Source organism: Populus alba, chromosome 1 (assembly GCF_005239225.2).
Source record: "Populus alba chromosome 1, ASM523922v2, whole genome shotgun sequence".
Taxonomy (NCBI): domain Eukaryota; kingdom Viridiplantae; phylum Streptophyta; class Magnoliopsida; order Malpighiales; family Salicaceae; genus Populus; species Populus alba.
In genome coordinates this window covers 32,883,195-32,955,283 of record NC_133284.1, presented here as the reverse complement: position 1 = coordinate 32,955,283, position 72,089 = coordinate 32,883,195, and the positions used below count along the sequence as shown (strand labels likewise).

At 36.5% G+C, this 72,089-nt stretch overlaps 2 protein-coding genes across 3 annotated transcripts; one reads left to right on the top strand and one right to left on the bottom strand.

The window, feature by feature from the left end:
* Window positions 1-13,265: 13,265 nt before the first annotated feature.
* Window positions 13,266-18,227, top strand: LOC118040266 (methylmalonate-semialdehyde dehydrogenase [acylating], mitochondrial). Its single transcript, XM_035047160.2, has 15 exons — window positions 13,266-13,425; window positions 13,522-13,625; window positions 13,770-13,841; window positions 13,936-14,097; window positions 14,196-14,274; window positions 14,383-14,537; window positions 14,799-14,862; window positions 15,466-15,545; window positions 15,805-15,870; window positions 16,319-16,369; window positions 16,482-16,633; window positions 17,071-17,161; window positions 17,242-17,322; window positions 17,736-17,813; window positions 17,964-18,227. The coding sequence occupies exons 1-15, from the start codon at window positions 13,395-13,397 to the stop codon at window positions 18,057-18,059; spliced, it is 1,362 nt and encodes a 453-aa protein (XP_034903051.1). The 5' UTR covers window positions 13,266-13,394; the 3' UTR covers window positions 18,060-18,227.
* A 46,051-nt stretch (window positions 18,228-64,278) lies between these two features.
* LOC118040269 (uncharacterized) lies at window positions 64,279-68,541 on the bottom strand. Of its 2 annotated transcripts, XM_035047164.2 has the most exons (9): window positions 68,383-68,541; window positions 68,060-68,086; window positions 67,782-67,898; window positions 67,206-67,452; window positions 66,904-66,966; window positions 66,448-66,540; window positions 66,230-66,328; window positions 66,008-66,100; window positions 64,279-65,658 (listed from the first exon to the last, which is right to left on the bottom strand). In XM_035047164.2, exons 1-9 carry the CDS (start codon window positions 68,439-68,441, stop codon window positions 64,675-64,677), a joined length of 1,782 nt encoding a protein of 593 aa, XP_034903055.1. In that variant the 5' UTR covers window positions 68,442-68,541; the 3' UTR covers window positions 64,279-64,674. The 2 variants fall into 2 exon arrangements, with proteins under 2 accessions (XP_034903055.1, XP_034903056.1); XM_035047165.2 differs by lacking the exons at window positions 68,060-68,086; window positions 68,383-68,541 and adding an exon at window positions 67,993-68,015.
* Window positions 68,542-72,089: the final 3,548 nt, after the last annotated feature.

Sequence of the window (72,089 nt, the reverse complement as noted above, 5' to 3'; positions counted from 1 at the left end):
CCGTGTATCTAGACTCACATTCGGTGAACTTCTTACTAAGGTAATAAATGGCCCTCTCTTTCCTTCCAGTTTCATCATGCTGACCCAATACACACCCCATAGCTGTTTTAGTTACTGTCAAATACAGTATTAAAGGCCTTCCTGATACAGGAGGAACAAGCAAAGGCGGATTTTATAAGTATTGCTTGATTTTATTGAATGCCTCCTCGCACTCCTCATTCCAAATCCCAGGATTCTTTTTCCTCAATAGCGAAAGACAGGTTCACACGTTGTGGTTAGCTGAGCTATAAATCTGGCAATATAGTTCAATCTTACCCAAGAATCCTCTCACCCTCCTTCTCCGTCTTTGGGATGGCATGGATTGGATGGCTTTCACCTTATTCAGGATCCACCTCTATACCTTTATCACTTACTACGAATCCGAGCAACTTTCCTGACTTAACTCCAAACGAACATTTGGCAAGGTTGAGCTTCAGTTCATATTTTTCTCAAACGCTCGAATAACTTCCTCAAAACCTTTACATGGTCGTCTTCCCTCTTGGACTTGGCAATCATATCATCTACATACACCTCAATTTCCTTATGCATCATATCATGGAATAAAGTCACCATGGCTCTCTGATAAGTGGCTCCTGCATTTTTCAAACCAAACGGCATAACCTTGTAGCAAAAGGTTCCCATGGTGTAACAAAAGTCGTTTTTGCCTTATCTTCTAGAGCCATCTTTATCTGGTTGTATCCCGAGAAACCATCCATAAAGGAATATGTGGAACTACGTGCAGCATTATCCACCAAAACATCTATATGTGGCAACGGAAAATCATCCTTGGGGCTAGCTTTATTCAAATTTCGGAAATCCACACAGACTCTAATCTTTCCCTCCTTCTTTGGTACGACAACAATGTTGGATACCCATTGTGGATATTTGACTACTTCCAGAAAGCCTGCATTCCATTGTTTCTCGAGTTCTGTCTTAACTTTGATCCAAACATCCGGGTGAGCTCTCCTCAACTTCTGCTTGACTGGCTTGCAACCTTCCTCCAACGGTATCTTATGCACGACGATATTTCTATCCAAACCAGGCATATCCTCGTAGGACCAAGCGAAAACATCTACATATTCTTGTAAGAGGGCCTTTATTTTTATTCTTTCCTCAGGAGTGATTAAGGTCCCTATTTTCAATTCTTTTTTAATCTGATCATTACCCACGTTTATGGTTTATAGTTCTTCCGCAGCTGGTTCCCAGGTTTGTTCATGTTGCTCTACTAACTTTGTAAATTCCTTAACATTGCTTTCATCCCATTCTTCTCCTTCCATGGTGATAACATGTTCGTTAAAGTTTGGCCATTCATTCTCGATGCTAAGTGTATGTGATGTTGTGGAAGATCCGCTTTCAGGGTTCCTAAAAGCGGAAAGTGTTGGTGTAAATGCACAGATAAAGGGACAAATTTGGAAAACGCATGATCTCATTACTTCAAACAAAAGATGGACTCAAAGACAACGACAAAATCTAATTGACATCATGAGCCTTGATTGTCAACTAGGGAAAATAAAGCAAACAAAAGCAATGACAAAAGCATGTTAAAGCAGACAAAGTTGGTTTACATTTTAAACACTACTGGGGCTTCTTGAGTCACTCAGTTTTGAAACTTCTCGCCATCGGCTAGCTTTCGGATGAAGGTTTTAGCAGAGACTTCTTCCAGGGTGTGGATAGTCAGTTGTGGCAGTGCTTCATCCTCCCTTCCCGCTACCGTCTTCATGTTACCTCCTTCCATTTCATCCTCTTCCAAGGTGTTTATGCTCATATTTGATAGTTGTTGACTAAGGCTTTCTGCTCCTTTATCGGGTTGCATTACATATGCAACTTTTGGGAATGTCACTCTAAGGGGAGGGATTTCAAGCTTCTCTTCTTCAGGCTCTCTCCCTTCAATCCTAGCCATTCTTCTTTCCCTTCTCCGACTAGCAGCCCATCGATGATCCTCTTTTGTAGGTTTATACCCCAGCCCAAATCTTTGATCATCACATTTCATCTTTGTCAGGTTAGCCCATTTTGGTACCTTAGTTATAAGATTATACAGAAAAGGGATCCCACGTGTTGTAACCCATTTTTGGGTCCCCACAAAAAAAATAAAAATGATAATAAATAAATAGCCGAAGAAGGTTAGAAAAATAACAGGAGGCATAAGCGCTCAGAAAATGGTCGAAAGATTTGTCAAGGAGGTTAAAAAATACAGAGATTGGATTTTTGGCAGTATTTTCTTGAAGGATGAGAGCCCTGTTGAGAAGGAAAATTTGAATTTTTGAGGAGAAAAGCCCAAATTTGGATGTTTATGGACTTAATTGGATTTTATTTGAATTTATAGAGGATTGGAGTGCAAGAAAAATTTATTTTTAGGTCAATTTGGGTTTTAATTGGGAGAAATTTAAGTTCTGGGGCCAAAATATATTTTTTTGGAATTTATTAGGCCAATTCAGGGGCTTAATTGCATAAATATTGAAGTTTAATGGCCAATTAGGGGCTTAATTGTGAAAATCCGAAACCAGGGACCAATTTGGAACACGCGGGTAAATAGAGGGGGCTATCTTGATTTGATCCAAGGGTGTAATTGAAGAAATTGGAAGTTTATTGATCAATTGAGGGCTTAATTGCATAAATCAGAGGCCAAGGACCAAGATGAAAAACGCGGCCAACTATGGGGGCGAAGACCGAAATTGGCAGGGACGTAATTGAAAGAATCAAAAGATAATTGAGGGCTGAGTTGAAATTTTGCGTATTCTGGCGCCTTTTTTAAATGAAACGGCGCGTTTTCCCCAAAACGACGTCGTTTCATATATTAAAAAAAAAAAAAAAAAAAGAGGACCGAACGGTGCCGTTTTGAACGGCACTGTTCCCCTTTCTTCTTCCTCCCCTAACGTGCAGCAGCATGGATGAAAAACGTTGTTTAATCAACCGGTGCCCCTCTCTCCTCGCGTGCACTGACAGACCAGGCCCATGCACCTCGGACGACGCGAAGCCAGGAGGGCCACGCCGTGATCGACCACGCTCACCGACCAGCCGACCGGCGCTGTGCTGCTCCCCACGTTGCCCAGCTCAACCCACGTCGTTCTGCTCCCCACGCTGCCCATGCAGCCCCTGCTCGCCTATAAAAGAAAGGTGGAGATTGTAAGCACGGGCAGGAAAAGAGAAGGAAAATAACCGAGACGAAGAGAGAGAGAGACTGAAGGAGAGAGAAACAGTGGACTAAAGTAATAAACACATAAGATTCAAGGAAACGAAGCTGGGAGAAGGGGTAAGAAGATTGAAGCCGTTGGGAGAGCTTAGTGGAAAGAAAAAAAAACCAAGCACGACCCGAGAGGCACCGGACTATTGGGAACCGTCTTTGTGAGCCGCCGACCGCCGCTGCAGCACCGTCAACCCGGACGTTCGACCAGCAACATCACCTCCGCCGTGCCAGGTATTCTTCTTTCCTCCCTACGTTTTCATTTTTTGTTGATTTCTGTTATCCTCCTGCATGCAGGAGGTAGGGGAAGGGAATTATTTTCCCTTCCCCGTGAGTTTTTTTTTACACTGGGCCGGGTTTCCGGCCCAGTTTTGTTATTATTTATTTTGGGCCAGACCGAGTCTGGCCCAGTCTAAAGAGTTTTTGTGTTGGGCCGAGATCGGTCCAACCTCCTTGCGGGCCGAGATCGGTCCAACCTCCTTGCGGGCCGAGATCGGCCCAGCATTTGTTGGGCCGAGATCGGCCCATCCTCCTTGCGGGCCGAGATCGGCCCGATTCCAGCGGGGTTGGGTTCGGCCCATTCATTTGGGCCGGCCCAACCCGAATTTTATTATATATATATTATGAATTATAGTATTTGGTAATATATATGTGTGTATATATATTTTTATTAAAAAAAAAATATTTCGAAAAAATCTTGAAAAATATTGTTGATTTCCCTGAATTTTTTTTGTCAAAATGGGTTAATGTTGGTTGGTATTTTTATACTGTAAAGATACAAAACCAGTGTTAAAAATACCCGGTTTGCCTAAAACTATCAAAGATTTTCTGAGAAAAAAAATGTTTTTGCTTTCAAAATTTTTTTCTAAAAGTACCTAAAAATGTTGTTGATTTTTCTGCATTTTTTTATTAAGGTGGAATAATATTGGGTTGTATTTTTATACCGTAAGGATACAAGCTCGGTATTTAAATACCCGATTCACGTCAAAAAAGCAAAAAAAATTAATAATAATAATATTTTCAAAAATTGTTTTTGTTTTAAAATACGGCTTAGTCTCTCCAATATATATAGATATAAATATCATAACATCATATTTTTTTTTACACAACAAAGAAAATTTTCAAAACAATATATGTATTAGCATGCATTTTGGCTTTAATAACCAGTTTATTTAAGCCATGAGAACTAGGCCAATATTTCAAAAAATTCAAAAAAATTCTTTTTGTTTTCTTTTTTAAATATTTGGGATTACGAATTTATACGTAAAACGTATTCCTAAATATTATTATTTTGGTATAGACATTAGAACGGTTAAGATTTTACCCGATAAGATAAAAGACCTTCTTACTGAGGAGGATTTTTCTTGAACCATAGACAGACCAACGACTAGAATGTACAATAACACCTTAGTTTTTATCAGACAATAAAACAATGCAGCTTACCTTAGGTAAGGCGTATTTGGGGTGCTAATACCTTCCCTTTACGCAACTAGTCCCCGTACCCAATCTCTGAGACCAGTTAGGGTTCCTAGTGACCAAAATACTAGGTGGCGACTCCCACTCTATTTTTATCAATGAAAAATAATATTTTTCGTATCTCCATATATATATATTACTTCGTCGATTTAAAAATGGAAAAAACTTAGTCTTTTCGTCGCGACGCCGCATACGTGCGACACCACATTCCAAGAAACAATGAGCTGCCATCCTTGCTGCTTTTGAGATCTTTGGCTTTTTTAGTACTGTATTTTCAGGTACCCAGTCAGTGTTTACAATGTCAAAAGCATGGATATTATCATCCTTACAATCTTCCGCCTCAATAAAAGGTATGGCTACATTCTTTATCATGGAGATTGTTTCCTCAGCTTTGACAGTCACCAACATCCCGTTCATGATATACTTCAAACATTGGTGTAATGATGAAGTTACCGCCCCAGCCGCATGGATCCAAGGTCTCCCTAACAACATACTATAGGAAGGGTGGATATCCATAACTTGAAACGTTATTAAGAACATTTGCGGTCCCACATATAACTCCACTTCTAAAATCCCCATTACTGGTCGAGGTGAGCCGTCATATGCTCTGACCACCATGGTACTTGGCTTTATATGAGATACATCGATCGTCATTTCTTTCAAAATATGCTTTGGCAACACATTAAGAGCCGAGCCATTATCGACGAGCACCTTCCCTATTAGGCAGTCTTTGCACCTAACAGTAATGTATAAAGGCTTGTTGTGTCCGGTACCTTCAGCATCAAGCTCATCAGACGTGAAGTAGAGGTAATTAGTTGCGTGGATTCTCCCCACCAAATGCTCCATGGTTTTCTGTTCAATGTCTTGGGGTACATACGCCTCATTCAAAACTTTTTGCAAAGCGTTCCGATGTGGCTCAGAGCTGAGTATCAAAGACATTAGGGAGATCCTAGCCGGAGTCTTTTTTAGTTGATCCACTATGCAGTATTCACTATGTTTTATCAACTTCAAAAATTCATTTGACTCCTCTTTAGTTACTGGCTTATTAACTTCTGTTGCTTTGTCAAGATCTACCACTTCTTTGCCTTTTGCCTTCCTCAACTCTTCGGGAGTGAAACACCGGCCACTCCGAGTTAACCCACTGATTTCAGTTTGGAACAAAGGAAGAGGGGCTTGAATGTTGGCAGCAAAACCATAATTATAAGGCATGGCATTATGGTTTCCTTTGGTGTAGGAAGGTTTAGCCAAGATTAATTTTGGTGGTCCATTAGCCGTTGGTTAGACCCTACATACTTTGGACATCTTATCTTGTCCCTCCATCATACTCACCCCACGACTGTCTTCCATGGGTTCGATCCTCAATTCTCCCAACGTCATCATTTTCGCAACCTTCTCGCGAAACTCAATACAATCTTCAATATGATGTCCCTTTGTCCCATGGAACTCACAATAGTCACATCCCTCCAAATGGCCTTCGACATTTATCTCGAGAAATCCTGACTTTAACAACATGTCATATAACCCCTTCATGGATACCTTTAACGCCTTGCTTTGATTCCCAACTTCTATCATGCCCACTCCACTATTACTTGCGGCATGATTAGGTAATGGATTTGAATTGATGCTGGGCATGTCTTCGAAGGATACCCACCCCCTTTTGATAAGCTCTAACAATCTCCTTTTAAAGGCGTAGCAGGTTTCAATTCCATGCCCCGGATTGCCGGCATGGTATTCGCAAGTTAGTTCGGGTTTATACCATATAGGAAAGGGTGGTTGGATTGGCGGTAGAAGGATCGGAGCTATCTGTCCAATGCTTAACAATTTAGCATACAAGTCTTTTAAAGGCATGGGTAATGGAGGTAACTGTTCTGAAGTGTATCTTGTAAATGGCCTTTGGTGGTTGTTTTGGTTGTTTAAGTGATGATTGGGGTTAAAAGGTTTGGTAAGGTTTATGTGATGGGTAGGCATTTGTGGGTTTTGGTGATTCACTTTTTTGCCTTTGTACCCGCCTTCCAAATTGTTGACGTCACCTTCTCTTTTCCTTCCCATAAAACCTTTCTTCTCTAAAGGCTCCGCTATGCGCCCAGCCTTAATTCCTTGCTCTATTCTTTCTGCCACACGTACAGCATCGTAGAAATGTTGAGATGAGCTACCCATTAAATGCTCATAGTAGGGTGCCTTAAATGTATTGGCGAACAAAGTCACCATCTCCGTTTCTATCAAAAGGGGTTGCACATGCGTGGCCTCGTCCCTCCATCTTTGCGCATAAGCCCTTACTGACTCTTGGCTTCTCTTTTCCATTGACATAAGGCTTGTTCGGTCTGGAGCAATTTCCAAATTGAACTTGTATTGCTTTAGGAAAGCTTCGACTAAATCCTTCCATTTCTTAATCCTGACATTATCCAATCTCATGTACCAGCTTAGTGCGGAGCCCGATAGACTGTCTTGGAAAAAGTAGATCAGCAGCTTATCGTCATGAATCACCTCAGCCATCTTATTGCAATACGATCGGAGGTGAGTGTTTGGGCATTCCAACCCAGTGTACCTTATGAACTCCGGTATCCTAAAGTCTTTTGGTACCGTGATGTTTGGTACCAAGCATACTTCAGATGCTCGCATGGGGTCAAATTAGTCATTTCCTTCGACTGCTCTCAACCTTTCTTCCAAAGCTGATATCTTGTCATTGTTCATAAAACCAGTGGACCTATTATCGGAAGGCCCATCTGCGGTTAAATCTACAGTGATGTGAGCTTGAGGGGGCTGAATGGGAATGACAGGTGCAAAGTGCTGCCCCGTTACTGAATCTGCCCCCAAGTTCTGAGATAACCCCGGGGCATGAGCTGGTGGTGCTCCTATAGGTGGTTGGGTAGACGTTCCCTCCCCGTTCTTGGCTCTTAAAAGCTGTTCAAGCAGATTGGTCATTCGGGCAACTTCATTCCTTACGGATTCCAATTCACTTTGGTAGCGGGATTCTAGGATGACCCTCTCTTCATTCTCCATTCTTGATCTTAGCCTAGTGTGGTGGACTTTGGAAGGGGGACCTATGTTTCACGATCTGGAAGGGTGGAAAAATGTAAATGAATGTATGGTAAAGAACAATGCATGATGCATATGTAATGTGAGTTTGCTTTTTTCAAAAAAATCGATTGATGGCCGGCATTTCTTCTTGTGTAATGGGCATGGACTCTTTTTGTCACATTTATTATCAGGAGTAGTTTTGCTCATGTTGCTGCTTTGGTAGGCTTATCCTTACTCTATAGGAGATTTTCTTCCACAAAAAGATGGGTCAAGGCCCCTTTTCATTTATAATATTGGCTAATACAATCTCTTGAAAGAGGATAAACAAAAAGGAACAAAATACATCAATCTTCATCTTCATCCATATCTCTAGCCACTGGTAGGAAAGCAAGGCCTCAATTCTCAATTTTTTCTAAGAATGCATCTGTCTCAGCCAAGCTTTGTCGATAACGAAAGATGTCTCTCCCCACCCTTCGAGCATTGGCTCTAATGATCCGTGCATGAATAGCAACTTCATCCATTTGCTCGTCTACTTTGGCCATCTTCTCCATAAGCAACATGTTGTTCCGATTCAATGTATTGTTGTTGGTGTCGATTTGTTCTTTATGTTTTTCTGAAGCTTTCAACCTTTCAGTCAACTGCTTTACCTTTTCTCGTTCTTTGTCAAACTTCACCTTCAACATCCTAATTTCATTTTTCTTAGCTACCAAATCTGCCTTATCAAGCTCCTCTTCTTTCCCCTTTCTTTCAAACTCTTGCAGCTCAACTAGCCTACTTTCCATCATCACATATTTCTTGTTTAACTCATCATACCTCTCATTTCGGTCTAACAACTCTGCTTGAACATGCAAGAATTTGTCCTGATTGAACCCAACATTCTCTTGATAGTCGTTGAAGTCGGCTTTCAATGCTTCCAATTCAGAGCTGCTTTGCATCGAATCCAAAATTAGTCTTCCTCTTTCTTTCTCGGACTCTTCTATTACATCCTTTGCTTTGCTCAACTGCAGCTCCAACATCACTATCTTCGCATCTCTAGATTCAAGTTGTTCATTTAGACCCACTCTGATTTTGTCTCCTTCCATCATCATACTTTCTAATGCTGCTTTATCTCCCTTACTTTTTTTTCAATTCTATTTGGAGCCTTTCTAATTGCTTCATAAGGTCTTCCTCATTGCTGACCTTTTTCCTTTTCAACGACCCATCTATAATTTGCGAAGGCCTATCTTCAGAACATGGCTTTTTAGGAGCGGCAGTTAGGGTCACATTCCTCCATTTTTCATATCCTTCACTTGAGCTAGGGTCTCTCATCCTTTCAGACTCCTTTTGAATTACAGTCAAATGGCTCCAATCTTGTTTGATAGTCTCGAGCACTTCTCGCACGGATTGATCCTTAAAAAACCCGAAAAATTCAGCAAGTCCCACAGTTCTTGGGATGTGTTGTATGCCGCCCAATTGTCTTATCACCAGAGCCGGAGCATAGCTGACATAACCTGTAATCCCAATTAAAGGTACCCAACATTTCTGTCCACAACTTACTATGACATCAACCGACTTAACCCAAGGGGCCTTCCAATTAAAGTTGCTACTTGGTAACTCTTGTAGTTTTTTCATCCAACCTTGATCACCTAGGTTCCCCCATTCTTCTTCCTCCACTATCTTCAAGGGTTTTTGGTTAAACCACCAAAAATTATTAAAGATCGGCTTCTTCGTTTCAACATGGCTTACCATCTAGATGTATAATAACTGAATACAACATCTCACTACGCCTTTCCCCGTCTTCCTAAAATGGTTGAGAGTCAGAAAGGTCTCAGCTAAGATGGCGGTTGTAGGGTTGACATGAGTATTTTTATATTCCACAAATGCAGCAGCAGCTTCTAGACTTATAACCCCTATTAAGCTTGGAAATAACACAAGACCATATATTCCCAAAGCGATTAACCTGTCTCTTTCTAGCATGGACCCGTATTGTTCTTTTTTCCTTTCTAGTTCAACCTCTAGAGATTTCCATTTGAAACCGCTGCCATTCTTTTCTAAAAATCTGCTCAAATGTGGAATCTTCAGCAACTTTGACAACTCAGGAATCACCTTGTCATTTCTCAAAGGAAAATAAACCCTGTGCAGATGTTTGGGAAACTCTGTCAACATTCCATACTCCTCTATTGTGGGACACAAATCCACATTTCCAAAGGAAAAACATCTGTAATCGGGATCCTAAAAGTTCATCAAGGCTTTGATTGCTGGGTTCAATACTTCTATCTTTGCAATTTCTAGCAATCGCCCATACTTTCCAGAAAATGCCGTCTCGTCAATGTTCTGGCTATGGACCAATATTCTCTTCATCTCATATGCTACGCAATTCAAGTCTTTGACTACTGGAAGCTTCCTTGCATCAACTCTAGAGCAATCTCCCTCTGATAATTGTGACAATTCAGAATTCTGCCCATATTCCACAGTAGTAAATTTGGTAATGATAGCCATCTTATCGTTTTTTTTTGTTTAAAAGACCTGAAAATCGAATGCTTTATGGTTAGGATTATGTTTTATGCAAAACACGTTTATGCTTGACAAGGGTAGGTTGGCTATTCAGTCTCTAAAAAGGGTCTCTTGCTGTCCCAGTGATCGCCCTCATGGAGGCAATATGGGGGCTTGTAGGCAACGAGATGGCACGTGTGCCAACCATTACCAGTCTAAGCTCTCAGCGAAGAGTTGGGGTTTACACAAACTTAAACCTTGACTAAAAGTCGTAAGGTAAGCTGTTAGTCCCCCACTTAACTTAAAGTTTTTCAGCACAAACTCTCATATAAATGATGCATGACACAATCTATAATGCATGAACAAATATGTACAAATTTAAAGCATATGAGCAAATAATAAAAAAATAAAACACATAAATCCAAAGAGAAAAAATTAAACTAGACAAAACAATGCTTAGTCCACAAGGTCCCCAGTGGAGTCGCCATTCTGTCGCACGTGTACGACGGTGCGGCGATCGTCCATTGCACCAACCCTCCATGAGGGCGTTGGCAATGTCTATTTGGCGTGGAAAATATGGTGAGACAAGGAGTTCTTTGCCTCTAAGCTAAAAAATTTAGACCGAGAGTCGGCACCTAGTATTCTGGTTACTAGGAACCCTTACTGGTCTTTAGAGATCAGGTACGGAGACTGGTTGCGTAAAGGGAAGGGGTTAGCACCCCAACTACGCCCTACCTAAGGTAGGCTGCATTGTTTTGTCTAATAAAATCTAAGTCATGTTGTGGTTTCTTATTGTCCAGAATATGCATTACATGTAATGTCATACCCCGGGTTCTATTGTCCAAACAAAAAAAGAAATAAATATCCGGAATACGCATTACGTGTAATGTAATATCCCGGATACTCAGAGATAAACAAAAATTTTTTTTTTTGTTTTTTTTTAAATTTTGGCCAATGTTCTCTTGACTTTAATAAACTAGTTATTGAAGCCAAAATGCATGCTAATATATATATATATATATATATATATATATATATATATATATATATTTAAAAAATATACAATGATTTGTTTTTTTTTTTAGTTTTGAGAGACTTGGCCGTATGCATGAAAACAAAGTTTGTTTTATTTATTTATTTATTTTATTATTTATTTATTTTATTTTTTTAATACCGGATTTATAGTTTTATAATACAAAATAGACCTATATTAGCCCAAAATGACATAGAAAAAATCCGTGTGAAAGCACAATTTGCCCCGTGGGCTGGGCTGATGTTCCAGCCCACCAGAAAAGGGGCTGGTTACTGTGTTAGCCACACAGTAACCAGCAAATAATAAGGTAGTTACTGTGCCCAGCACAGTAACTACCGAATTATTTTCATTCTTTACTGCAGAACGTGATTCACGTTCTGCATGCAAAGAATGAAAAAAGAACAATTGAATGTATAAACGAAAGGCAACGGGGGAAGACGAGTACCTGGAAGGGTGGCGACGCTGGCGGCTGCGGAGGCGGCAGAGGCGGTGGAGTAGTCGGCGGTTGTCCTCCTTCTTTCTCTCCTCCGTTTCTCTTCACCTTCACCTTTTCTCAGTTTTTTCGTTATTCCCTCTCTCTGTTCTGTTCCTCTTCTTCTTCTTCGGTTCTTCTTCCACAGCTTCGTTCTCTCTCCCTCACGGTTTTTTCGAAAGCTTGGTTCTCCCTCTCCCTCAACGGTTTTTCTTGCAATAATACTGTCAGCCCTTTCCTCTCCTTTTTCTTTTTTTTCCTCCCTCTCCTGCTGTTCTTCCTCCATTTATAGCCTGTGAGCATGTGTTTTTTTTTTCATCGTGGGGTCATGCGGCGGCTGGTCGGGTGTGCCTCCCTCGTTTTCGGCGGTGCGGTAGGCGGTGCCAATTTCTTCGGTCGGTGGGCTGGAGGGACCAACGCCATTAAATATACATCTTTTTTCCTTCTTTACTGATGTATGTTAGGCGGGGAAGAAAGGGGAATAGTGCCGTTCAAAACGGCACCGTTTAGCCCTTTTTTTTTTTTTTTTTTTTTTTTTTTTTATAAGTATGAAACGACGTCGTTTTGGATAAAACGCGCCGTTTCATTTAAAAATGGCGCCAGAACGCGCTAAATTCCAAATGAGCCCTCAATCATCTTTTTCTTTTCAATTGCGTCCCTACCAATTTCGGTCCCTGCCCCCATAGTTGGCCGCCTTTTTCACTTTGGTCCTTGGCCTCTGATTTATGCAATTTAGCCCTTAATTGATCAATAAACTTCTAATTTCTTCAATTAGGCCCCTGAATCAATTCAATACAGCTCCCTCTATATTCGCGTCTTTTCCAAATTGGTCCCTAGTTTCGGATTTTCGCAATTAAGCCCCTAATTGGCCATTAAACTTCAAAATTCATGCAATTAAGCCCCTGATTTGGCCTAATAAATTCCTAAAAAATATATTTTGGCCCTAGAACTTAAATTTCTTCTAATTAAAGCCCAAATTGATTTAAAAATCAATTTTTCTTGCAATCAAAACCCCTAAAAAATCCCATTAAAAATCCAATCTTGTCCATAAACCTCCAAATTTAGGCTTTTTCCTCAAAATTCAAATTTTCCTTCTAAATAGGGCTCTCATCCTTCAAAAATATACTGCCAAAAATCCAATCTTTGTATTTTTAACCTCCTGGACCAATTTTCTGACCATTTTCTGAGCGCTTCCCCCCTTGTTATTTTTCTAACCTCTTTTGGCTATTTATTTTATTATATATATTTTTTTTTGCGGGGATCAAAAAATGGATTACAACAATGTCATTGTTTTTCAAGATTAGCATGGTTTTACTTAGAGGGAGAAAAATCTAGTCATAAGTCATAACACTAATCACTCTCGCAGTATAACAAGTGGGCATGTATTTAACCATTAGGTGGTGGACAATGATAAAAACTTAGGAACAAAAGGTTTATTTTTTTCTATGATCTCAGATTTGAACCCTAGATTGCTTATATGATAATGACTATTGGAAACTTACATAATCGTTAACTTCAGGGTACATGGAATTAATCGAGATACGTGCAAGCTGGGCCGGACATCCATGTTAATCAAATAATAATAATAAAAAAGGAATATACTATGTAACATCCTCTTGAAGGAACAAGCATTTCGCCTAAACTAAAAACAGTGTCGTCACAGAGTCACTGAATCAAAGCAAGTAGAAACAAAAAGAAAAACGATGTTGCTTCTTCGATCCTCGATTCAACGAGGTAAGCAACTTGCGCGGAACTAATCATCAATCATCTGTTTTATTTCACTTGTTACAAAGTTGATTTATTTTGATTCCTTTTCTTTTGGTGTTTCAGCGAGAAATCTAAAGGCCTTGAAGCCTTCGATCTTTGCTTTAAGAAGCTCTTATTGTTTCTCTACTGGTGCAGCTGAGCCTTCTTCAAGCCTACCTTGCCCTCCGGTAATATACCCATTATAAATCTATACGTACACACGCATATGTTCGGTGCTTTATGGTCTGTTTGGTTTCTCAGGAAGTTCTTCATAAACTCGAGAAACTTTTCTTCAGTTTTATAATTTCTTACAAGTTTGTGTGCTGTATCAGAGAGTCCCCAATCTTATTGGAGGAAAATTCGTTGATTCGCAATCATCTTCAACCATTGATGTGATAAATCCTGTGAGTATATATTATTATTGCTACTATACTTTTCTTTGTTTTTAGTGATGATTGAAAGTTGTTTTGGGTTTAATGGATTGGTATATGGGGTTAGGCAACACAAGAAGCCGTGTCACGGGTTCCTTTGACTACGAACGAAGAGTTCAGAGCTGCAGTCTCTGCAGCAAAGCAGGCTTTTCCGGCGTGGCGTAACACGCCAATTACGACTCGTCAGCGTGTCATGCTCAAGCTCCAAGAGCTTATTCGTAGAGACATTGTAAGCATGCTAGAATTTTTCGTCATTGTTGCTTTTTATCTGTATTATTTTTAAATAGGTTTCGTTTGATGGTTAGAATTACTGTGATCTTGTTCTAGGACAAGCTTGCGATGAATATTACTACTGAACAGGGGAAGACCTTGAAGGATGCTCATGGAGATGTGTTCCGTGGGCTGGGTTAGTCTTCTTCGTCTTTTATTATTTACTGTTCCTAAAGTCTCTTTTGGTTCAAAATTGTAGTTGATCGCATATATGCTCTCTCAATTTGAATTTTTTCTCTTATAGAGGTGGTGGAACATGCTTGTGGAATGGCGACTTTGCAGATGGGTGAGTATGTCCCTAATGTGTCAAATGGAATTGATACCTTTAGCATCAGAGAGCCACTTGGTGTATGTGCTGGGATTTGCCCTTTCAACTTTCCAGCAATGATTCCCTTATGGGTAAGCCTTCAGTATTCTTCTTCGCAATTTTTTCTGTCCATGCATATTGGGATGCCTGCTATATCATTATTACAAAGATGTAACTTAAATCTTTTTCTTAAGATGAAAGGATGCAGTTAACTGGGCCAACTTCTAGCTTCATCTTGAAGTTGATCATGTTTCACAAGTGTACAAACATTTAAAGCTTTTCTGATTTGTGAGCAAATCTTGAGTTTCCAGAGAAAAAAAAATTTAAAAATGTGTTCTACTTTTTGGCTGCAGATGTTCCCTGTTGCCATAACATGTGGTAACACCTTTATATTGAAGCCATCAGAGAAAGATCCTGGTAAGGATTACCTTGTCTATATTCTGTGCATAATATTTGGAGCATTATCTCTTCAAGGTACCAGCGTGTGTTAAATTCATAGGTTAGAAAGATACTTTCTATCTTCTCTAGTCATATATATGTGATAAAACTTTGTTTAGAAGTTGGTTACCATGAAAATAAATAGCCTCCTATGAGTATTGGAAGAACCTTTAGCTCAGAATTGTAGGACTTTCCTTCAGGAGACCCCTTTAAGCCAATAATATAAGTGTTTGGAAGCTTGAATTTAGTATGTCAGATTATGTGCTCTTGTCATAAGTGGTGTTTGCCTTGCTCTTTTTCCTGTTGAAGGTAACTGTCCACTTTGAACAGTTAATGGAAATTGTTCAATTATTTCAAAATTGTCCTGCCTTATTATAGGTTTTCTTCTCTTAAATTTTTTAGTAATGTAAAGAAACATAGTTTTGAAAGTTCAGGAAAATTCAGTAAAACAGTTTGGGACTAAAGCAGTCCCTGCATAAATGTTCACTAATCACAGTTCCAACTCCATTCATATTCTGCACAAAATAATCAATCATCTTACTTTTATTTGTAACAGTAACTTCGTTTTTCGTGTTGTAACAGGTGCTTCTATAATACTTGCTGAGTTAGCAATGGAGGCTGGTCTGCCAGATGGTGTCTTAAACATTGTTCATGGCACCAATGTATGGTTTTGCTCAACAATGAACTCTTTTTAGCTTCTTAATCTTTATCGTGTTTTGGTAGCTATATCTTCCTAAGAAAATAAACTTGAAAAATTGGATTTTATTTAATTGATTCTAACTTATTAAGATTTTGCAGTTTCATTTGCATGTTGGAGGGCTGTGATATAGTGGAAATTGCCTGAGATATGATCTTGTGATTTTCATTTGTTTATGTGTCTTTAACAGCACTGTTTTTCTAATGTGTTTCCATTTGTGGCAGGATGTTGTTAATGCAATTTGTGACAATGACGACATTAGAGCCATATCATTTGTGGGATCCAATACTGTAAGTTACGCACTGCAATATCCAGATTTTGATTCTACTTAGAGTGTGTTTGACATTCTGGTAGAAGTTACTTTTCAAAGTGTTTTTGCTTAGAAATGCATTAAAATAATGTTTTTTTTAATTCATTTTTGATATCAGTATGTTAAAATGATCCAAAAAAAATTTAAGCAAATTTTTTTAAAAAACAATTTTGGCAAACAGCTTTTTGGCTGCATTGCCAAACACTCTCAATCTTTTTATGGTCTTATATTTCTATCCCAAGCATTCTGTGGAAAATGAAGATCCTGAACAAGAACAGATTTTGGTGGCTAACCTTTAAACTTATTCTCCTGTTATTTTTGAGTGGGGAAAACATTCTGGAGATCATTGCTCTTTTCTGCCACATTGACATGTTATTACTTAAATGATAGTCACATTATTTCTTGATTTTTTGCTATCATATTCACAGGCTGGTATGCACATATACTCAAGAGCATCAGCTAAAGGGAAACGTGTACAGGTAAGTTCACATCATTTTTTTAGTAATAACTATTCAGTGTGTTAGGAGCAATATGGTTTTTTCACAATGGTTGAAGTTGGAGTCAATTGGCTATCTGTATTCTTTTGTGCAGTCTAACATGGGAGCTAAAAATCATGCAATCGTTTTACCAGATGCCAATGTTGATGCCACTTTGAATGCTTTAGTTGCTGCTGGTTTTGGGGCAGCGGGACAAAGATGTATGGCACTGAGCACTGTAGTTTTTGTTGGAGACCCACAGTCATGGTAAGTTTGTTTCCAATTGAAATCCACAGCTTGTTAAATTGATAACTTCTAGCTGAACTTTCCAAGTAATCTGCTGCCAGTTAGCTACTGCAAAGGAATAGGATATCAAGAGAATGATTTTTCAGCTATGTTATGGAAGCTGGATCAGTTTTAGTAGAGCCACAATAGGATACAGCTCCTTCGTTGAGAGCTGACACATGCATTTGTAGATGGGATTTGAGGCTGGACATAAATTGTAGCCTTTATCACTGTTTACACAGAGGGGCAGCATCCCCATTGCATGGACAAATGGGGCTTTAACATGCATGTTATACATAGATTGCATCCCCTTGCAGATGTTTACTATGTTGTTTTGTACGATTAATGGAAAATAATAGCCCCTTGGTGATTGACCAAGATGTAACTGTATAACAGAGAAGTTTTTCAAACTTTTCTAGGGAGAATAAACTGGTGGAACGTGCAAAATCTCTAAAAGTAAATTCAGGAATGGAGCCTGATGCAGACCTTGGTCCAGTGATTAGTAAACAGGTATGTTTCAGAATTATTCCTAACCTGCTCTGCACCACCATGATCAAATCTTTACTTGGAAATCTTATCTGTTCGTACAGGCTAAGGAGCGAGTGTGCAGATTAATTCAAAGTGGTGTTGAAAGTGGTGCCAGGCTTCTTCTTGATGGAAGAAATATAGTGGTATGTTATTGCATTTTTGTTTTGTTGTTGGGACCCGCTACTTATTTATTGTATATAATGGTGGGTAAAACTACCTGAATATGCAAGTCAGACCAGAAACACAAAATATATGGAAGTCATAGAGTAATTTAAATATGGCTGGTAGAGCAAATAGCATTCTCTTCGTTGTAAGGAACTGAAAATACATTAGGACCAATATTCTTGGAGCTCTTTGATTTCTTTGTGAAGCAAGATGGGTAAGGTATTGAGTTCAAGTCCAAAATATGTTAATCTTAAACATACATGTTCACATTAGCTTTGTGTTTTTGTTTCTTTCTTGCAAGGGTGCTTTTACTCCTTTTTATGATTCATTTTCAATTAACTTTAACAGAAAGAGACTTTCTACTTACTGATTTGTTTATGGTGATAAACAGGTTCCAGGATTCGAGCATGGAAATTTTATTGGTCCTACCATCTTATCTGGTGTCACAGCTGACATGGAGTGCTACAAGGTATTATTTAACTTCTTTTTTTGTTGTTGTGATTTTGGAGACCAGACTCCAAAAAATCTTAATTCATTAATTTCCCAAGTGGATGGAGAAGTAGACCTCAAATATTGGTGAAAAATTGACTGATCCACTCTCCATACATTTCCTTTGCAGGAGGAAATTTTTGGCCCAGTATTTCTTAGTTCAAGATCCCTCTTACTAACTGGAATCAAAGAATTAGTAGATCTGTTTTGCCCAAAATGGGAATGAGCTAGGGTTATGAACTTATAATCTATAACCTAGTCGATTTCATGATTATAAGTTCATTTCATACCAGACCAGACCGGAATAGGCTTATATATATTCTTATTATGAGAAAAGTCATTTGAGGTGTGTGTGCGTGTGTCTACATATATATATAAGGCATCTTCCAGATAATTCAAATCGAAGCAATTAAATGTCTGACTTGGGATTATATGACATGACCGATCAATATAAATACTCTAACACTCCACCTTTGTCATATATTACATACATCACACTAGATATATATATCTTATTCATGGACTACGACTCACTTTCAAGATGCCTTGGTGGTGAAATGGTAGACACGCAAGACTCAAAATCTCGTGTTAAAGAGCGTGGAGGTTCGAGTCCTCTTCAAGGCATAATATTGAGAATGCTCATTGAATGAGCAATTTAATAAGAGATCTTGGATTGAGTCGGTATATCAATATCGATTTGATCTGAAATCTCTTATTGAATTGGAATAAGTTCGGTCGCAGATCACAAAATATTGGTGGCCTTCTCTATCTAATGAATAATGAATGGGGAGTCTGCTCTGAAATCGTCCTCCATGGACCCACCCCCGAGTCTATGTCTTCAACAGGAATTACACAAGGGTAGATTGATACAATAGAAACCTTTGGAAAATGCCCGCCCGTAACCCATCATATAAAGTACAATACATAGTCCATTTTCAATGACTTTGGCACTGGATGTTATGTTCCCAAAATAAAATGGGTACTATCGGGTCTGGTGAATTTAATAATATGTGTATATTGGCATTCAAGCTTTCCTTCTCTTTCTCCTTTTAGAGCCTATCCGAAAGAGAATCCAGTACTTCTTGGTCATGAATATCTGAATAGGACGAACCGCCCCGTGGATATCTTTGCTTTGGAACAAAAGAATGAGAATTATGCTCGGTCAACTGGAATGTGTATATTATCCATATAAGGGATCTTCCAATTGAGAAGATCCATCAATATGAGACGAAGAGAAGGTTATATCTATTTTATTTAGTTATTTAATTAAACCAACGATTCGTTATTAGAGTAGATAACAACAACCACCATTTCATCCGACATATGTATTTTTGATTTTTCCAATGGATTTACAACTTTTATTAATGGAAATTTTTTGATATAGTGAGGAATTGCTCTGGTTGCTCGCTGTTTAAGAATTCTTGTTTAGGCTGTTCATACCATCCATACATAGTGTTTTGATATAAGATTTCAATTCTTCCATGTTTCAGCAATAACATATTGTTCCATGTTCAAAATATGAAAGAAGGAGGTGTTTCCACGACTCTACCACCCAGTCAATTCTGTTCCACTTAATCCCTATTTTATGGCCACATATCTTTCAGGCTAAGGAATGGGAAACCTTTCTCCTATTATATGAATCCAATTTGCATTTCATCCAGGAAAAGCCATCTTTTTCTCAACAATGCCTTTGCCATTTGATCCAATAGCCTTCCGTTAGATAGGAACATATTTGATAAATACTGATAACTCTCGAGTAGAGTATTAGAACGGAAAAATCCATTAGATAATGAACTCTTGGTTCTAAGCAATCTCTGGCGACGAATCAACAATTCGAAGTGCTTTTCTTGTGTATTCTTGATAAACCAGAGTTTATATATAGATGTAGGAGGATTTGTTTGGGAAGTAAGAAGCTCTTTTGACATCTCTTCATCTTTCTCAATGTGAAAACACAGAGACAAGGGGTTGGTCTTTAAATAGGAAAAAGAGTGGATTTATAGGGTCCCAAATGAATTGGCTTATTCAAAAAACGCCTTGTTCTTTGGAAAATCTATCTCGTATCTGATACTGCATGGTTCCACTCTACAAGAACTCCAAATCATTCTCATGAAGCTCATCCTCTTAATCATAAATGTTTCGCTTACCTCTAAATGACTTGGCCCAATAGGGAAATCCCAATGAATTGGGCTTTTCAATACAATCAAATAAAAAGCCCTAAGGGCTCCATATTCTAGGAGCCCAAACTATGTGATTGAATAAATCCTCCTTTATCTGTTGTGGGTCAAGGATTCCTTCTACCTCCTCTCCTTCAAACTCCAATTCATATTTTTCATAGAGAAATCTTTGATAAAGGATAGAACAAGATCCATTTTGCATCATATCTAAAGGACTTCTTAGATCGGGCTGAAGAAGCAATGTCACTCAATCATTATCAAATTGACTGCAATCTTTTTTTATCTGTGAGGATCCTACTAGAGTGCCTTCTACTGCTAATAGGCAATGAACTAGATCAGAATCATTCTCAACAAGTCCATAACAAGTGATCCTATTTTTTTCATCGGGTCCGGGTAGAGACCAAAGGTCTTGAGCAATCGATTCGGCAGAACAACTCAAAAGATAAATAAGTATTGTTAATTTATTAATGCTCGTTCAATGTTCGAAGTACCATTTGTACAAATAAGAATCCCCTTCGTTACATGATTTCTTATTCATATAGATAGATATAGGATCTATGGGGCAATTACTTAGAAATACATTTTATGCAACAACCCTTTCTATCTGACAGAAAAGGATCCCATGATCCTAAAACCGATCCTACCTAAGATCGCAAATCCCAAGTTTGTCTATGAAGAGTAGATCTAATTATATTAGTGTCTATAATTAATTTCTTCTATGTAATACTAATCGATAGGGCCTCATTGGTAAGTGCTACAAGATCTCGTACATTGGAACCCATGGTTACGGACCTGAATCTCTTAGTATGAAACATTTTTCTTTTCCAAGTGAAATCCCTTACTATATGAAAGAGTAAACAAATTCTTCGTAGAACGTATTGATTTGACCCCGTAAGTAGGATTGCAACCTCATAACATGTTGCCGCCAGAAGCAGAACCCCATATTTCTTCTAGCAAATCTCCTAATTGTTCCAAAGCAACTAGAAATAGATTATTTAACCAGAAAGAATTCGGTTCAGATGTAGGATACCTATCCAGAAGTTTTTGCAACTCAATCATGTATGATAGAATCATCAAAGATTTGACCTTTTCGAACTCTGTCTGCAACTCACTATAGGCTTGGGGAACAAAAAGAAGATGTGTACGAACGAGATATCCTCCAACAAGAAAAACGAAAAGGATTGAATAAAAAAACTCCCAAACATTTGGCGATCTTAGCCACGTCGATATCAATGATGGTTCATTATTTCGATGAATCATTTCTTCAGAAAAATGAAGATTATGTAAACACTTACTCGAAATATCACTTATCAGATTCCATTGTGTCTTCCATAATTTTTTCTAAAGAATTCATCATAATATATCTGATCCATGCATAATATCATGAAAAATGGATACAATGTTTTGACTGCTACTTAGTATCGGTAATAAGTGGTCTGAAAAGGTATCTAAAAATATCAAATTTAGATATTTGTACCCTGTCGAAGTAAGGGACCATGGCATATATGTTTGGAATAGATTCCATTTAGAGAGAGTTGAGAAAGCACAATCTCGTTGAAAGGTTCTATACATCTGCCCCTTTTCAACGCATTTCTTTAGACAAAGACTCTGTTTTTTCCTTTTTTCGGATGGTAAATATTTCTTAGAATATGGAGCGTGAATCAAACACATGTTTGAATTGAAATTGAGATACTGATGCAAGTTCTTCCCTTTTGATTCAAATAGATTAATATCTGAAAGAGGTTAACAATAAGTTCTTTCAAAATTGAATATTTATCCCTTTATTAGAGGTGTTCTAGAAATGTCTGTGATAGAATAAATAGCTATACGAACGAATGGATCGGGTCGAATTGGAAAATGGAAAGGTTTGTACAAGCTTTTATGACCACTTTTTGGAAAATCATTACGAATGAATATGTTAGATACTTGTGACTCGATTGGTGAAATAATATCTCTCTTTAAAAATGCATGTTTTTATTCACCACCACACAAAGAAAATATTTTGTTGCGAATGAACAGGATATTGAGGAATTGTCCATACGTAAAATCATAATTCTTGATATGGGCCTTTTCCACATAAAAAGGGAATCTTTTGTTACAATAGAAGCATAAATGATGTAGATTATTCAAGAATCGAAGTCGATTTGCTTTATAAAAAGAAGATATCAATGAACTTCTATAAACTAGTTTCACGGGATTCAACCAATTGTCTTGATCGTGGATATCATTGAGAAAGAGGAATTCGTGTTATCAAAAGATTTCTTGTGATTATTTCTAGTATGGAATGAGTCAATCATCCACTTTGGTATCTTATTGAACAAAAATGATGATATTGTTCCTCCATTGATAAAAAAATTTGATTTTTGGGAAGTATCATGATCATCCAATAAAAAAGGTTTTCATTTTTTCAAATGGTTTCATTTTTTCAAATGAACGATTTGAAGACCTATTGGTTCTAATAGCTGATTGCAGAGTTGATCATTCGGACCTTTCAACTTATAGATATGGATCTCGGACCTATAAATGGGGATATTCCCAAAAGTCACAAAGAAAAAAGGAAGTGAGTTAGACAAAAAGAGAAGAAACTTGGACAAAAAAAAAGGAAGTGACTTAGATAATTTTTTTTTTCGATAACATCAGACCAATAAATCAAATATTGATTAATACATAATCAATCAAACACTACTTGAAAAAGAAAAAACTCTTTTGCTTAGAAATGAAATGTTCCAAATGTTCTGGAAATTATTGCTCCCATTAGACCATTTGTATCTATATGAATTAGGATTCCAATTCATGGATCTCTCGGTTCGAGAAAGAAAATAAGAGGATCGAACCATTTCTTATGACCTTGTTTCAAATTCGATAAATGTTGGTTGATTGTATATTTCATTAGAGTTCTATGATTTAGATTATCATTTCCTATTTGATCCTTTTGAATTCCATATTCGAAGCTGTGATCGGATCTATTTATTAAAAAGAATTGAATCAATACATTTCTTATATACCCGTAGATGCTATATTGGATTTTAATTTGGAATCAATCCATATTGATTGATTGCCTCCATTATGTTGTTGCTAGCAAATACCACTCTTTTTTGTTTTGGATCTTCCAAATCATTCTCGCAGGAGATCTGGACCCATTTGTTTCTGATACTTCGATAAAAAGATTCATTCTTTTCATAAAAAATAGGAGGTAGAACAAATAAAGATTTCTTTTTCGATTCAACCCTGGAGTTCAATACCTCATTCAAGAATTGTTTTCGATCCAATCCGTAGGAATCAATAAAAAAGGAAAATCCCTTATGATACACCAGATCCGACTCGGTTATTGATAGAGTGAATAGATCCGCCATTTCTTGAAATCTCTCTTTTGATTCAAAATCATGGTTTAACGTGTATCCCCCCTCCCCCCCGTTTCGATCATAGAATAGATGAAATAAATCAAAAAATGGATTTTTGTTTTAGAAAGAAATCTTATTGGAACATAATTGCCTTGAATATATTAACTATGATGAAATATGATGAATTGAGATGGTATTTTATAAATACATAATTGCCTTGAATATATTAACTATTTTTTTATTTTTTGATCGCTCAGAAGGGACAAAAGAAACATCTTGTTCGTTCTTCAATAATTTTGATCTCTAATGGACCTCTCAATAGGATTCGAACACAAATGAAGTTCTGACAATTTGTCAGAGAAAAAAGATTCTTCGATTTCTTCCGGAAGCAGATGATTATTCATCTCCTTCGCACCTTTCATGAATAGCCAGGACATTGAGGAATATCCAGAAGGGCATTTATAGAATCGGTCTAATTCTATCTTTGTTCGTTCCGTTTGAAGAAAGGAAGGATGCTAAAGAATCGATCTTTCTTTTAGTTGTTGAATCTCTCTTTAATTGATCAATATGTGATTTTGAGAATCCTTATTACTAATGGAATCAAAATGATCTCTGGATTGATAAGAAGATCCCTTCAATTAGCTAGAATCCCTTCCTTGAATGTAGCTAGATCTTGTGGAATCATATTGAATATTTGACGATATATTTCATGCCTTGCTAAAAAACCGATCATTGTTTACCAACCACGCATTGTCTAACCAAATCTAATTCTCTCTCGATATGTTCCTAAAAAAATCTGATTCGTTCAGATTATTCCCCCAACATATGAAACTGAGCATAATTTTGCAAAGAAATAGCCCACTTCTTTCTCGAGAAGAGATGGGAAACATGCTCAATATCATTTGATTGAATAGTTGACCCAGCTCCTTGTTGTTTAAAGAAATCCTCTACTTCAATTGGTATTTTTTCATGAAAAGCAAACATGAGATAACAAATTCAGTCTTTCACTAAGATTTCAAATAGATGTCCCGAATTCAAGTTGATTATGGTTCTCCCTTTTCTTGAAGAAAGACGATTAAGCAATTCCCAATCATGGTCCTTACGGATCGGATCATCTATATAATATATAAAAAAAAACTCCAGATATTTGATAGCTTTCTCTTTGAATGAGATCTCAATTCCAATGACGGTTTCATTAGATATCTTACAACTAGAATCCCTCTTTTTTCCGATCCAGTTCCTCCATCACCGTGAACCCCAGTTAGATTGAGACATGATACACTTTTTTGTTATTGGGAGAACCCAAGTATTGTCTTTCGGATATAGGAAATGGCTCTCAGAGATCTTTTTTTCTTTTGGAAGAAAGATGAGCGAAACAATGAACCTATTGATATTGGAAGACTCAAAGGATTCTTTCAATGTATCATTTCTAGGTCCAACGGAATTCATAGGTATAGGAAGAAGCCCTATCAAACATAGATTTTTTCTTTCGACCATCTTTTGATTGTTAATATGATATATAAGGACCACTACTACAAATAGTACTACACCTTTGATCATGAAATATCGATTGCTTGTTGAACCCTGTGAAATGCATTTACGAAATGATACCAAGATAGAGTGCATGGCGTGTTTGTCCGGAAGAAGAGAAGGCCTGGCATGATAAAGAAGAGCCTGTCAACCTAGCCAAGGAGACTGCCTGAAACCCCGAATGTGGGTCCTGCCTCTTAGTCCAGGGCATATCCCAAATTGCAAGGAACAGGCAAATCGTCCTTGGCTAACTAACAAGACTCTTATTTTCATGTTAGGTCTCTCTTCCTCTTGTGTTCATCCTCAAAATGTGATGGTGATTAAGGCATTTTGACATCCCCTATTTATAACCAACAAGAGAATAAAAATCCGATCCAGATTTGCTACATTAATGGCTCCTCCACAATCTATTTGCCTACATGACCTTTCATTTCTCATAAGCTAGCAGCCCATGATGGAATAAATTCTCATTATGGCTGCAAAGACATCCAAATGCAAAGTGCATTTGCTTCATGAACTTTTTGCTCAGTTTTTCCAACTACAAAATCATGACCCTAATGCTTATATTTAATGCTTTAAATCGATCTTGCATGGAAGTGATGAACAACATTCAGATATAGCTACCAAATAGATGTCCTGAATTCAAGTTAATTATGTTTGGCCCCTTTCTTAGAGAAAGACAATCAAGCAATTCCCAATCATGGTCCTTACGGATTGGATCATCCATATAATATACAAAAAGAAACTCTAGATATTTGATAGCTTTCTTTTTCAATGAGATCTCAATTCCAGCGATGGTTTCATTAGATATCTTACAACTAGAATCCCTCTTTTTTCCTATCCAATTCCTCCACCATCATGAACCCTAGTTAGATTGAGACATGATACACTTTTTTGTTATTGGGAGAACCTAAGTACTCTCTTTCAGATCTAGGAAACGGCTCTCAAAGATCATTTTTTCTTTTGGAAGAAAGATGAGTGAAACAATCAACCAATTGATATTGGAAGACCCAAAGGATTCTTCCAATGTATCATTTCTAGGTCCAATGAAATTCATAGGTATAGGAAGAAGCCCTGTAAAAATTGAGATTTTTTTCTTTCGACCATCTTTCGAGTGTTAATATGAATATATAAGGACCACTACTACAAATAGTACTACACCTATGATTGTGAAATATCGATTGCTTGTTGAACCCTGTGAAATGCGTTAAAAATATGATACTCCAAATTCGGGATTCCAAGAGTTTTTTAAAAAAAGTTCTTGATGGAAAAAAATGTGAATGAAAGATCCCACTTAATTGAAATGGGTCCATGAATCTAAGAAATAGTGAGAATTCTTGATCTCTCTCAATTCGAAAATCCAAGATTTGAATTGATGTCCTTTCATTGATTCCTCCTAAATTTAAATTGCATTGATTTATCCTAAATATTTCATTTAAATTGGAATTTGGTTATTCACCATGTGCGAGGATCCCCGCTAAGCATCCATGACTGGATGGTTAAAGCGCCCAACTCATAATTGGCGAATTTGTAGGTTCAATTCCTGTTGGTGTGGTATATTCATATCATAACATATGAACAATAAGAACTAGCATTCTTACTGAAACTAGAAAACTCATAGGGAAGATAATAGATTTTATCGATGGGATCAAATATGCAGTAGTTACAGACAAAAGTATTCGGTTGTTGTTGAAAAATCAATATACTTCTAATGTCGAATCAGGATCAACTAGGATAGAAATAAAGCTTTGGGTCGAACTCTTCTTTGGTGTCAAGGTAATAGCTATGAATAGCCACCGACTTCCAGGAAAGGGTAGAAGAAGGAGACCTATTATGGGACATAGAATGCATTACAGACGTATAATCATTACGCTTCAACCGGGTTATTCTATTCCATTTCTTAGAAAGAAAAGAACTTAAATCAAAATACTTGATAGCATGGCGATACATTTATACAAAACTTCTATCGCGAGCACACACAATGAAGTCGTAGACAATCAAGTGAAATCCAATATACAAAATAATTTGATCTATCGGCTGCATTGTTATGGTAAAGGCCGTAATGCCAGAGGAATCATTACCGCAAGGCATAAAGGGGAGGTTATAAAACATCTACACCGTAAAATCGATTTTTTCACGGAATGAAAAAAATACATATATGGTATAATCATAACCATAGAATACGACCATAATTGAAATGCATACATTTGTCTCATATACTATGGGGATGGTGAGAAGAGATATATTTTACATCCCAGAGGGGCTATATAATTGGATCATTATTTCCGGTACAGAAGTTCCTATAAAAATAGAAAATGCCCTACCTTTGAGTGCGGTTTGAACTATTGATTTACATAATTGGAAGTAACCAATTAGGTTTAAGACGAAATCTAGAAATCGATCGCTGATCTAATTTGAGTACCTCTATAGGATAGACCTCAACAGAAAACTTAAGAGTAAGGGCAGCAAAGGATTGAGTTCAGTAGTTCCATATATAAAATTATTGACTCCAGAGATATAGTAATGTGGAGAAGACAAAAATTATTTCAAGCACTGACAGAACCAGAAGCACCCCTTGTTTCAAAGAGAGGAGGACGGGTTATTCACATTTCATTTGATGGTCAGAGGCAAATTGAAAGCTAAACAGTGGGGATTCTAAAGATTCCCTGGGGGAAACATAGAGATGTATCCTACGTTAAAATTACCTTATGGGGGATTCGTTTAATATTTAAAAACTACTCAACAACAGTCGGACAAGTAGGGAATGCTGGGGTGAACCAGAAAAGTTTGGGTAAAGCTCGATCTAAATGTTGGCTAGATAAATGTCCTATAGTAAGAGGAGTAGTTATGAACTCTTTTAGACCATCCTTATTGGGGTGGTGAGGGGAGGGCCTCAATTAGTAGAAAAAACCCGCACCTCTTGGGGGTTATCCTGCACTTTTCCCGTAATTTAGAACTTGGAGATCGAAACGGTCGAGGTAAAAGCTGAATCTCAGCACCATTGACTGCATCTAAGAACTTGTTTAACTGGAGTAGATCTAAAGGTGGAAGGTTTTGATAAGAGAATGTTAGGTTTGACTGTTTGGTTGGAAAATTCTGTACCGACATGTTTTTGTAATACATTTTAAAAAAGGAAAGGGTAATGGACAGGTTGAATTAGACTTATTTGTTTCATGGAAAACGTTTTTTCTAAAATTATTTGAGAAAATGTTTTCCTCTTCAGTTGAGAAAATGTGCCATTTATAGCTACATGTTCTTGTGTCGTAGAGCTGAGAAAATCAAGTCAGTTTGTTTTCCTCTTCGGTTGTTGTTGAAAAAAAACCACAGTATTAGCATAATCAATTTACTCCACCCCATGGGATAGCTGCATAACTCATCTGGAGCTCCAAGCTGATGCAGAGGATCATTGTCAGGAAAGAAGAGACAGTCTAGCATGAGAGAGATTGGTCTGTCAGCATAGCCAAGGTGACTGCCCAGAGCCGAAGTAATGGTCCCCTCTACCGTGTGCTTGAGAACTCTTTCCATAGGGTGGGCAACTCATTCCTTGGCTACCAAACATGGTGGGGACACCAGGCCCACACCACCAATTACACGAGTATATGGAAAGGAAGACGACGTAAGATGGCCCAGCCTGTCACGCTTTGGTTGGGAGACTAAGCCCATGTGGGCCTATTTCATTGTTATTTATTTAGCCCATTTGGGCCTGCTTATTGTTATTTATTTTATTTAGCCCAACTGGGCCTGCTCATTGTGATTTATGTTAAACAGTTCGATTTGATGGGCCGAGCCCAAATAGCAGGATTTTTTAGGGTTTACTTTTAGGGTTTACTATTTATATGTTCTTTTTGTCATTTTGAAGATACTTTTTGATGATTAATGAAAAATTGCAGAATTTGCATATCTCCAATCTCCTTTCTTCCTCTTCTCTAGTTCTTTCTTTCCCTAAAGCTTCTTTCTTTTCTTGTTTTTAATTCTTATTCTTTATTGTTCCGCATCAAATTTGGTATCAGAGCACGGCTTTTAATTGTTCTTACAATTAAACGATCTATGTGTTTATGTTTAACCCTAGATTTAATCTGAAAAAAATAATAATTAGAAAACAACTACTGTTCTGATAAAAAAAAATCGTTATTGTTCCACAAAAATCAGAAAACAACTACTGTTCCGATCCCAAAAAAAAAAAAAACACTATTGTTTCCGGTTACTGTTCAACGTTTATGGTTTTTTTTTTTCATCTTCAATCTTCAGCAGCGGCGCCCCGCCATCACCGGCCGCCTCAGACAATCACAACAACAGACACAGTTCCACAGAACGATCGGCCATTCTACATCAACGCCGATTGTAGCCAACGATCACTAGTCCACGCCGATTCACTGCCCTTCAACAACCCACAGCGGCCGCAGTAACAACAGTTTCTTTGTTCTTCGGTTCCAAACCATCAGCCGCAACCCCCACTGACTCGCGCCCACGCATTCTGCAGCAGCAGCCACAACGCCACCGGTCAACAGTACTATCACCTTCCCAGCAGCGGACAAACAGATCAAAAAAGGACGTCGTCCAAACAGCGGACACCACCGCCTCCTCCCTCGCACACCACCAGATACCAACGCAGAATCACGAAGCTTCCATCAGAATCAGCAAGCTTCGTGCACCGGGTCTTCACCGACAGCAGCGGCCACAGGTGATAGAAGCCAGGAAAACACGAAGACAGAAAGCTGGTAATTAATTAACCTAGCCAACGTCATCGCCACGTCAGCTGTTCTTGCCACGTCATCAGTTTCTGCCACGTCAGCAGCTCCATCCACTCATCTGCCTTGTCAGTAATGCCCTGCCATGTCAGCTGCCACGTATCCTTCACTACCACATCATACGGTCAGAATTTTTACCCATTGAAAATCATCATTCTGGTATGGTTTTTACACTTGTTAATCAGTATTTAGCATTAATATTATCCTTTGTGCTTGCCCATAACTAGATTCATAGCCCACTTTTAAATTGAATTACTTTAATTTTGAGTAATTGAAGATTGGATCCTCTTAGTTAATTGTGAACTTGGTTAAATTAGTGGGAAAACTGAAACATTGTGTTTGAATTACTTGTGTGCATTTAGAGGACTTACATTACTTGCATGCACATTTTCCGGGTTTAATGTATCATTGCTTAGTTTCCAAGATAAAAAAAAAAAATTATTTTATTTTATTTATTTATTTTATTATTATTAGCTATAACTTTATTTTACGTTTTACTTGCAAAGTGTCATTTTGTGATCTCAATCTCAGTATTAGTTTTGCATGCATTTACGTAGTGGTCGTCTAGTACACACAATCTAGAAGTCATAGCTACCATGGACCCGAGCTCTAGTAATGTTCTTAGAGATATTCAAGAACAATTACAACTTATGCGAACAGAAATGGGCCAACATGTCCAATCAAATGAACAATCTTTCTGGGAGGATGGAGTCTATAGAAACTTTGCAAATAAGACAGTCTAGTGGGAGTGAACATTCAAATGACAACCATAGAAATCCTCAAAGACCAGTTCCTCGTAGGAACCGCCACCATAACCAACACCAGGGTCACAATGACTTTGATGACCCTAATGATAGTGAGCATTCCCAAATGACTACCGTCAAAGACCAGTTCATCCTAGGAACCGTCAGTACAACCGCAATCAGGGCCATCACGAATATGATGACCCTGACGAGCGAGTTATGAGGCATATTAAGGTAGAAGCCCCAACTTTTGAGGGTCAACTTGACCCATGGATTTTTGATAGATGGATCCGTGACATGGATCAATTCTTTGGCTTGGTATAATCTATCTGAGAATAGAAGGGTAAGATTTGCAAACATGAAACTTAGTGGAACCGCTCAGCTCTATTGGGAAAGTGTAGAAGAGTCTTTGATTAGGAGAGGTCAACCCCCTATTACTGATTGGGTTGAAATGAAGACTAAGTTAGAAGAAAGGTACTTGCCTCGTTCTATAGAGGAAATCTTTTGGACCAGTGGAATAACCTTAGAAAAGGAGGCAAGTCTGCCAATGAATATGTGGCACAATTTGATGAGTATAGGATGAGGTGTGCAGTTAGAGAGGACGGAGTGATGACCTTAAGTAGATTTCGAAAAGGCTTAAACGATGACCTTAGACGAGAGGTTGTGCGTAGGGGTGTTTCCACCCTTGATGAAGCTTATACCCTAGTACAAAATTACGACTTGGTCACAAAAAGTCAGTGGACAAGACGTCAGGACACTCGTAGTACCCCTTTTAGATCTCAACCTGGTAGTAATAATTTCATATTAGGTGCCCCACCCCGTAAACAAATTCCTTTGATTTCCCCGATATCCAGGGAAGACAAAGGTAAGGGTATTTTTCATGAAGCACCTAGAACTTCAAGAATTCAGTGTTTTAAGTGTCAGGGTTTTGGTCATATTTCCTCTAGCTGCCCTAATAAAGCTTTGTTCATCAAGGGGCAAGAGGATATAGGTGAAGATGATAATTGTGATGATAAGGTATATGAACCCAATCCCGATGATTTTCAAGATTTAAATGATGAGGATGATGAGTCTAACTTGCTAGGATGTGTTAGGTCTATATCCACTCAAATCAAGACAACTAGGTTAGGTGTGGTTAGATGTGCTTTAACACAACCTAAAGGAACTGAGGATTGGAGAAGGACTGCTATATTTACACTTACATTAAATGTGGAGATAAAGGTGTAAGATCATTATTGACAGTGGTAGTTGTATTAATGCAGTTTCATCGGGTAGTGTATCCCGCTTAGGCTTAAAGTTTGTTCCACACCCCAAGCCTATAGCGTGTCTTGGGTTAATGATACATCTAATAGCAGTCAAAGAGAGATGTCGTTTTCCCATTAAGATTTTTGACTATCATGATGAAATTTGGTGTGATGTCATTCCCCATAGATGTAGGGCATGTGATTTTAGGTAGGCCTTGGTTATATGATTTGGACGTTACAATATTTGGATGATCAAATTCTTGTTCATTCACTTTTCAAGGTAACAAAATCCAACTTATTGGATTACCTCCAAAACCTAATGATAATAGTCAAAAGAAAAATAAAGTGAAAAAAGGAGGACTTAACATAATAAGTCCTAAGGAGTTTGATAAGGAGATTTGTGAGGAGTCTGTTGTGTTTGTTGTAGTGGCTAAAGAGATTGTAGAAGACTTTTTAGAAGAGCCACCTGAAGAGGTAAGAGAAATGTTGAAAGAATTTCTAGATGTTTTCCCTTCTGAACTACCTGATGCTTTGCCCCCTATGCGTGATGTTCAACACGCCATAGATTTTGTCCCTGGGGCCACATTACCAAACTTGCCTCACTATAGGATGAACCCAAGTGAACATGCTGAATTGCAAAGGCAATTATGTGAATTGTTACAAAGGGATTTATACGAGAGAGTTTGAGCCCTTATGCAGTACCTGCACTGTTAACACCCAAGAAAGATGGATCATGGAGAATGTGTGTTGATAGTCGAGCCATAAATAGGATTACAATCAAGTATCGTTTTCCAATTCCTCGATTGGATGACATGCTAGATATGATGGCAGGAGCCCAAATATTTTCTAAGATTGACTTAAAGAGCGGGTATCATCAGATTAGGATCTGTCCTGGAGATGAGTGGAAAACAGCATTTAAGACTAAAGATGGTTTATATGAATGGCTAGTCATGCCTTTTGGCCTGTCCAATGCACCAAGCACTTTTATGAGAGTAATGACACAAGTGCTTCGGCCATTTATGGGAAAATTCTTGGTGGTATACTTTGATGATATTCTTATTTATAGCAAAACAAAGGAAGAACATTTCGATCATCTTATTCAGGTTTGTACCACCCTAAGAAAGGCAAGTTTGTTTGTAAATGTCAAAAAGTGTTCCTTCTTTACAGATCAAGTGATCTTTTTAGGGTTTATAGTGTCATGGAAAGGAGTCTCTGCTGACCACCAGAAAGTCCAAGCGATAGTAGATGGCCTGAACCTAAGACTATTCATGAGGTTCGTAGTTTTCATGGGCTTGCGACTTTTCTATCGTCGTTTTATTAAGGGATTTAGCACTATCATGTCACTATTACAGATTGTTTGAAACAAGGTGAGTTTTAAGTGGAGTAAAGGAGCTAATAGGGCATTTGAGGAAGTTAAGAAAAAAATGACGGAAGCCAGTAATGCGGCTACCTGATTTTACTAAAGTGTTTGAAGTTGAATGTGATGCTTCGGGAGTTGGTATAGGTGGAGTACTTAGTCAAGAACGTCACCCTGTAGCCTACTTTAGTGAGAAACTTAATGAGGCCAAACAAAAGTACTCAACTTATGATAAGGAGTTTTATGCGGTGGTTCAGGCCTTGCGCTATTGGCGACATTACTTGTTGCCACAGGAGTTTGTTCTATACTCCGATCATGAGGCCCTCCGCTATCTTAACTCCCAAAAGAAGCTTAATCATAGGCATGGTCATTGGGTTGAATATTTGCAAGCATATTCATTTGTTTTGAAACATAAATCTGGAATAGAGAATAAGGCTGCAGATGCTTTGAGTCCTCGAGTAACGTTGTTATCTGTCTATGAGTGTTGAAGTCATAGGATTTGAGAGACTTAAAGAGGGAATATGAATCTTGTTCAGAATTTGGAGAAATATACTTGACATTAAAGGATGAGAATCACCGTGTAATAAATGGTTATCACTTCCAAGATGGATACTTATTTTGGGATAAATAAACTTTGTATCCCGAAAACGTCTGTGCGTGATTTTTTGATATGGAGATTCATGCTGGAGGTCTCTCAGGCATTTTGGAGGAATAAAACCATCGAAGAAGTAGAACGTCAGTTTTTTTTTGTCTAGTTTGAAAAGAGATGTTGCAAAATGGTAAGTCAGTGTCGAACTTGCCAACTAGCTAAACATAGAAAACAAAATACTGGTCTTTACACCTCATTGCCAGTTCCTACTTGTCCTTGGCAAGATGTAAGTATGGATTTTGTGCTTGGACTTCTACGTACTACAAAGAAACATGATTCTATTTTTTGTGGTTGTTGACCGCTTCTCTACAAGATGGCCCATTTTTATTCCTTGTACTAAGACCACAGATGCTTCCAGAGTTGCAAAAACTCTATTTTGACGAGATTGTCAAGTTGCATGGCCTTCCCCAAAACATAGTCTCGGATAGGGATGTTAGATTTACAAGTTATTTCTGGAAAACCCTTTGGCATATGGTAGGAACCAAATTGAAGTTTTCTACTGCTTACCACCCCCAAACTGATGGTCAAACTGAGGTGGTTAACAGAAGTTTGGGAAACCTCTTGAGGTGTCTAGTGAGTGATCATAATAGCTCTATCAATAGGTCAATAGGCATGAGTCCCTTGAAATTGTACATGGTTACAAGCCTAGGAAGCCTTTAGATCTTCTTCCTATGTCCCTTAATGCTAGAGTGTCTGAGTCAGCTGAATCTTTTGCACGTAGAATTCAGGATTTGCATATTGAGATCACTAAACAGATTCAAGCAAGTAATGCGCAATATAAACTTCAAGCTGATTTACATAGATGACATAATGAGTTTAATGTTGGAGACTATGTTATGATAAGGATTAGACCCGAACGATTTCCTTCGGGAGCTAATCGAAAATTGCATGCACGTAGTGCTGGGCCTTTCAAAAATGCTACAACGGGTTGGTACAAATGCTTATGTTATTGAATTTACCACATGATTTTGGCATTAGCTCTACATTCAACATTGAAGATCTAGTTGCATACCACAAACCACTTCCAATTCCAAATAACCCATTTGAGAAACCACTTATCTCCCCTACTGATGATCGTTATTGAGCCCTCTATCCCCTTTCACCTTGACATCAGCACAAAAGGATAATATTGATGCTATTCTGGATGAACAAGTTGTTTTTAACAGGAATGGTGAGGTTCAACGGTTTCTAGTTCGCTGGGTAGGTCGACCTGACTCAGACTGCACTTGGATTACTAGAGATACTTTGCAGCAACTTGACCCAGATTTTTGGGAAGTACTATCAGAGTCGGCCAATGCTACACTCGCGGGGTCGAGTTTTTCCAACCCCCGAGAGAGTTGGTGGGGGACACCAGGCCCACACCACCGATTACACGAGTATATGGACGGAGATGGCGTAGGATTGGCCCAGCCTGTCACGCTTTGGTTGGGAGACTAAGCCCATGTGGGCCTATTTCATTGTTATTTTATTTAGCCCATTTGGGTCTGCTTATTGTTATTTATTTATTTAGCCCACCTAGGCCTGCTCATTGTTATTTATGTTAAACAGTTCGATTTGATGGGCCGAGCCCAAATAGCAGGATGTTTTAGGGTTTACTTTTAGGGTTTACTATTTATATGTTCTTTTGTCATTTTGAGAGATACTTTTGATGATTAATGAAAAATTGCAGAATTTGCATATCTCCAATCTCCTTTCTTCTCTTCTCTAGCTTCTTTCTTTCCCTAAGCTTCTTTCTTTTCTTGTTTTAATTCTTATTCTTTATTGTTCCGCATCAAAAAACACGACTCTTGTCTTCATGTAAGGCTTTCACTTCCTCCATTTACGAAATGATACAAGATAGAGTGAATGGCGTGTTTGTCCGGAAGAAAGAGAAGGCCTGGCATGACAAAGAAGAGAGCCTGTCAACCTAGCCAAGGAGACTACCTGAAACCCCGAATGTGGGTCCTGCCTCTATGTCCAGGGCATATCCCAAATTGCAAAGGAACAGGCAAATCGTCCTTGGCTAACTAACAAGACTCTTATTTTCTTGTTAGGTCTCTTTTCCTCTTGTGTTCATCCTCAAAATGTGATGGTGATTAATGCATTTTTGACATCCCCTATTTATAACCAACAAGAGAATAAAAATCCGATCCAGATTTGCTACATTAATGGCTCCTCCACAAATCTATTTTGCCTACATGACCTTTCATTTCTCATAATGGAATATATTCTCATTATGGCTGCAAAAGACATCCAAATGCAAATTGCATTTGCTTCATGAACTTTTTGCTCAGTTTTTTCAACTACAGAATCATGACCCTAATGCTTATAATTAATGCTTTTAAATCGATCTTGCATGGAAATGATGAACAACCTTTAGATATAGCTGCCATTTTTTCAAGTGATTTCATCTAAACGAGGATGGAAACTTTGGTTCGAGAGAGGTTTTAGTTCCAGTAGTTGCTAATTTCATGGCTTCCCACTAATTATGCTGCTAACATTAAATCGCAGTTAATTACCGGTAATTATGCTTTTGAAATATTCAAGTTCTGAATATTAGCAGGCATTAATTTCCCCAATCCTAATTAACGAGTTAAATAATGAATAAAAAATGACAAGAAGGGCGTTTTTCATGGTGGCTTGATTACTAATCATAAGTAATTGTCCGTATATGTGTTAGGCTCCATTGGGATTACGGATCAGTGCATTTCCTAAACACAATCTTAATTAGACCTAACAACAAACAAGATCAACAATATGCGGGTGGTTAATTACGTGTCACATATTCGATTCTCACCATCTTGCCAAGAGAAAGAACGGTGGCCAAGTGTGTCGCACCCCAAAAAAATCCAAAGCGAAGCGCGGCATCGGGCTGGCGATTTTTTCTTGTTTTTGCGTTTGCTTTGAATTTGTTCGTTGGAGTCGCCACCTAGTAATTCATTGAGGGCTACTAGGAAACCTGATGTACTGGTCTTGTCAGAGATCGCGGGTAAGGAACTGGTTGTGGTTAGGGAAGGTATTAGCACCCTAACACACCCTACCTGAGGTAAGCTGCATTGTGTTTCTAATGTGATTTGAAAATTTAAAAATATTAATTAAATTCTAAGGCTTGAATAAATTAGTTATTAAATCCCCGAATATATGTAAAAACTTGTTCTTACATTTTCATGTAAAATACAACTTGATTTTATTTTTCCTTGAGATATTTAACCATATTTAAGAAAATTTAAAATATTAATTAAATTCTAAGGCTTGAATAAATCAGTTATTGAATCCCCGAATATATGTAAAAAACTTGTTCTTACATTTTCGTGGAAAGTACAACTTGATTTTATTTGTCCTTAAGATATTTAACCATATTTAAATTAACAATTAATTCCTTTTGTTTTTTTTTATAATTCAATAATATAAATAAAAAAATACAAACACACACACAACTTTCTTTTTATTATTCATTTTTTTTTCTTTCTCTTTCTTTTTTTGGTACATCAACATTACAAATTATAAAAAGTCAACTAAACAAAAAAAATACATTAAACAATTTTTACAATTACAAAAATTAGCCCTAAAACAATATGAAATTACAGGGATAGCCCTCTATAGTCGGAACAGTGTCAAGGAAGTTTTCTGGGCGCGGGAACAGTGGCGGCGCATGGGCCTCACGCGCCACCGCCGGTGAAGACCAGCAAGCTGGTAGATCGGGATTGTCTCTTTCTTCTCTTCTCGTTCGTACCGGCAGTGCATCTCCCAGTCACCTGCAAAGTAAAACCAACAACACAACCAATTCCGGCTCTCCCTTTTTAGATCTGCCACGGCCTCTTTTGGGTCTGCTTCGTAGCAGATCAGCTGCTGCTGCTCATCCTCTTCTCCCTTGTTCCATGTACTGGCAGCAAGGAGTGCTGGAGGCTGGCAAACGGCGGTGAAGGAGATCGGCTGCTTCTTGTTTTTTTTGTATTTTTTTTTGAAAACGAGCAATATCAACGTCGACTCAAATACGGAAAATCAATTATTTTGAAAATGACGCGTGAAAAGTCGAACGCATTCGAAAGACCCTTAAAAAATTTTTTAAAAAAATTTAAACGACGTTGAAAATGCTAAAATGACGAAAATATATTAAAAAACATATTTTTTTTTGGATTTTCTTTGTTTTTCTCTATTTTTGGATTTTTTGAAAAATATATCAAAAACATGGGTCAAAAATTGGGTAGCAACAGATGCCCCCTCTTTACAATGCTTACGAAGCAAAAAATCCTCGATGTTTTGCATAGTAAGCTTTGTAAAGAAACAAAAGGAAAATGGTTTCATTATCTTGGGCGACCTGCCCACACACTCACACGGATCTATTTTCACGGGCGACCTGCCCACACATACTCACTCTGGTCTATTTTCACGGCGCGACCGACCCATACTCTCCCAATGGTCTATTTTCACGGGCGACCTGCCCACACATTGGGTTTACCTGAGATCCCATCTGGCGACCTCATTCAACTGGAACGAAAATATTGTGTAACTCGGTTAACCTGAAATCCCATCTGGCGATTAGCTTTAACCAAAGCTACATAAGATCCCATCTGGCGACCTCATTTAATCAAAACAAAAGAAAGTGTGAAAAATGGTCTCATTGTATGGGTGACGAACCCCAGAAATATGATGGTCTCATTGTATGGGTGACGAACCCCAGAAAAATGATGGTCTCATTGTATGGGTGACGAACCCCAGAAATATGATGGTCTCATTGTATGGGTGACGAACCCAAGAAAAATGATGGTCTCATTGTATGGGTGACCTACCCAAGTGGAAAGGAGGAAGAGTGGTCTCATTCTTTGGGTGACCTACCCAGGGGGAAGAATGGCCTCATTCTTATGGGTGACCTACCCAGGTAAAAAAAAGATGGAGAATGGTCTCATTCTAATGGGTGACCTACCCAGAAAAAATGATGGTCTCATTGTGATGGGTGACCTACCCAAGTGGAAAAAGGAAGAGTGGTCTCATTCTTTGGGTGACCTACCCAGGGAGAGGAATGGCCTCATTCTTATGGGTGACCTACCCAGGTAAAAAAAAGATGGAGAATGGTCTCATTCTTTGGGTGACCTACCCAAGATGGAAAAAATGTGAAGTGTGGTCTCATTGTAATGGGTGACCTGCCCAGAAATGGAAAAAATATGAAGTGTGGTCTCGTTGTAATGGGTGACCCACCCAGATGGAAAAAAAATGATGAAGTGGTCTCGTTGTGATGGGCGACCTACCCAAATAGAAAGAATATGAAGTGCGGTCTCATTGTAATGGGTGACCTACCCAGATGGAAAACAAATGATGATAAGTGTGAAAAAATGGGACTTACCTGGCGAAGTCCTGAGGGGATGACAGAAGAAGGGCTCGAAAACTTGGTGCTTCCTGATAATTCCCGATCATAGGATTTGAAAACTCGGTGTTTCCTGACTGCAATGGTTGAAAAACTCGAGGCTTCCCAATTGCAAGGTTGATCTTTTCATTTCTTTGGATTTTCCTAATGGTAAGGTTCATCCCATCGTCCTTTTATTCCATGATCAAAATCAATTCTTTATTATCATCACCACAATGCTTCTTTCTCTTTCCACCATCTTGTTGGACCTCATTAAGGATTTTCCTATAATAATTCAAAAATATGTGCAAATGGTTGTTAGATGATATGCATGCATCCTTACCTGATTTGAAATATAGGTCCCCCCCTCCTTGATGCTCCATCGTCGTAGGGTGCCCTTGTTTGCATCCCAAAGCTTTCTTTGTTCTTCCGAGGAATTGACTCATTCATGTGCTAGCCATCCACTCAGCTGCAAATGCAATGCCCATCCCGGGCTGTCTTTGACAATTACTGCTCGTATCGCTCATCAAGCTTGGCAATGCCCCCAAGTGTGGTGTTGCTTGATTCATCATGAAGAATTTTCTCTCTTCGATTCTTCTGAGAATTATCCTTTGATTGATTGTGTGCATCATGTCAACAACCCATCAAGATTGTTAATCGGTCATGAACTTGCCTTCGGTTGAAATACCGTTCAAGTATATGTGGTCACCACCCTTCATGGAACAACCAAGTCATCTAGACATGGATCTCATGCTTTGCAGTAAACATCTCATCATTGTAAGCGCGATGTATTTCTCTATGGATTCTTCTTAGGTTGTCAAATCAGATCGTGAAAATAACTGCTTTGGCATCATCAATGATGCCCATGTTATCACCCATATTCATGCGGTGAAGTGCGCATTTGAGCTTCAGAATAGATGGTCCCATAGTCAATCTTAGTGGTATGCATATGTTCGATGTTCATTCAAATGCATTCACCGATAACATATGTCAGGAGTCATAGCCATGTTTTACAGGGTAAACCCAAGATGAAGATATGAAAATATCCTTCAAGTGCAGCGTTGCTCATCAATTGCTGCTGAAGTTCACTAAATCACATATTGTCTTTGAACCACATTGCCCTTAATCGATCTGAGCATGCTCATTTTTTCTTGTATAAACATATGGCTTTTTGTGATTGCCAAGAATGACTTTGATGAACTTTGATGGCTCATCATCTGATTCTTTCTTTGCCCCCAGCTGATTTGAAGGCTGTTTGTTTTTCTTCTAAAGGGCCCACTGTATTGCCCCCAGGTGGTCAACGTTTCAAGGAGTGTCGAGAAAATGTTGATGTCATTTTTGTCAAGGATTTTGCAAACTCAATAAATGTTCTTCTTTGTTTGACAATCTTTATTGTTCTGGAATCAAATCTCATATTTCAACGATCATGTCTATTCAAGCCTAATTGTTGAAATGAAATCAAAGAGATGTTTGTTTTTTGAAATTATTATATATATATATATATATATATATATTTTTTTATTTTTTTTTATTTTTTTTGAAATTCAAACTTTTTTTGGTCAAACACCCAACACACTATTCAATGCAGTCCTTCGATTGTCTTGTATTTTGAAAACAGAGATGACCCGTTGTAAGATTGAAATGGTTTTTTTTCCATGGTTCTTTGTGTCCACTTTAAACTCTGATTTTGGGTATATCTTTTGATGGTCTGTGATGAGGTGACATTTTTATGAATTTCAAAAACAAGATGCTCAGGCTTTATCAAGAAAGATTGTTTCTTTTTCTTAGCATTTATTTTATCAGCATGCATAATAACCAGTAGCTTAATTCATGAAGTCACGACCCTTATGGAAAAGCTCTTCAAGTTTTGAGAGCGCCATTTTATCGATTCAAATTGCTTGCTTGATTAAAAAGGGCTTTTAAAAGCATGTAATGCAGGCTATGGTTCATGGCTGTGAAAGAAAGGAATTTCAAAGGCTCAAAAGGTGTTTGAGGGTTTCAAAGACCTAGGATCAACATCAATTATTCATCGATTCTCTTTCTCTTGTTGTCATTGTAGAGAAAGTGACATATAACCTTGTTAATCTCAAATATCAGAATTCTCTTAACATAGGTCATAATGCAAATCCAACTTTTCTTTGATGAATAACCAATCTAAAAAAAAAAAGAAATTTAGAGGCTTTATCCTGGACACACCAAAAGATATGAAGCATCGATTTTTTCTAGTGTTGACTTTTGGCATTTATTGTCTTTTCTCAATTGAAAACTGTCTTGCCTCTCTAAGAATTGATAGGCATTTTCTTTTCATTTCCTTTTTTGCATAGCCTTCCTCAAAGTTTTTCTTGGATGGCCCTCAATCTATGGATTTTCTTCTTCTAGCCCTTTCTCAAACATTGGACTTTTGTTCTAAGCCTTCCACTTTATCCATTAATTATATCAATGTCTTCAAAATATCTCCCATTTGCCCCCAGTGTGGGGTGTGATCCTAGTCAGGGTTTTTAGAGAAAATAATCTATCCAGCTCAAAATGGGACTACAAGGGAGATAATTTTTAGAAAGTGACAGGTTATCAAAGATGGCCTTTTCTCATTTCAAGCAAGGTCGGTTAGAACCGATAAATTTTGACCTCATCTAGTGTAATGATTGGGACTTGTAAGAGTCATGATTCATGAGTCCATAACTACCAACTCCACTACATGTCATTATGCATACTGCTAAAACTTAGCTATATGATGTGTGGTTCAATTATGTGTGAGCTCAAAATTTGTTCGGTCACCTCATGTCATTTCAACAAGAATCGAGTCATTTCTGCAATCAAAATACTTTTAATCTTCAGGATTGATTAGCCTTTATCGCATGTTGGAGTTTGATCAAAATATTTTGTCAGAATAAAATGTTAAACATCTGTTGATTTCAAAACAACAAAGAGACAAAAGCAAGTCATGTTTCGTTAAAGGATGAGATGTGATCCCAAAACAAAATGCAGAATTCCAAAACAATATGATTGACTGTTCATCACCATTCTTGAATCAACTTTTCTTGCAATATTTGCGTTTTTCCAAGCATTTTCGATCACATGTCATTCTGAAGATGTTCGGGGAACAATATAGCCAATGACACCCTCCTTCAACGACTCCACTTGTCTCTTGCTCACCAACTTTCAGACTCGCTTCTTGAAATTCTAGCAATTGCTCAATTGAAACGGTTGAGGACCCCATCATGGCATCACATCTCTTGTCTGGATTGAACCACCCAGAAAATGATGGTTGCATGGGATTTGTCGGAGTCAGGTAAAAGTCTGGAATCTAGCAGATGCTGGCAAGTAAACTCACATGATAACTATTCACTTGAAATTCTTGCAACTATTCCATTGAAATGGCCGAGAACCCCATCATGGCATCACATCTCTTGTCTAGATTGAACCACCTGGAAAATAGTGGTTACATAGGATTTGTCGGAGTCAAGCAAAATTCTGGAATCTGGCAGATGCTGGCCGACAAACTTAAGTGGCAGAGGAATGTCCCATCTTGGCAAAGATATTTGAGCAATTGATGCTACCGTGAGACCTGGCTATACCACATAATTAAGGGTTCACACCGTCAAAGTCATCTTATGATTCACCTCTCATCATTGTTCTAGAATCCATGGCAGATCCTTCAATCTTTCTTCTCTTCATAGCTTGTTCAATTCTTCGGAAAATCCTCACAACATTATTTCAATCTTCCAATGTTGCTATGGTTGGTTGAGGATTGTTAGAAAACTTTGTAACAGCTTGGTAATCTTGGCAGCGCCTAGAAACTTGTAGTATCGTCACTACCGACGTGTGGAATCACACATTGTCTCTATTGGAAGAGCACCTGATGAATTTGAAACTCCTTTGTCCCCTCTTCGAATTCCATCTAACAGTGCAGCAAACAAACACCTATAGAGGAAGTCCTGCTCTGTTGAAGTTTCAGTATTCTTCATGTTTTTTCAGTCTAGGCATGTCTCTTCTCTCTACTTTTGAGTTTTAATGCCGACATTGTTGGAGGAAAATCATAGATGATCTGAAACTACTGTATTCCTTCTTGGATTTCCCACTTGCGGATCCACAAACAGATTCTTGCTGAGAGAGCTCTGCTACGTTAAAGTTTCATGTCTGCTCATATTTTTCAGACCAGGTCTGGCTCTTCGACTTACTAAGAGGTCTTCGTGCTGAAACTGATGGGAGAAATATTTGTAGCATATGCAACTTATAAATCCCCTCTTGCATTCCCAACTTGCAGCATCATAAACAGATTTTTGTAGAAAGAGCTCTGCCACGTTGAAGTTCGACGACTGCTCATGTTTTCAGACTAGGCCTAAGTCCTCTGACTGCTACAATGTTTTGTTCGTTTCTCTGGTGGAAAAAAAAAATTTCAAAGCATATGAAATTCATACATCCCCTTTTTGCATTTTCCATTGGCAGATCCACAAATAAATCTTCTACAGAGAGCTCTACCACGTGGAAGTTCAGTGTCTGGTCATGGTTTTTCAGACCAACATCTTGCGCTGCTGAACTAGAATTGAGCTCATAATTGGGGTAACTTCAAAACAGACTGATGCACCATGAACATGAGGCTAGTAGTCGTTTGGTTCCATTAGATGATGTGGAGGCAATGAACATTTAACAGTGCAACTGGACAGGAAACAGGGTTGTCATTAGTTGATGACTGAAGGCATTGCTGTTGTTGTTCATGACTGAAAAGGAGAGGCAGCTTCAATTGGACGGTGGACAAACAGTGTTCCCACAGAAGACTGTGTAGACATTCTCTTTCCATTTGATGCTCAACACTTGTTCGAGCAGATCTGAGTCCAGCTATTTCATCTTTGATGCTCTCAAACTCAAACTGATAATGAGCCTCTATCTGATATCTTTCTTCACTTATATCCTTTCTTCAATCACTTGCAGCACAGCTTGTGCGGGGGAACCTACTTTTCAACCCGGTACATGCATGATAAATGTATGAATATGTAATCTATATGACGAACTCACCCTTCGAGGGGTGACAATATGGTCGTAACTCTTGTATGATGGACAAGAATCGTGATTTTTGCCCAAACTCTACAATGAAAATTTTCGGAGTGACGGCCAATGTATCACCCACAAGTCTTGAGTTCAAGATGCTTCAAGAAGAGTTTGCTCAGATGCAAAACAATAGCACATACATCCTAAAGACATGCTCTATTCATTTTACGTGAGACAGGGTAGGTTTGCTACTTGGTCTCTAAAAGGGTCTCTTGTTGTCCCAGTGATCGCCTTCGTAAAGGCAATATAGGGGCCCAGCAGGTAATTGGTTGGCATGTGTCCAACTATTATCAGTCTAAGCACTCAACAAAGAGTTGGGGTTTACACAAACTTAAACCTTGACTCAAGTCATAAGGCAAGCTGCTAGTCCCCCACTTAACCTAAAGCTGATGTGTGCTTTCAAAAATTCAAACTTGTGATGCATGAGAGAAATATATACAATGCATGAATAAAACACAAATAAATAAAACAAAACACTCAAAAAAAATTGAACACGTCAAAACACAAAGCTTAGTCCGATAAAGTTGAAAACAATACCCGTCCCCAGCGGAGTCGCCATTCTGTCGCACCCCAAAAAAAATCCAAAGCGAAGCGCGGCATCGGGCTGGCGATTTTTTCTTGTTTTTGCGTTTGCTTTGAATTTGTTCGTTGGAGTCGCCACCTAGTAATTCATTGAGGGCTACTAGGAAACCTGATGTACTGGTCTTGTCAGAGATCGCGGGTAAGGAACTGGTTGTGGTTAGGGAAGGTATTAGCACCCCTAACACACCCTACCTGAGGTAAGCTGCATTGTGTTCTAATGTGATTTGAAAATTTAAAATATTAATTAAATTCTAAGGCTTGAATAAATTAGTTATTAAATCCCCGAATATATGTAAAAACTTGTTCTTACATTTTCACGTAAAATACAACTTGATTTTATTTTTCCTTGAGATATTTAACCATATTTAAGAAAATTTAAAATATTAATTAAATTCTAAGGCTTGAATAAATCAGTTATTGAATCCCCGAATATATGTAAAAAACTTGTTCTTACATTTTCGTGGAAAGTACAACTTGATTTTATTTGTCCTTAAGATATTTAACCATATTTAAATTAACAATTAATTCCTTTTGTTTTTTTTTATAATTCAATAATATAAATAAAAAAATACAAACACACACAACTTTCTTTTTATTATTCATTTTTTTTTCTTTTCTCTTTCTTTTTTTGGTACATCAACATTACAAATTATAAAAAGTCAACTAAACAAAAAAAATACATTAAACAATTTTTACAATTACAAAAATTAGCCCTAAAACAATCTGAAATTACAGGGATAGCCCTCTATAGTCGGAACAGTGTCAAGGAAGTTTTCTGGGCGCGGGAACAGTGGCGGCGCGTGGGCCTCACGCGCCACCGCCGGTGAAGACCAGCAAGCTGGTAGATCGGGATTGTCTCTTTCTTCTCTTCTCGTTCGTACCGGCAGTGCATCTCCCAGTCACCTGCAAAGTAAAACCAACAACACAACCAATTCCGGCTCTCCCTTTTTAGATCTGCCACGGCCTCTTTTGGGTCTGCTTCGTTGCAGATCAGCTGCTGCTGCTCATCCTCTTCTCCCTTGTTCCATGTACTGGCAGCAAGGAGTGCTGGAGGCTGGCAAACGGCGGTGAAGGAGATCGGTTGCTGCTGCTGGTGGCCGGTCTGTGGGCACTGCTGAAGCTGGGGGGAACGGCTGGAGGAGGGCTGTCCTTTGCTGCTGTTGTGTTCGGGGCTTCGGTGTGGAGGAGCCTGCTGCTGTGTAGCTTGGTGGAGGGTGATTTATGAGGGAGGAGCTGGAGAAGGAAGGCTCTGCTGGGTGCTGCCGGATGAAGAAGGCGCCGCTGCGGCTGGAGAAGGGAGCAGCTGAGAGAGGATCTGTGGAAGGGGGAGCTAATTCGTGGCTGTTGTTGGTCTATGGCCAGTTGATGAGTGAAGATCAGAGTAAGAGAGAGGAGGTGAGGGGCTGTCTTGTGTGAGCAGAAAACTGGAGATGGAAGGATGGTTTTGGGTGAAGAAGCTGGAGGGAAACGGTGTTGTGGGAGCTGGTGCTGGGCAGGGGGAAAGGAAAGGAAAAGAGGGAGCCGGCTGTGTAGTTGAGGGAGCAGAGAAGAAAATCCAGGGGAGGGGGGGCGGCTGCCTAGGGTGCAGGAGATGAAAAAAATGTTCAGCCCTTAGGGTTTTTTGGTTGTCTTCTTTAATTGCAAAATTGCCCCCCCCTTTTGCAAGTGTTGGACACCAGTATTTATAGGCAAAAAATATTGACAAGTTTTCAATATTGGTCCCTTAACTTTCTGTTTTTGTAAAATTTGATTTTTCTTGTTTTTTTTGTATTTTTTTTGAAAACGATCAATATCAACGTCGACTCAAATACGGAAAATCAATTATTTTGAAAATGACGCGTGAAAAGTCGAACGCATTCGAAAGACCCTTAAAAATTTAAAAAAAAAATTTTAAACGACGTTGAAAATGCTAAAATGACGAAAATATATTAAAAACATATTTTTTTTGGATTTTCTTTGTTTTTCTCTATTTTTGGATTTTTTGAAAATATATCAAAAACATGGGTCAAAAATTGGGTAGCAACAAATTGCATGCATGAGTGGATTTTTCCTTGCGCATATCATGCATGGGACTCTCTGACCTCCTTTATCTGTTGCTGTCTAATCTCTCTACTAGTTTCTCTGACCTTTCCCAACTCTCTGAAGTCAAGAGAATTTTGACCTCGAAGTGAAGAAAAGAAGCATAAAATCTTGAAGAGATCTGTATGTGAACTTTTTGAGTAAAGTTCTTTATTAGACATACTGTGATGAGAAACCCTTCCAAAGATGGATAGAGCTCTTGCATCCAACAAGCTTTCCTGGTCCACTGTCATGGCTTATGATTCCAGCGTCAAAATCATCAAAAGATAAAGGAAGAGAGGTTTTACATGAAAAGATAAATGATGCACTGTATTACTTATTATTTCACACTCTATGTTATTATTTGCAGTGAACATTGTTGTATTTATACACAGCTCAATATAACAAAACTATAACAAACTATTTTGTCCTATATTCTTATAACAGAATGGGAGAGAGAAGGAATACAAATGATTTATTCAGTTGCATTTACAAATCTTGTTGCATGGTGCTGGCAGAGTGGCAAGCGGCTGGTGTACAAATCTTGCTGCTTGGTGCATGTGGTTGGTGTGGTATCTAATACCCCCTACAACATGTAGAATAGAGATTAACTATTCCTATATTGGATAAGTGTATATTTTGTAAGATTTAGGAGCATGCGTCGACAAAAAGATCACCCTAAGGTGATCGTCTCATGGCTATTGAGAACGAATCAAATCAGATGGTTCTATTTCTCAATCTTTTGACTTGCTCCTAAGGAACCAAGAGGTCGAAAAGATTGAGAAAAATCAGTCATTTACAACCACTGATGAAGAATTTCTCAAAAAGTTAAGGATTAGTAATCCTTTTTAGAAATCGAATGGATTCAGTCTTATACATACGCGAGGAAGGTAATCAAAAAAGAAAGAAGATGAGTTCTTCTTTCTTTTATCACTTAGGAGCGTGCAAGATAAAGGTCTCATCCATGGTTTTGAATGAGAGAAAGAAGTGAGGAATCCTGTTTTCGACTCTAACTCTCCCACTCCAGTCGTTGCTTTTCTTTCTGTTACTTTGAAAGTAGATGCTTTTGCTTCAGCCACTCGAATTTTTGATATTCCTTTTTATTTCTCATCAAACAAATGGCATCTTCTTCTAGAAATCCTAGCTATTCTGAGCATGATAGTGGGAAATCTCATTGCTATTACTCAATCAAGTATGAAACGTATGCTTGCATATTCATCCATAGGTCAAATTGGACATGTAATTATTGAAAAAATTGTTGGAGACTCAAATGGTGGATATGCAAGCATGATAACTTATATGCTCTTCTATATCTCCATGAATCTAGGAACTTTTGCTTGCATTGTATTATTTGGTCTACGCACCAGAATTGATAACATTCGAGATTATGCACGATTGATTATACACGAAAGATCCTTTTTTGGCTCTCTCTTTAGCCTTATGTCTCTTATCCTTAGGAGGTCTTCCTTCACTAGCATTTATTCTGGTGTGGATGGCAGGCAGGTCTATATTTCTTGGTTTCAATAGGACTCCTTACGAGTGTTCTTTCTATCTACTATTTTCTAAAAATAGTCAAGTTATTAATGACAGGACAAAATCAAGAAATAACCCCTCATGTGCGAAATTATAGAGGATCCCTTTTAAGATCAAACAATTCAATCGAATTAAGTATGATTATATGTTTGATAGCATCTACTATACCGGGAATATCAATGAGCCCGATTATTGAAATTGCTCAAGATACCCTTTTTTAGCTTCTAGAATCTATTCCTTAGTTTAAGATCCCTCTTACTAACTGGAATCAAAGAATTAGTAGATTTGTTCCGCCCAAAATGGGAATGAGCTAGGGTTATGAACTTATAATCTATAATCGAGTCAATTCCATGATTATAAATTCATTTCATACCAGACCAGACCAGGATAGGCTTATATATATTCTCATTATGAGAAAACATCATTCGAGCGTATCTAAATAAAGACTATGTTTACATATGGATCCCCCCGTAGCTACATTCCATTTAGGATTAGGAATAAGCGTAATCATACCTGTTTTTTACATATATATATATATATATTTCTCTTTATTTAGGACCCTATTCCCTATTCTATTCACCCCTTTTAGCTTCTATTGAATCGAGAAATAGGTTTGATTGTCCTTTTTTTTATATATATAATATAGATAAGGCATCTTCCGGATAATTCATATTGAAGCAATTGGATGTCTAACTCGGGCCTATATGACATGATCGATCAATAGAAATACTCCAACACTCCACCTTTGTCATATATTCCATACATCACACTAGATATATATCATATTCATCGAATACGATTCACTTTCAAGATGCCTTGGTGGTGAAATGGTAGACACACGAGACTCAAAATCTTGTGCTAAAGAGCATGGAGGTTCAAGTCCTCTTCAGGGCATAATATTGAGAATGCTCATTGAATGAACAATTCAATAAGAGATCTCGGATTGAATCAGTATATCAATATCGATTCGATCCGAGATCTCTTATTGAATTGGAATAAGTTGGGCTGCGGATCACGAAATCTTGGTGACCTTCTCTATCTAATAAATAATGAATGGGGAGTCTGCTTTGAAATCGTCCACCATGGAACCACCCCCGAGTCTATGTCTTCAACAGGAATTACACAAGGGTAGATTGATACAATAGAAACCTCTAGAAAATGCCCGCCTACAACCCATCATATAAAGTACAGTACATAGTCCGTTTTAGGGATTAACGACTTACCCATTCAGTGACTTTGGCACTGGATGTTATGTTCCCAAAATAAAATGGGTACTATCGGGTTGGGTTAATTCAATAATAGGTGTATGTTGGCATTCAAGTCTTCCTTCTCTTTGTCCTTTCAAAGCCTATTCGAAAGAGAATCCAGTACTTCTTGGTTGTGAATATCTGACTAGGACGAACCGTCCTATGGATATATTTGCTTCGGAATAAAAGAACTAGAATTAGGCCCGGTCAACTGGAATGTGTATATTATCCATATAAGGGATCTTCCAATTGAGAAGATCCATCGACCTGAGATGAAGAGAAGGTTATATTTATTTTATTTACTTATTCAATTAAACCAATGATTCGTTATTGGAGTAGATAACAACAACCACCATTTCATCCGACATATGTATTTTTTATTTTTCCAATGGATTTACATCTTTCATTAATGGAAATTTTTTGATGTAGTGAGGAATCCCTCTGGTTGCTCGCTATTCAAGAATTCTTGTTTAGGTTGTTCATACCATCCATACATAGTGTTTTGATCTAAGATTTCAATTCTTCCATGTTTTAGTAGTAACATATTGTTCCGTGTTCAAAATATGAAAGAAGGAGGTGTTTCCACGACTATACCGCCCAGTCAATTCTGTTCCACTTAATCCCTATTTCATGGCCACATATCTTTCAAGCTAAGGAATGGGAAACCTTTCTCCTATTATATGAATCCAATTTTCATTTCATGCGGGAAAAGCCATCTTTTTCTCAACAATGCCTTTGTTATTTGATCCAATAGCCTTCCGTTAGATAGGAACAGATTTGATAAATATTGATAACTCTCGAATAGAGTATTAGAACGGAAAAATCCATTAGATAATGAACTCTTGGTTCTAAGCAATCTCTGGCGACGAATCAACAATTCGAAGTACTTTTCTTGCGTATTCTTGATGAACCAACATTTATAGATAGATGTAGGAGGATCTTTTTGGGAAGTAAGAAGGCCTTTTGACATCTCTTCATCTGCAAAGAATACTCGATGTGAAAACACAGCGACAAAGGGTTGGTCTTTGAATATGAAAAAGAGTGGATCTGTAGGGTCCCAAATGAATTGGCTTATTCGAAAAACGCCTTGTTCTTTGGAATATCTATCTCGTATCTGGTACTGCATGGTTCCACTACGCAACAACTTTGAATCACTCTCTTGAAGCTCATCCTCTTAATCATAAATGATTCGCTTACCTTGAAATGACTTGGCCCAATAGGGAAATCCTAATGAATTGGGCCTTTTGATGCAATCAAATAGAAAGCCCCAAGGGCTCCATATTCTAAGAGCCCAAACTATGTGATTGAATAAATCCTCCTTTATCTGTTGTGGGTCGAGGATTCCTTCTACTTCCCCTCCTTCAAACTTCGATTCATATTTTTCATAGAGAAATCTCTGATAAAGGATAGAACAAGATCCATTTTGCATCATATCTAAGGGACTCTTTAATTTGAGCTGAAGAAGCAATGTCACTTAATCATTATCAAACTGATTGCAATCTTTTTTTGTCCGTGAGGATCCTACTAGAGGGCCTTCTACTTCTAATAGGCAATGAAGTAGATTAGAATCATTCTCAACAAGTCCATAATAAGTGATCCTATTTTTTTCATCGGGTCCGGGTAGAGACCAAAGATCTTGAGCAATCGATTTGGCAGAACAACTCAAAAGATAAAGAAGTATTGTTCATTTATTCATGCTCGTTCAAAGTTCGAAGTACCATTTGTACAAATAAGAATCCCCTTCATTACATGATTTCTTATTCATATAGATAGATATAGGATTTATGGGGCAATTACTTAGAAATACATTTTGTGCAACAACCTTTTCTATCTGATAGAAAAGGATCCCATGATCCTGAACCGATCCCACCTAAGATCCCAAATCTGAATTTTGTCTGTGAAGAGCAGATCTAATTATATTAGTGTCTATAATTGATTTCTTCTGTGTAATACTAATCGATAGGGCCTCATTGGTAAGTGCTACAAGATCTCGTACATTGGAACCCATGGTTACGGACTCGAATCTCTTAGTATGAAACATTTTATTTTCCAAGTGAAATCCCCTACTATATTAAAGAGTAAAAAATTTCTTCTTATAACGTATTGATTTGACCCCGTAAGCAGGACCACAACCCCATAAAATGTTGCCACCAGAAGCAGAACCCCGTATTTCTTCTAGCAAATCTCTTAATTGTTCCAGAGCAACTAGAAATAGATTCTTTAACTAGAAAGAATTCAGTTCAGATGTAGGATACCTATCCAGAATTTTTCGTAACTCAATCATGTATGATGGAATCATCAAAGATTTGACCTCTTTGAACTCTGTCTGCAACTCACTATAGGCTCGGGAAACAAAAAGATGTGTACGAATGAGATATCCTGCAACAAGAAAAAGGAAAAGGATTGAATAAAAAAATTCTCAAACATTTGGCGATCTTAGCCATGTCGATATCAATGGTGGTTCATTATTTCGATAAATCATTTCTTCAAACAAAAGAAGATTATTCAAGAATCAAAGTTTTATGGCGATCTTAGACAAAGACTCTGTTTTTTCCTTTTTTCAGATGGTAAATATTTCTCAGAACATGGAGTGTGAATCAAACCCATGTTTGAATTGAAATTGACATGTGAGCCTTTTCCAAGTAAAGGGGAATCTTTTGTTACAATAGAAGCATAAATGATGTAGATTATTCAAGAATCAAAGTCGATTTGCTTTATAAAAAGAAGATATCAATGAACTTCTATAAAATAGTTTCACGGGATTCAACTAATTGTCTTGATCATAGGATATCATTGAGAAAGAGGAATCTGTGTTATCAAAAGATTTCCTGCGATTATTTCTAGTATGGAATGAGTCAATCATCCACTTTGGTATCTTATTGAACAAAAATGGTGATATTGTTCCTCCATTGATAAAAAAATTTGATTTTTGGGAAGTATCATGATCATCCAATAAAAAGGGTTTTCATTTTTTCAAATGAACGATTTGAAGACCTATTGGTTCTAATAGTTGATTGCTCAATTGATCATTTGGACCTTTCAACTCATAGATATGGATCTCGGACCTATAAATGGGGATATTCCCAAAACTCACAAAGAAAAAAGGACGTGAGTTAGACAAAAAGAAAAGAAACTTGGACAAAAAAAAAAGTAACTTGGAAAAAAAAAAAAAGGAAGTGACTTAGAAATTTTTTTTTTTATCGATAACCTCAAACCAATCAATTGAATATTGATTAATACATAATCGATCGAACACCACTTAAAAGAAGAAAACGACTCTTCTTCTCATAAATGAAATGTTCCAAATGTTCTGGAAATTATTGCTCCCATTAGATCATTTGTATCTATATGAATTAGGATCCCAATTCATGGATCTCTTGGTTCGAGAAACAAAAATAAGAGGATCGAACCATTTCTTATGACTTTGTTTCAAATTCAATAAATGTTGGTTGATTGTATATTTCATTAGAGTTCTATGATTTAGATTATCATTTCCTATTTGATCCTTTTGAATTCCATATTCGAAGTTGCGATCGGATCTATTCATTAAAAAGAATTGATTCAATACATATCTTATGTACCCGTAGATGTTATATTGGATTTGAATCAAATTTCGGATCAATCCATATTGATTGACTGCCTCCATTATATTGTTGCTAGCAAATACCACTCTTTTTTATTTTGGATCTTCCAAATCATTCTCGCAGGAGATCTGGACCCATTTGTTTCTAATACTTTGATAAAAAGATTCATTCTCTTCATAAAAAATAGGAGGTAGAAGAAATAAAGATTTCTTTTTCGATTCATCCCTAGAGTTGAATACCTCATTCAAGAATTGCTATCGATCCAATCCGTAGGAATCAATAAAAAAGGCAAATCCCTTATGATACACCAGATCCGGCTCGGTTATTGATAGAGTGAATAGATCTGTCATTTCTTGAAATCTCTCTTTTGATTCAAAATCATGGTTTAAGGTGTACCCCCCCTCCTCCAGTTTCGATCATGGAATAGATGAAATAAATAAATAAAAAAGGATTTTTGTTCAAGAAAGAAATCTTATTGGAACTGTCCATATCCAGTTCATCCTTCAAAAGCATATCACATCCCGGATCTGATGAAATATGATGAATTGAGATGGTATTTTATAAATACATAATTGTCTTGAATATATTAACTATTTCTTTATTTTGTGATCGCCTAGAAGGGACAAAAGAAACATCTTGTTTGTTCTTTAATAATTTATGATCTCTAATGGACCTCTCAATAGGATTCAAACCCAGATGAAGTTCTGACCATCTGTTAGAGAAAAAAGAACAAATGTATCTTGTAGGATTCCCAAGAAATTCTTCGTTTTCTTCCGGAAGCAGATGATTATTCATCTCCTTCGCACCTTTCATGAATAGCCAGGACATTGAGGAATATCTAGAAGGGCATTTAGAGAATCGGTCTAATTCTATCTTTGTTCGTTCCGTTTGAAGAAAGGAAGGATCCCAAAGAATCGATCTTTCTTTTAGTTGTTGAATCTCTCATTGATTGATCAATGTGTGATATTGAGAATCCTTATTACTATTGGAATCGAAATGATCTCTGGATTGATCAGAAGATCCCTTCAATTAGCTAGAATCCCTTCCTTGAACATAGCTAGATCTTATGGAATCATATTGAATACTTGACGATATATTTCGTGCCTTGCTAAAAAACCGATCCTTGTTTACCAACCATGCATTGTCTAACCAAATCTAATTCTCTCTCAATATGTTCCTAAAAAAATCTGATTCGTTCAGATTATTCCCCCAACTAACGAAGAGGTCTTGGCGGAAATGCCACATATGAAAATGAGTATAATTTTGCAAAGAAATAGCCCAATTCTTTCTCGAGAAGAGATGGGAAGCATGCTCAATATCATTTGATTGCATAGTTGACCCAGCTCCTTGTTGTTTAAAGAAACCCTCTATTTCAATTGGTATTTTTTCACGAAAAGAAAACATGAGATAACAAATTTAGTCTTTCACTAAGATTTCAAATAGATGTCCTGAATTCAAGTTAATTATGTTTGGCCCCTTTCTTGGAGAAAGACAATCAAGCAATTCCCAATCATGGTCCTTACGGATTGGATCATCCATATAATATACAAAAAGAAACTCTAGATATTTGATAGCTTTCTTTTTCAATGAGATCTCAATTCCAGCGATGGTTTCATTAGATATCTTACAACTAGAATCCCTCTTTTTTCCTATCCAGTTCCTCCACCATCATGAACCCTAGTTAGATTGAGACATGATAAACTTTTTTGTTATTGGGAGAACCTAAGTACTCTCTTTCAGATCTAGGAAATGGCTCTCAGAGATCATTTTTTCTTTTGGAAGAAAGATGAGTGAAACAATCAACCAATTGATATTGGAAGACCCAAAGGATTCTTCCAATGTATCATTTCTAGGTCCAATGAAATTCATAGGTATAGGAAGAAGCCCTGTAAAATTGAGATTTTTTCTTTCGACCATCTTTCGAGTGTTAATATGATATATAAGGACCACTACTACAAATAGTACTACACCTTTGATTGTGAAATATCGATTGCTTGTTGAACCCTGTGAAATGCGTTAAAATATGATACTCTAAATTCGGGATTCCAAGAGTTTTATAAAACGTTCTTGATGGAAAAAAATGTGAATGAAAGATCCCACTTAATTGAAATGGGTCCATGAATCTAAGAAATAGTGAGAATTCTTGATCTCTTTCAATTCGAAAATCGAAGATTTGAATTGATGTCCTTTCATTGATTCCTCCTAAATTTAAATTGCATTGATTTATCCTAAATATTTCATTTAAATTGGAATTTGGTTATTCACCATGTGCGAGGATCCCCGCTAAGCATCCATGACTGGATGGTTAAAGCGCCCAACTCATAATTGGCGAATTTGTAGGTTCAATTCCTATTGGATGCACAATAATAGGACCCTCTAATAAATCTATTGGAATTGGCTATGTATCAATGGAATATCATCATCCATACATAACGAATTTGTGTGGTATATTCATATGATAACATATGAACAATAAGAACTAGCATTCTTACTGAAACTAGAACTTATAGGGAAGACAATAGATTTATCGATGGGATCAAATATGCAGTAGTTACAGACAAAAGTATTCGGTTGTTGTTGAAAAATCAATATACTTCTATTGTCGAATCAGGATCAACTAGGATAGAAATAAAGCTTTGGGTCGAACTCTTCTTTAGTGTGAAGGTAATAGCGATGAATAGCCACCGACTTCCAGGAAAGGGTAGAAGAAGGAGACCTATTATGGGACATACAATGCATTACAGACGTATGATCATTACACTTCAACCGAGTTATTCTATTCCACTTCTTAGAAAGAAAAGAACTTAAATCAAAATACTTGATAGCATGGCGATACATTTATACAAAACTTCTATCGCGAGCACACACAATGAAGTCGTAGACAGTCAAGTGAAATCCAATATACAAAATAATTTGATCTATCGGCTGCATTGTTATGGTAAAGGTCGTAATGCCAGAGGAATCATTACCGCAAGGCATAGAGGGGGAGGTTATAAACATCTACACCGTAAAATCGATTTTTGACGGAATGAAAAATACATATATGGTATAATCATAACCATAGAATACGACCCTAATTGAAATGCATACATTTGTCTCATATACTATGGGGATGGTGAGAAGAGATATATTTTACATCCTAGGGGGGCTATAATTGGATCATTATTTCTGGTACAGAAGTTCCTATATAAATAGGAAATGCCCTACCTTTGAGTGCGGTTTGAACTATTGATTTACATAATTGGAAGTAACCAATTAGGTTTAAGACGAAATCTAGAAATCGATCGCTGATCTAATTTGAGTACCTCTATAGGATAGACCTCAACAGAAAACTTAGTTCCATATATAAAATTATTGACTCTAGAGATATAGTAATGTGGAGAAGATAAAATTATTTCAAGCACTGACAGAACCAGAAGCACCCCTTGTTTCAAAGAGAGGAGGACGGGTTATTCACATTTCATTTGATGGTCAGAGGCAAATTGAAAGCTAAACTATAGGGATTCTAAAGATTCCCTGGGGAAAACATAGAGATGTCTCCTACGTTAAAATTACCTTATGGGGGGATTCGTTTAATATTCAAAAACTGCTCAACAACAATCGGACAAGTAGGGAATGCTGGGGTGAACCAGAAAAGTTTGGGTAAAGCTCGATCTAAATGTTGGCTAGGTAAACGTCCTGTAGTAAGAGGAGTAGTTATGAACTCTTTAGACCATCCTTATAGGGTTGGTGAGGGGAGGGCCTCAATTGGTAGAAAAAAACCCGCAACCTCTTGGGGTTGTCCTGCACTTTTCCCGCAATTTAGAACTTGGAGATCGAAACGGTCGAGGTAAAAGCTGAATCTCAGCACCATTGACTGCATCTAAGAACTTGTTTAACTGGAGTAGATCTAAAGGTGGAAGGTTTTGATAAGAGAATGTTAGGTTTGACTGTTTGGTTGGAAAATTCTGTACCGACATGTTTTTGTAATACATTTTAAAAAAGGAAAGGGTAATGTACAGGTTGAATTAGACTTATTTGTTTCATGGAAAACTCTTTTTCTAAAATTATTTGAGAAAATGTTTTCCTCTTCAGTTGAGAAAATGTGCCATTTATAGCTACATGTTCTTGTGTCGTAGAGCTGAGAAAATCAAGTCAGTTTGTTTTCCTCTTCGGTTGTTGTTGAAAAAAACCACAGTATTAGCATAATCAATTACTCCACCCCATGGGATAGCTGCATAAACTCATCTGGAGCTCCAAGCTGAAGCAGAGGATCATTTGTCAGGAAAGAAGAGACAGTCTAGCATGAGAGAGAATAGTCTGTCAGCATAGCCAAGGTGACTGCCCAGAGCCGAAGTAAGGGTCCCCTCTCTGCCGTGTGCTTGAGAACTCTTTCCATAGGGTGGGCAAGTCATCCTTGGCTACCAAACACGACTCTTGTCTTCATGTAAGCCTTCACTCCCTTCATTTACGAAATGATACCAAGATAGAGTGCATGGCGTGTTTGTCCGGAAGAAGAGAAGGCCTGGCATGATAAAGAAGAGCCTGTCAACCTAGCCAAGGAGACTGCCTGAAACCCCGAATGTGGGTCCTGCCTCTTTGTCCAGGGCATATCCCGCTTTCACCACAGGAAATAGCGTATCTCCACTTGCAGCACGTCTGCTCTCAAGTGTTCATAAGTTCCTTTTGTCTCAGTTGTTCTTAGTACTTTCTCAGTAAGTCATAGCATGATACGTTGATGCTGCACTTGCGAAAGAACAAAATCTTACAAAGATAAGTGTTGACTAATAAACTTTATTGAAAAAAGCTCTAGTAAGAGGTGTTGAAATAATTAAGATTAAACACAAAAAAAAATGTTAGAATTCTATATATTATAAGTTTATAGACATAACTAAATATAAATAAAATATGTATAAATTAAACTGAAAGTACTATTCTATCCTTAATAAATAATACTTCATAAATATTATTTAACAAGAGATATCCTTCTGCATGTTCACGATTTATATACCTATTTATTTTTGTGTTGTGTTTTTTTTAAAAAATTAATTTTTTTATTTTAAATTAATATTTTTTTATTATTTTAAAATATTTTAATGTGTTGATATCAAAAATAATTTTAATATATCTATAAATAAAAATTAATTTTCGATTCCCAGGATGTGTTAGCCTCGTGTCAAAGAATTTGCCACTAACATAAATATTAGTTTGGTTTGACTTTATACATGGGAAGAATCAAGAACATTCGATTTGAAATTGTATGGTGCCGATTAGTCGTCTTGGGAGAGAGATGATAAAGGCGGAGACAGGTTTTTATGCCGCTAATCCAGCAAAATGCCTTGCCTCTTCAGAATCAAAAATAAAAAAAGAATTGAGTTTGAGTAAAGTAGAGAGACATCTAAGTCTATTTGAGAAGGAATAATAAAAATGATGATTATATACAATGATATTGAAGATATCCTAAAAGAATATATAAAGAGAATAATTTTAAAAGAATTCTGGAAAAACTTGAAAAGCTAAGATAAATAAAGAAAATTTCTTCGAGAAGAAAATTAAGAAGATCAACACTCTGTTTGCGCAAGATTAAAGAAGCAAAGTAATTTAAAAGGAAAGAGATTCTTTACTAGGTAAAGAGCTGTAATTTTGAGCGAAAATACAAATGCACAAGGGTTATTAAGTTGTTTTTTAATAAAAAAAATTTAATCATAAACTTATAATGTATATGAGATAACATTTTTTTAAAAATTATTAATATAATGACATATATGATATTTATTTTTCAATATTATAATAACAATATATTAAATCGACTTGTGTTGACTTGTCAAATCTATGACTTGAATAATAAAACTATGATAGTTTTATAGAAAGTAAATAAAATTAAATTATGAAGACTTATTTCTAATCAATTCAAATTTGAAAGATGAAAATAAAAAAAAAATTAAAAAAAAAAAACTATTCGAGTCAACTCGGGTTAACCTGCCAATCTTGTAACCTGAATCATAAGATCGGGATAACCCTATATGACATGACCGATCAATAGAAATACTCCAACACTCCACCTTTGTCATATATTTCATACATCACACTAGATATATATTATATTCATGGAATACAATTCACTTTCAAGATGCCTTGGTGGTGAAATGGTAGACACACGAGACTCAAAATCTCGTGCTAAAGATCATGGAGGTTCGAGTCCTATTCAAGGCATAATATTGAGAATGCTCATTGAATGAGCAATTCAATAAGAGATCTTGAATCGAATTGGTATATCAATATTGATTCGATTCGAGATCTCTTATTGAATCGGAATAAGTTCGGTCGTGGATCACGAAATCTTGGTGACCTTCACTATCTAATGAATAATGATTGGGGAGTCTGCTCTGAAATCGTCCACCATGGAACCACCCCCGAGTCTATGTCTTCAACAGGAATTACACAAGGGTAGATTGATACAATAGAAACCTCTAGAAAATGCCCGCCTGTAACCCATCATATAAAGTACAGTACTTAGTCCGTTTTAGGGATTGGCGACTTACCCATTCAGTGACTTTAGCTCTGGATGTTATGTTCCCAAAATAAAATGGGCACTATCGGGTCGGGTGAATTCAATAATAGGTGCATGTTGGCATTCAAGGCTTCCTTCTTTTTCTTCTTTCAGAGCCTATCTAAAAGAGAATCCAGTACTTCTTGGTCGTGAATATCTGAATAGGACGAACCGCCCTGTGGATATCTTTGCTTCGGAACAAAAGAATTAGAATTAGACCCTGTCAACTGGAATGTGTATATTATCCATATAAGGGATCTTCCAATTGAGAAGATCCATTGACCTGAGATGAAGAGAAGGTTATATTTATTTTATTTAGTTATTCAATTAAACCAACGATTCGTTATTAGAGCAGATAACAACAACCACCATTTCATCTAACATATGCATTTTTTATTTTTCCAATGGATTTACATCTTTCATTAATGGAAATTTTTTGATGTAGTGAGGAATCACTCTGGTTGCTTATTGTTCAAGAATTCTTGTTTAGGTTGTTCATACCATCCATACATAGTGTTTTGATCTAAGATTTCAATTCTTCCATGTTTTAGAAGTAACATATTGTTCTGTGTTCAAAATATGAAAGAAGGAGGTGTTTCCATGACTCTACCACCCAATCAATTATGTTCCACTTAATCCCTATTTCATGGCCACATATCTTTCAGGCTAAGGAAAGGGAAACCTTTCTCCTATTATATGAATCCAATTTTCATTTCATCCGGGAAAAGCCATCTTTTTCTCAACAATGCCTTTATCATTTGATCCAATAGCCTTCTGTTAGATAGGAACAGATTTGATAAATACTGATAACTCTTGAATGGAGTATTAGAACGGAAAAATCCATTAGATAATGAACTCTTGGTTCTAAGCAATCTCTAGTGACGAATCAACAATTCGAAGTGCTTTTCTTACGTATTCTTGATAAACCAGCGTTTATATATAGATGTAGGAGGATCAGTTTGGGAAGTAAGAAGGCAGTTCTTAAGTTATACAAACACCTAATTAAAGACCCAGGGGATACAGTTCCCACAGAGATAATGAATAATCGAATATTCTATCCTTATTTTAAGGTATGAGAACAACACCAATATTTTCATACATTAATTAATTACATCTAGAAGAAAAGGTTATAAATTATTTTTTCATATTTATATAGGATTGTGTGGGAGCAATTGATGGTACCCATGTTCCTGTAAATGTTCCTATTGAGATTCAAGGAAAGTTTCAAGGTCGAAAAGAAGGAACAACAAAAAATGTTTTAGCAACTATAACTTTTTATTTGAAGTTTTTATATGTTTTAGCTGGCTGGAAGGAAGTGCACATGATTCACGGGTTTTAAGTGATGTATTATCAAGACCTAGTGGTCTAAAAATTCCAGAAGGTATATAATAAAGTATTTATTAAATGCAATAAACATATAAATGTTTAATTAGAAAAAGATAGCAATATGTTTTTTTTATAATTTGTAGGGAATTATTATCTTGGTGATGTTGGTTACGGTATTAAAAAAGAAATCATTTCTCCTTTTCGTGGAGTTCAATATCACTTGAATGAGTTTACAGAACATTCATCAGAAAATAAAAAGGAGCTATTTAATCTTCGACACTCTTCGTTAAGAACTGCTATTGAGCGAGGGTTTGGTATTTTGAAGAGTCGTTTTAGATCAATTACTGGAAAATCTTTTTGGTCTTATGAAACACAAGTAGATGTTGTGCTTGCATGTTGTATTATTCATAATCATATTATGGGAGTTGATCCTTATGACTTTTTTATGGAAGAAATATGTTCGGAAAGTGAACTAATTAGAAGAACAATCAACTTAAGTCAATGGGAGGAGAGGGAAGAGAATAGGGAGTAGGTAACAAAAAGAGAAACGATTGCATCAACCATATGGAATGATTATAACACTCAAAGAAACTAGTAATTGAGTGTTAATTATATGTGTTTGTTTTTATTATGTCTTGCTTGAGTTTGTATTATCTTTGTTATGTATTTGGATTGTTTGTTAACTTTATTACAATATTGATTGTAGTTTTTATATTAAATTTATTAAATCTGAATATTGTATGATTATATTTTGTATAAATTTATAATTTTCTTTTTTTGTAGAAATGAGTACCATACAGAATGAAAAATGCAAGGGCAAGCACTTCACATGGTCTAAGCCTATGTCTCACATGCTACTTGAAATATTAGATGAGGAGGCACTTAAAGGAAACAAACCTTCTTCTACCTTTAGAGCAGAATCTTTTGTTAAGGTGGCTGTAGAAATTAGTTAAAAGTTCAACGTGCAATGCAAGCCTAACCATGTGGACAACATCTCAAAACTGTGAAAAAAAAATGGGGAATAATAACCAAACTTAAAAATAAAAATGGCTTTGGTTAGGATGATTGTTTGAAGATGATTACAGTTTCGAAAGATGTATATGATGAAGAAGTGAAGGTATAATAAATATTATACTCTTTGTAATTTTTATATTTACTTTTGTTTCCAAAATGTTATACAAGGAACTAAAAAATTGCATATTCTAAACTTGATATGTACGAGGCAATGACAATTGTTGTTGGAAAAGACATAGCAACCAGAAATTACGCCAAATCATATGTTGATGTCAACTTGAAAGAGAACACTGAAGAGCAATCAATTTCAATTGAAAATGAAGGGGAATATGAAGAAACTTCAAAAGAAAAAGAGACATCTTCCTCTAGTGCACAAAAGAGGCAACATAGAAAGAGAAATCGCATGTATGAAGATGATAATGTTGAAAAGTTGTCTAAAAAGATTGGAGATGTAGCATTTGCAATCCAAAGCTTTAGCAAAAATCAACTTGATGTTAATGAACTATATATAGAAGTGATGAAAATTGAAGGCTTTGATGAGATCACTTTTGGAGATGCATTTGATCACTTGGTCCAACATGAAATGTTGGCAAAAGCATTTATGGCAAAAAATATTAATTTGAGGAAAATTTAGGTTTAGAATTTTTTGAACCAATACTACTACAGGCCTGATAGCTAAGATGATTTCACTATGATAAGAAAGTTTTTGTTTGTTATTTGACAAATATGTTTACTTGTTTAATTTGGTCTAGCATGTTTATGTTTGTTAATTTAAACTAATATGTATGAGTATTACATCAAAACTTAATATTTATGCATGACTATGTTTGATGTAAGATATTTATGTTTATTTCTTAATGCTTATTTGATATATATTAAAGGGATATTAAAGGGATAATTGCCTATGCCCATACAAAAAACTTGTTTATCCAAAAACCCATCAAAATATTTTTATATTTATTTATCTTTTAAAAAAAATCTTCATACCAAAAAAACTCAAATATCTAACTCTTACTTAATACCATAAACTAACTTGGCTTTCTTCATATGAAAAAAAAAAACATATTTTAAGCTTTTAAAATTGAAAAAAAATATATTAATAGGTTTTATTTGTGAAAACATTCACAAGGTTATATCTCTATAAATATTATATGACATATATAGTTATATTTTATAAAATAAGCTATATATGAATATATGATATAATAAAAAAAAATTCATCATTACACTTTTTAGATTTTATTTTTTTATTGTAAGTGATTAAATATTTATGTTAAATATTTTTTATATATTAGATAAATTTAAAAAAAAATAATTTATTAATAACAAATGATTCATACTATTGTATTTACAAATCATTCAGTTGCAGATTGTTGCTGCTGGCTGAATGGCATGTTCTATGTTGCTGATATGGCATGTGATAGAAAGCAGCTTAGTTTAGTAAAGCAATACCACATAGGCAATGAGAAAAACTCAAAAAAGGTTGACCGTTATTCACCTACAATATGCAAATAAAAGGATTGTTGCTGGAAGGATACTAAATATTTTTTTATTTAAAAATATATTAAAATAATATTTTTTTAAAAAAAATTTATTTTTGATATTAACTCAATTAAAAAACATTTAAACAAAATTCAAAACAAAAAAAAATTAATTTTAATTAAAAAAAAAAAAACAGATTTAATCTCAATGCTAAACACCCTTAACCAAGGTTGTCAATTCCGTTCCGTTCCGTCCGGAATGGCCGAAATATTCCATACCAATTCAAAAAACGGAACAAAACGGAACAAATTTCATCTCATTATAAATCTCGGTCCGTTCTGGATTTTTCGGCTAAATTCCGCCCGAAACGTTCCGGTTTCATTCCACATGTTCCGTTCCGCTCTTGAAAAACCATTGAATCAAATTGAACTCTACTCAAATTCATTAATTAAACCACCCGATCATAAAAAGCTTTTTTTCATTACTATTTTCAATAGCAATGATATTACTAATAATATTGAAAATTATTATTACTATTTTCATTAACAATGATATTAATTTTTTAAAATTAGATTTATCACTAATATATATAGTTTATATTCATGTTTTTTTTTCATGTTTATACTTTGTAGGAATTTAAGCAAAACAAGGGATGCTTTAAATTTCATTAGTCACTTGATAACATTGACCTAACTTTATATTTAAAATATTTTTGTTAAAACATTTTACTTTCATAATATTTTGATATTTTATTTAAGTTAAATTACTTTAAGTTAAAGATCTATTTAATCTTAACTATTTAAAAATATTTTAAATTTTAAAATTATATTTATTTGGCATTGTGTTTGTATTGCATAATTTATAATTAATTTATCTTGAATTTAAATTATATTTGTTGAATATATATATATATATATATTAACAATACAACCCCGAAACACTCTAAAGCTAAAACATTCTATTCCAATTGAAAAAACAAAACACCTACCGAAATAAAATTGACAACCTTGCCCTTAACGTTGAAATTAGCAAATTCAAATGCTTGCCTACATATGCCCATCAAGTTTTTGCCTTCAATTTGATCTTGTTGGGCCACGAGACACGCCATTCAATAAAGCTGCATCGAGTACCATTGACGGAGGAAAAATATCATTTAACCTTGTACCATCACGTGCTTACCTTGAGAAGTTAGCCTGTATAGCTAGAATTCAAGGATACAGATGGGAGACAAAATCCAAGTAATTGATTAATCTACAGGTATCTTAGATTCTCGAAGCCACCTTAACCTCCACATATAGATGTTCTACAATGATGATATGAACATATTCAGTGACTCAGGCATGCCGACTGCCTCCAAGACCATCCAATTCTCGCATCCTAGCCAAGTGCTTATTCCCATTAAGGTGACAGTGGATGTCTCCCTCACTGGTGCAATTTACATTACAAATGGTGCACTGCCACCTGGAAATGCTGACATCCAAGTGCTTATTTCCTTTAAGATGACAGGCCAAGTCTACCTCGCTGGTGCAATTTACATTACAAATGGTGCACTGCCACTTGGAAATGCTAACATCCAAGTGCTTATTCCCTTTAAGATGACAGGCCATGTCTCCCTCACTGGTGCAACTTACATTGCAGATTGTACACCGCCACTTGGAATTTCTTATCTCAACAAATGGGCTCTTCATCGGGTTCTCTTGCTTGCCTTGCTTCTTCGCTTCATGTATTCTATTTTCAGGTGCAGTATTATTGCTGATTGTACACTTCTCTGGCTTGTTTTCAGGAAAATTAGTTTTCTTTCCCACTGAAGCAGAAGAAGCATTGCTATGTGATGCCTGGTTCTTGGAGTTCAGCAGCGCACGAGCTTGCTTGTGTTGTTTTCCTTGAAGATGTGAGTTAATGTCTGTCTGACTTTTAAGCGTTACCTGGCATATAAGACAAGTCCGAACGTTTTGGCAATTCTTAGGAGATAATATGCCAGTATGATCTCTAACACCAATCGTTGCGGTTGCCGTGGTAACATTTGATTTCTTTCCCACTGAAGCAGAGGAAACCTCACCTTTTGGTGTCTGTTTCTTGACTTTTAACTGTTCACGAGCTACCTTGTGTCGTTTCCCTTGCAGATGTGAATTAAGAACTGTCTCACTTTGGGCTGTTACTTGACATAAAGCACAAGTCCATACCTTTTGGACTTTCTCAGGAGGTAGTATCTCGTAAAGATCTCTGCCTCCTATTGCTGCTGCTGCTGTATTTATGTTCTCCAGGGGCTGAAATGTTCTGTTTTCTGTCTGACCAATGTTTGGTTCTATTTGTCTAACCTGCAAAGGCAGTAAATATAAATGCTTAAAAGATGGATAAATGCACATGGTAACGAGGGCATTGAATGATGAGAAACCAATAAAGAAAGGCAAAAATTTCACAATCATAGAGGGGAAGGGAACGGAAGGAAATTTGTGATCCACAGAACAGAAATTTTGAAAATTTTATAAAATAACACAAGTTCTTGAAGTTTTAGATTGTTTGGGTGGAAGAACAGTATTTTATAATTCTGGGTCCAGACAAGCTCTTCGTTCTTTCCCACATATTTTTGGATGTTCAAATTTGTAATTAGGCACCAACATTTCACAGTTCATACTACTATCTCCAACTTTTGAATAAATTGGTTACCTGCTTGGTTGATGAGACTTCTTTTTTCTCTGTTATTTCCACAGCATTACTGTCTCTGGGTAGAACTGGAAGTTTAGGTTGTTCAAACTTTAACTGCATGGATCAAAAGATATTCCAATTTCGCATTAGGCAGTAACATTTCACAGTTCATAATACTATTTCCAAGATCAAAGGTAGACTTTTTCTTTAAACCCTGAAAATTTCAACTGTTATTTAAATAACCTGCGTTGTTGATGCAACTTCTTTTTCCTCTGTTATTTCCACTGCATTGCTATCGTTATCGTTTAATCGAACCAGAAGTTTAGGTTGTTCCAACTTTAGCTGCATTAATCAAAGAAAATCAAATTTATCATTTGGCAGTACAAATTTTGCAGTTCAAAATCGCGGGTATACTTTTTTTTTTAAAAGTGCCAATAATTCCAACTGTTGAATAAAATTACCTGCTTGGTTGATGCAACTTCTATTTTCTCTGTTATTTTGGCAGCACTACTGTCATTGAGTGGAACTTGAAGATTTGGTGGCTCGAACTTCAGCTGCATGAATCAAAAGCTTGATAAAGTTTTTTTTTTTTTCTCTTTTCATTTCATATGGTTGAAATCAGTTAATTTGATTGCCAAAAAATAAAAACCAGTACTTCGACAACATGACACTTAACAACCACTCTTCTACAAGAATATAGAATTAGTTCATAAGTTGGACTTCTTTTCACAAATACATAAATCAATCAAATGAATAGAAGGAAATATGAGTGATGCATGCGGTTGCTGCAATGATCGAGCTCACATTATCAAGACCTTTCCTACTACCATTGGTTAGGTGTGTTTTCACATTCATTTGACTTGAACAAGTAATATAAGGATCCATAAACAATATGCAAGTGAAATTAGTGGCCTTACCCTATCCTCTGCTGCAACTGCCTTGATCTCATTCACAGCAACATCAGGCTTTGCACTCCTTTTCTGGAAGAAAGAGGCAGGTGTTTGGGAGGGCAGTGAAGATGAGAAGACATACTTTTTATACCAAAACTATATAGATAGCATCTATAAACCTAATTTTATTATAACCCTGATTCAACCCAACCATAGCATGCATTAGATTTTATGCATATAATAAGAATATCAAAATTAAATCAATCCAATTAATTTCATGTATATATCAAAAGATTTTCATAGGTATTGTTTCCATGAAGTATATGTACCGTGGAAGCTATGAGATTCTCCAAAGCATCAATTCCATTTTCCTTCACATATCTCTCCACCTCAACAAGAAAATCACCTTTCTTGAAAAACAACGCCTCAAGCTTTTTGAACTGGCAGATGATGATTCTTAGGTCCATGGATAGACATGGATGAACAAGGTGTTGATAGATACAAAGGGAACCATCAAAGTCAGGCAGAACCAAGCAGCCGACAATCATTAGCTTAATGTATGGCCAGAAGGTTAGCCTGACATATAAATATAGAAAGAGAGAGGGGAAAATAGAGATTGAGGTAAGAGAAATCAACAGTAAGGTACTACCTGTTGTCCTAATTAAATACCACACAACAAAATTCCCCATTTCTACAATTTGCACCAAAGTCCAAAATCATCTTGAACATATAAACTTCCAACAATTGTGCGTGCTCAGAGTAATTACAAAACACAAGGAAAAATTCCCGTAGATCAGAAGCTACAGAAATTGTTTTGACTCCAAAGAGATTGTGTTTTCATTCGTTTCAATTGAGTACGAAAACAGAGCTAAATGATGTAAAATGCAGAAAGTATAGTAAATTACCATTCAAGCTGAAAAGCACGTTCAAAGAGCAAAACCACAGAAACGGAGACCCAATAAGCGATCAGTTTCTTGGTGTCTAAGTTTGAATTAGTCTCGATCGCTTGAATGGAAGCACATCTGTTGACATTCAGAAAACAAGAACGGATGATTTGTGATGACTCATAACTTCTTGGGTAAATAAATACCGATTTTACATTCTGGATAACATAACTGAATCATCATTAGAAATCGCGAGTCATTAACAGGAAACGAAGTCAAACAAAGAGAGCGAGGCTTACAAAGGATAACCCAAACCAAATACAGGCCTGCGACCATAGAAAAGAAACAAATGATCATCAAAATCTTGAAAACACATGCACAAAGCAAAGCAAAACAAAACAAGACTTTCTTAATTAATCATTGGGACAAAATAAAATGCTTAAAATCAAGCATTGCTCATGATTAATCAGAAAATATGAACTGAGACTTCTATTAGTTAAAAGAAACAAAAAGATCTAAGAACTTCGAATCAAACTTAAAAACCACATTACAGGAGGAGATTTTCAGTACTATTGTACGTACAACAAGGCGATTATGAGTAGAGATACACTTATTTTCATACCAGGCAACAATATCAAGGCATTTCACCACAAATTTTACAATTCCCACAAAACCCATCATGAACTCTGAACTCTTTGAGAATATTTTCTCAGCTTAATTAATCTCTACTAAAGTTTTGTTTGTTCAGAATTTTACTAATAAAGAACCAATGTGGAAGCAAGTAATAAAGAAATGAAGTGGAAAGTGGGAAGAAGTCGTTTTTTCTAGCACTAGAGCTATTTGATTCACGAAATGACAAGTATGTCCTTAATTTGTGTGTTATCTTCAGATTCCTTACTCGCTTGAGTGGGCAGGAACTTTATACTTGCTTCTTTTTGAAAAAAAAAAAAAAACTGAAACGTGTCCTCTGATCAAATTTTCTCATAGACTTGGCGAGTGTCGCTAGATGTTTACTCGCAGCAGGACCCAAAATATGGACATGACATGTTACTCAAGTACAAATGTGTGTGTGTACATTCTTACGTACGGAAGACATGTCTGAATTCTACCTAGATTCAGGAGTCCATAGCGCTCTGTTTGGAAAAGAAAGAAATGAGACTCGATTCGATTGAATTTTGCTGTTAGTGCAATTTGTGTTTAAATAATATTCTCAAAAAAAAAAAAAACGCTTTGTTTTTAAATACTTCTAAAAAAAACCTTGTTAGAATGGAAGGTTTTATATTGTAACAGAATGTTTATGTATTGTGTTTTACATGGCCAATGCCTAATGATCAAGCAACATCCAGGCCATTCAAAACAAATAAATTAAAATAATTTTATATGGCCCTTCACCTCTTGAGTTTCTTTTTATTATTTAATTTTTCCCTAAATTTATAATAAAACTATCTTTATATAAAATGATTTAGATGATTGTTTAAAAGTATCAGAATATGCCATAATTTTCAAATAATATTAGAGCATTTTATGGAGATATTATTCTTTAAAAGTATCACAATATACCATAATTTTCTAACAAACTATCTTGAATTTTTATTTTTTATTTTTTATATTTACATAAAAAAAAATAATCAAGATGTTTTTTTTGTTTTTTAATTAAAAATTATACATATATTGGGATTTCTAAGTATGTAGTTCAATATTTAGGGCATAAAGGGTTTTTAAAAGTGTAGTGTTTTAGTTATTTTTTTAAAGTACTTTTTTACTTGTAAATATATAAATATATATTTTTTAAAAAAATATATTTTTAACATTAAAAAATGAAAACGATCCAAAAATATAAAAAATAATTAATACTAAACAAAAAAATATAATTCAAATTCTAATATTGGTATATATATATATGAAATTTCTTTGAATGTAATAAATTGATATAGGAAATCTTATTAAAACTTAGATTCAAATATATATTGATGTACAAACTAGTTTAAAAAATACCTTTTAACATTGAATAAAAAAATTATATAAAATAAATTAACTTGTAGGTTTTCGTATAATCTTCTTTTCCTTTTTTTTCCTCGTATAACAATAACATTGAATTGAATGCAATTTTCAAATTTTTTCTTAACGTGTACAGTTCTTTGTTAGAAGTGATTGAAAAATTCTTCTGACTATGGGCTTACCATGCACGTAGTAGAGATTCTATTGTAAACTAGAATATACATGTTTTCTATGAATGTTAAATAATTTTAAGAAAGTTTACCTAATTAAAGAAATGTATTAGAATTAGTATTTAAAATAATATTTAGTTGTTTTTGTTTAATTTACCAGATATAAAGATACACTTTTAAAATAATATTTTCAATTAAAGAAATTAATCCTAGATAATATTTCGTGATTAATGTTTAAGCTCAACACCGTTCTTAATACAGAATGTATATGTTGGGAATTTTCTATATCCAAAGTGTTTAAGAATAATAATACAAAAGTTGGTTGATTCGGTCAAGAAATCTAACAGGACACAATTGTAAATTGGACTTGAAAACATAACTTCGTTACAAACCCATCCTTGTTATACACAGTTTGTTTTCTTGGACAAAACTCATCAGTTTGTATTTGCTCAATAAAAAAAACACGAGAGAGAGAGAGAGAGAGAGAGAGAACAAAACCCTCCCAAACTCTCTCTCTCTCTCTGTGTACCAACATAGAGAGAGACCCTCCTTCTCTATCTTTCTATCTCTAAGAACCTTCATTTTTAAAGAGAAGAAATCACTTTTTTTTTTCATTTCAAGTGTAAAAATAGACCGGGTCTTTTGCTGCAAAAGAAAACATGGGTGGCAAGAAGTTTACGGTATATAGTGTTGTGTGCAGAGGACTCAGAACACGTGAAAAAGGTATTTTGGGGGTGTTTGTGAGGATTTTGGCTGAAGAATGAGAAACTTGGGATTTTTTCAGAGTGGCTGCTGGAGAGTTCCTTGAAGATGATGAGATTGAGACCTTTTATAGATTTGTATAATAGAATATAAATATGTTGACTGCCTTACCATAACTCGACACAGGTTAAGGTCTTGTATTTATAATAGGAGAATAACCATATACATCAGAGTAGAAGATAGAATAGATAGACTAGGAAGGTTATACATAAGAGTAGGAAATAAACTAGGAAGGTTAAGATACACTTAAATCAGTCCTAGCCTAATCCTTATTGCCTTTAGTGGTAGTGGATGAGCTGAGTTTAACTGTTATGTTGGTGGGTTTGACTAGTTCTCTAATACGCCCCTTTAAGCGTAACAGTATGGGAAGAACGTTGAGCTTGGAAAGAAGAATACCAAACTGTGAGGAAGAGAGTGGCTTGGTGAAGATATCAGCGAGCTGATTTTTTTTGGAGATGAACTTGATGGAAAGAAGTTTCTTGGCTACCATATCACAAACTAAGTGGAAGTCAATTTCCACATGCTTAGTTCGCACATGAAACACCGAGTTTGCAGAGAGGTAGGTGGCGCCGATGTTGTCATACCATAGAACTGGGGGGTGAGACATGTGAATGCCAATTTTAGAGCTTAAGGACATAAACCAAGATGATTCTGCAGCAACATTGGCTAGTGATTTGTATTCGGCTTCAATGCTTGACCGGGCAACCATTTGCTATTTGCGACAACTCCATGAGACTAAGTTTCAGCCAAGAAAAATGCAATAACCCCTAGTGGATTGACAATCATCACGACTCCCTACCCAGTCGACGTTGGAAAATGCATGCAGATTAGTGGATGTAGACTAGTGAAACTAAAACCCATGTTGGATGGTTTGCTTAAGATATCAGAGTAAATGTTTGATAAACTGCCAATGAAGCTCCATGGTTTTGTGCATAAACTATGAGAGTTTATTCACACAAAAGGAGAAATATGGGCGTGTGATGCAAACGTATTGAAGGGCTTCAACAACACTTTTGTACAGAGTCAAATCCAAGAGTAAATCACCTTTAAAAATAGAGAGATGGGTAGAGAAAGCCATTGGAGAACTTATCGGCTTTGCATCTGCCATTTTTGTGTGTTTTAGGATGTCCAGAATATATCGTTGCTATGAGAGTATAATTCCCTAGTCATAGGGCAAAACCTCCATACCTAAAAAATAAGTTAGTTTCCCTAAATCCTTGATCGCGAAGTCATTGTGGAGTTCTCGGAGTAATGATCGAATAACTGCTTGACTAGAGCATGTGATTATAAATTAAAACCAACATGAGATAATCAGAAGAGTGATAAATAAATAAAAAGGTGTCCAAGCGGGAGATGATGAAACCAAGTTGAATTAACTTGGAGCTCAACCATGAAAACC

Excerpts from the sequence above, each read along its gene's own strand:
- LOC118040269 (XM_035047164.2), bottom strand. The coding sequence starts at position 68,441 with ATGATGGGTTTTGTGGGAATTGTAAAATTTGTGGTGAAATGCCTTGAT. Across the intron at positions 67,453-67,781 it reads CGTGCTTTTCAGCTTGAATG|GCTAACCTTCTGGCCATACA; the intron begins GTAATTTACTAT and ends TTTATATGTCAG. Across the intron at positions 66,967-67,205 it reads AGAATCTCATAGCTTCCACG|AAAAGGAGTGCAAAGCCTGA; the intron begins GTACATATACTT and ends TCTTTCTTCCAG.
- LOC118040266 (XM_035047160.2), top strand. The coding sequence starts at position 13,395 with ATGTTGCTTCTTCGATCCTCGATTCAACGAG. Across the intron at positions 17,323-17,735 it reads TTGATGGAAGAAATATAGTG|GTTCCAGGATTCGAGCATGG; the intron begins GTATGTTATTGC and ends GGTGATAAACAG. Across the intron at positions 17,814-17,963 it reads CTGACATGGAGTGCTACAAG|GAGGAAATTTTTGGCCCAGT; the intron begins GTATTATTTAAC and ends TTTCCTTTGCAG.